The following is a 72,089-nucleotide window of genomic DNA, read 5'->3' on the forward strand; positions in this document are numbered from 1 at the left end:
GATGATGAGGACATCACTCTTTCAGATGTACCAGCTGATCCTCCAACCGTCATGCAAGGTCCAATGACCCAGGCTCGAATGCGTCAACTCAATTTAGAGGTGAGCTCGTTCTTAAGCGATTCTTTTCATACTTTTGATAATAGACTACTACCTAATGATGTTTTTTTGCTTAGGAACATTGGAGAGGGTCATGAGGGACTTAGAGGATGTGGTGGAGGCGATGATGACCAGCAAGGACGTCCAACAGAAACCGAAGGCCAGACCCAACATGATTTTAAGTCTGCCTCGGCCTCCAGGACTGGTCTGCCTTCAACTGGTCACCCAGGACGCATCCGGACTCCATTTTCGACAATACACATATGGATGGAAAACTAATTTGATAAGGAAGCCAATCCAAGTTGTCTCACATCAAAATTTGTTCGGAATCAACAAGAATCGTTGTCACAAGTCAGAGTTTAGAATCTACCAGGGTGCTGCGACACCGTCTTTTGGTCCGATGGACCATGTATCATGTTTGGGCCCATTAGGGGCACGTCTAGGGGTCTTGCATGACCCTAAAGTCTTCATAAACAGCCACCGCTCCTCCATTAGGGTTCGGGTTTTGCTTAGATTATTCTGTCAAGAACAATTTTGCCGTTCATCGGTTTATGAGACCCCAACTTCGTGAGATTAATCATTCATCTGCAATTTGGTTGTGTTCTTTCTTGTTCTTGCTTGTGTTCTTCGTTGTGTAGGCAGAGATTAGCCTTCTTGGCGAGGTCAACCTGGTCCATGACTTGGTTGATAACCAGAGGAGCTGTGGTGCTAAGATTGCAGGGTTCGATCTTTCGATCTAAAGCCGGATCGGTGTGTCATTCTCCGCCACAACGATAGTTACCTCTACCTGACGGAAGATCGGGATCCCCGTCCCCATTAAGTGGTAATCAGAGCTAAGGTATATCATCAGGTTCACATTTATCCCCCAGTTTTGAGTGTTTCGCATTCGTTCCATAGTCCAGTGCCATATTTTTTTCCTGTCCTAGAACCTTCCGTGCCATAGCCTTTGCATATTTCAGTTTCAGAGTCCGTCGTGTTGAGTTTGTGTCCTGGTCGAGGTCTTGTTGCTGGTTAGGTCATGTTAGAGTCCAGTTCGTGTGTTGTCCCCCATCGTTTCCATCAAATCTTTGCTGCTGTGACCAATTTTGCGAACATTGTTCCTGTTTTGTCCTCTAATTCGGAGGCAATTCTTAAAACTAGTGTAGTTTTCGCATACGAACTCCGATTTCAATGTTTCATATATCAAAATCGATCAGAAAAAATTTAAATTGGTCAAAAAGTGGTCACAAGATCCTCTTTTCGTGGTCACAAGCTTTTTGTCGATTTTGAGCACTTCTTCTGAAATTTCCACAGGCCACATCTTTCACTTGTTTAAGCTCATATTTTCTGTGGTTACTTCTTTTGTGCTCCTAAGTGAAGGAACAATATCAAAAAAATAAAATAAAAAAGTCAAAATTTCCTAAAAAAACAACGATAGCCCAAAAAAATAGAAAAAAGAGAGGGGCAAAAGAGGAACAATATCTAGAGGAGCACATAGAGAAGACCAAAGTGAGTTGTGTTAGCATGTGCTGTCTGGTTCCTTGTTTATGTTGCTGTTTTCATCCACCATACTTGTTTTTCACACACCTGTCACCTTGCTATCCACCATATTTGTTTGTCACACACCTGGTACTTGAAACATTTTAGACCAGCAACGAGAACAAGTACTTTGGACTATAATTCAGCATTACTTTCTGTTACTGACTTGTGTGCCAGATATACATATTACTCTCTGTGTGCCTTCCAAGCTCCACAAACTCTTCAGATCAGTACAGAAAAAGGGCCTTGCAATCTTGGTACCACTGCCTCATAGGTATCACGAACCAGCCACCGGTTGTACCGCCTACTGCTTGCGTTGGTAAGAACTTTGTAAGAGCTTGGTAAGATGCTTCCCCTTGCTATGAAAAGTGACACCACTGCAACAACGTAGTCATTTGGTAGGGATAACTTCACCGTTTGTTCCTGTTTTTGTGTTTACAATGGCAGGAGGTGATCAGACTGGAGATAACAATCCTAAGGGTTTCAACGAGTGTGTCAGCCAAGAGCAACTACAAGCTATTGTAGAGGATGCCCAAAAAAGGATGAATGGGGCCATCAGGAAGGCCATCACTAACGCACTCATTGAACTCAACATTGGCAACAACATGGAGAGATTGGACAAACGAATTTCCACGCTAACCGACAAGGTTACTGAGTTGGAAACCTTGGTGGCGGTCAACAACAATGATGTCTCTGGCAGCAACACCGATGGTCGCTTGCCAGAAGACACAGTGCATGATGCTGTTGGGAACATAGATCGAGCAGCCTTCCGACAAGCAAGATTACGACGACGTCTTCGCCGCAACATGACAGGTATGGGTGGTGTCCACCACCATCAAGGTAATAATCACCGTGTGCCCGATGATCCTTATGCTAAGATTAAGTTCACAATACCATCTTTTTTGGGTCATTATGATGCTGAGGGATATCTTGATTGGGAGATGACAGTAGAACAAAAGTTTAGCGCCCACCTTGTGCCTGAGCATCATAGAGTTTGACAAGCTACTAGCGAGTTTAAGGATTTTGCCATTATTTGGTGGAATGGGCTAGCTACACAAGATGCTTTACTTGGTACATGGGAAGAACTTAAGGTAGCTATGCGTGATCATTTTGTTCCTCCTTATCATAGAGATTTGCGTAAGAAATTGATGCGTTTAGAACAAGGAGATAAATCTGTACAGGATTACTATGGTGAGCTCCAAAAGGGATTGATGCGCTGTAGTGTTGTGGAGGGAAACAAAGATGCCATTTGTCGTTTTTATTCGGGTTTGAGGCGTGAGATTCAGGACATTATTGATTATAAAGAATTTAACACTGTCAACCAGTTGTTTCAGTTTGCTATGCTTGCAGAAAAGGAATTGCAGGGGCGAGAATAGTAGAGCAAGAGCAAGGTCAGCACCACATACACGCCACGCTCGGCACCATCTTCGGGGCTGACCAAGCCAACCACTTTTCGGCCACCTACACCAGTGAGCAAGCGACCAGCAGCCTCTGGAGTTTTCACTACACCTAAGGCATCTCCCACACGACCTTCAGATTCAGGTAAAAATTCTTTGCAGGTGCCTACCAAGAGTTCCTCATCCGTTGCATCGACGGGACGCACTTTAGGCATTCAGTGCCACCGCTGCCATGGCATTGGCCATGTGCAGAAGGACTGCCCAAGTCAGCGGGCATATATTGCTACAGAAGATGGTTACATCAGCACCTCTGACATTGAGGATGAAGAAGACCAAGATGCAGATGAGGAGGACGGTGAAGTCCTTGGTGACGAGGCCACGACGGCCTATAGGAGCATCATTGTACAACGGGTGCTCAGCTCACAAGTCCAGCAACCTGAGAAGCTACAACGCCATAACTTGTTCTAGATTTTTTTCGTCATCAGCAACCGTCGAGCACGTGTCATTATTGATGGAGGTAGCTGCAACAATTTGGTGAGTTTTGATTTGGACAAGAAGCTTGGCTTGACCACACGCCCACACCCACGTCCATACCATATTCAGTGGTTAAATGATTCTAGAAAAGCAAAGGTAACACAAACTTGCAGAGTTTCATTTTCCATTGGTTCTTATGCTGATTCTGTTGATTGTGATGTGGTACCTATGCAAGCTTGTTCACTCTTATTGGGTCATCCTTGGGAACATGATAATGATGCTACACACCATGGTAGAAGTAATAAATACACTTTTGTGCATAAAGGAAAGAAAATTACTTTGGTACCTTTGACCCCTGCTAAAAAATGTACAAGCTGATAGAGAACGCACTGCTAGTTTGAATGATGTACAATCTGAAAATTAGCAAGTTGCTAATTCTATTTTCCCACCTAAAAAGGATAAGTCTACATCTATTTCTAAGGCTAACGGGATTAAATTGAAGGGTGGGGTTATGCTTGCAACAAAATGTGACTTTGTTGAAATTTCGGATGATGATATTTGCTATGCTTTGGTATGCAAACGAGCTATGTTTTCACTTGATGATATTGTTAGCTCGGTGCCTCCTGCTGTCACTAACCTTTTGCAGGAGTATGAGGACATTTTTTCAGCTGAGATACCCCCGGGACTGCCACCTATGAGAGGGATAGAGCATCAAATCGATTTGATTCCGGGAGCAACCTTGCCCAATTGTGCTGCCTATTGAACCAATCCTAAGGAGACTAAGGAAATTCAGCGGCAAGTCCAAGACCTTTTGGACCGTGGGTATGTACGTGAAAGCCTTAGTCCTTGTGTCATTCCTGTACTTTTGGTTCCTAAGAAAGATGGAACTTGGTGTATGTGTGTTGATTGTAGAGCCATCAGTAATATTACTATTTGGTATCGTCATCCTATTCCTAGGCTAGACGACATGCTTGATGAGTTGTGTGGTTCTATAATTTTCACTAAGATTGACTTGCGAAGTGGCTACCACCAAATTAGAATGAAACTTAGAGATGAATGGAAAACTGTGTTTAAAACCAAATTCGGGTTGTATGAGTGGTTAGTAATGCCTTTTGGTTTGACAAATGCACCTAGCACTTTCATGCGCTTAATGAATGAGGTTTTAAGAGCTTTTATTGGTTATTTTGTGGTAGTTTACTTTGATGATATATTGATTTACAGCAAGTCTTTTGATGAACATATGGATCACTTACGTGCTGTTTTTAATGCCTTACGTGATGCACGTTTATTTGGTAACCTTGAGAAGTGCATCTTTTGCATGGATCGAGTTTCTTTTCTTGGCTATGTTGTAACTCCACAGGGAATTGAGGTGGACGAGATGAAAATTGAAGCCATAAAGAGCTGGCCGGTTCCCCAAACCGTCACATAGGTGAGGAGTTTTCTTGGTCTTGCAGGATTCTACCGCCGCTTCGTCAAAGATTTCAGCACCATTGTTGTCCCCTTGCATGAGTTGACGAAGAAAGGAGTGGTGTTCCATTGGGGAAAGGCACATGAGGAGTCCTTTGACACTTTGAAGGACAAGCTTACACACGCACCATTGCTGCAACTTCCAAACTTTGGTAAGACTTTTGAGCTACAATGTGATGCTAGTGGAGTTGGCATTGGAGGTGTTTTGATGCAAGATGGTAAACTCATTGCTTACTTTAGTGAAAAATTGCATGGTCCTGTTCTTAATTATTCCACGTATGATAAGGAATTGTATGCACTTGTTCGTTCTTTAGAGATGTGACGTTATTATTTGTGGCCTAAAGAATTTGTTATTCATTCTGATCATGAATCGCTTAAGTATCTTCGCTCTCAAAATAATCTGAATCATAGGCATGCTAAATGGGTTGAATTTATTGAATCTTTTCCTTATATTATCAAACACAAGAAAGGGAAGGATAATGTGATTGCTGATGCTTTGTCTGAAGATATACATTGCTGTCCCAACTTGATTGTCAGATTTTTGGTCTTCAATCAATAAAAGAACAATATACGCTTGATCCTAATTTTAAGGACGTGTTGCTTAATTATAGAGAGGGACGTACATGGAATAAGTTTATGATCAATGATGGGTTTTTGTTTAGAGCTAACCGTCTATGCATTCCAGTTGGTTCCGTTCGTCTTTTGTTGTTGCAGGAGGCACATGGAGGTGGATTGATGGGACATTTTGGTGCCAAGAAGACGGAGGAGGTGCTGTCCACACACTTCTTTTGGCCAAGGATGAGGCGAGATATAGAGCGGTACGTGGCTCGGTGTGCCACATGTCAAAAAGCTAAGTCGCGGTTGAACCCACATGATTTGTATATGCCTCTTCCTGTTCCTTCTACTCCTTGGGCTGATATATCTATGGATTTTGTGTTGGTTTTGCCAAGGACTAAGAGGGGGAGGGATAGTATTTTTGTGATGGTTGATCGTTTTTCTAAGATGGCACATTTTATTCCTTGTCATAAGAGCGACGATGCTATTCATATTGCTGACCTTTTCTTTCAAGAAATCGTTCGCTTGCATGGTATGCCTTCTACTATTGTTTCAGATCGCGATGCAAAATTCTTGAGTCATTTTTGGCGCACGTTGTGGAATAAGTTGGGGACTAAGCTGCTGTTTTCTACAACATGTCATCCCCAAACTGATGGGCAAACTGAGGTTGTGAATCGAACATTGTCCACCATGTTGAGAGCAATTTTGTAGCGCAATTTGAAGATGTGGGAAGAGTGTTTGCCACATGTGGAGTTTGCATATAATAGGGCAAAACATTCCACCACCAAGGTAAGTCCTTTTCAGGTAGTGTATGGTTTTAATCCCTGTACTCCTATTGATCTTTTGCCTTTACCTACCACTGAGAGAATACATAGTGATGCTAGAGAGCGTGCTGATTTTATTCGTAAGTTGCACGAAACAACTAAAGCAAATATTGAAAGAATGAATGAAAAGTATAGAATTGCTGGTAGTAAAAGTAGAAAAGAGATTAAACTTGAACCGAGTGATTTGGTTTGGTTACATTTGAGAAAAGATAGATTTCCTGAGCTGCGTAAGTCTAAATTAATGCCAAGAGCAGCTGGTCCTTATAAGATAATTAAGAAAATAAATAATAATGCCTACAAACTTGAGTTGCCACCCAAGTTCGGGGTTAGTCCCACCTTTAACATTACAGATTTGAAGCCTTATTTGGGAGAAGAAGATGAGCTTGAGTCGAGGACGACTCAGATTCAAGAGGGGTAGGATGATGAGGACATCACTCTTTCAGATGTACCAGCTGATCCTCCAACCGTCATGCAAGGTCCAATGACCCGGGCTCAAATGCGTCAACTCAATTTAGAGGTGAGCTCGTTCTTAAGCGATCCTTTTCATACTTTTGATAATAGACTACTACCTAATGATGTTTTTTTGCTTAGGAACATTGGAGAGGGTCATGAGGGACTTAGAGGACGTGGTGGAGGCGATGATGACCAGCAAGGACATCCAACAGAAACCGGAGGCCCGATCCAACATGATTTCGAGTCAGCCTCAGCCTCTAGGACCAGTCTACCTTAAACTGGTCACCCAGGATGCATCCGGACTCCATTTTTGACGATCCACATATGGATGGAAAGCTAATTTGATAAGGAAGCCAATCTAAGTGGTCTCTCATCAAAAGCTATTCGGAATCAACGGGAATCGTGGTCACAAGTCAGCGTCCAGAATCTGCCAGGGTGCTACGACACCGTTTTTTGGTCCGATGGACCATGTATCGTGTTTGGGCCCATTAGGGGCGCATCTAGGGGTCTTGCATGACCCTAGAGTCTTCATAAACATCTGCCGCTCCTCCATTAGGGTTTGGGTTTTGCTTAGATTATTCTGTCAAGAATAGTTTCACCGTTCATCGGTTTGTGAGACCCTAACTTCGTGAGATTAATCATTCATCTGCAATTTGGTTGTGTTCTTTCTTGTTCTTGCTTGTGTTCTTCATTGCGCAGGCAGAGATTAGCCTTCTTGGCGAGGTCAACCTGGTCCGTGACTTGGTTGATAACCAGAGGAGTTGTGGTGCTAAGATTGCAGGGTTTGATCTTTTGATCTGAAGCCGGATCGATGTGTCATTCTCTACCACAACGATAGTTACCTCTACTTGATAGAAGATCAGGATCCCCGTCCCCATTAATTGAGTACTCAGGGTTTTATTTCCCCCTATTGTAGGTGACAGGCAGATGCTAGAGCCGACTCTTGTGTGTGGATCCCTCCTGGTGGGCTCAGAGAGGATTCCTTTATGCTGCGATCGTAGTTTTATTTATAACTCTCACTAAATGTGTTTATAAATAGAAGTTTAATAATTTGTTGTCATAGTTTATATATCAATGCTTCATCATGTCAGGAATAGATATTTATATTCCACTATTAAATTAAATTGTTCATAACTCTGATGTTGTATTAAAAGTGATGTAAGAAATGGTTAATAATGATGTAAGCTTTATTCTCTCATTTATGATCCTGATGGAAAAATGTGGATTTTTGGGTTCTCCCTTGGGGTGTGCCCGATGGAACTGCATAATTTAGTGTCCTCCCTTAAGTACTTAGTGTCTAATGGAAGACAAGGACTTCTGGGAGGCATTAGATTAGGCGGTTCTACCACACCAATACCTATACCATATCCCTATCCAGTCTCCATTTTCTTTTCATCATTTTTATCATGAGAGTAATTATAATAATCACCTATTGTGAGTAACGACAGGTTACTCACGCTACCGAAACCTAAATGTAGCAGCTACTCGAACCTGCACTAGTAAGACTCATAGGACAGATATATCTATGCATGCGGTTTCCATAAAATTTCTGTAATGTAAATGCACATCACATATATACATATAGTGGTTATCAAAAATAAGGGTTCTGCACTGGGGCTTGCCTTGGGCAGGCGTGGTGTCAGCTGAGTCAGTCAGTGGTGGCTCCAGGACCTCCTCCTACACTAGAATCTCCTCCTCGTACTCCTCGATGATCTCCTTGAACTCATGCTCATCGGTGGTCACAATCTCCGCTGACTCGTTCTCTATCTGCATGCGATGATGATGATGCAACGATTTAGTATTTAGGCAACAACAACTTTTAAAATACGAACACATATGCCATATTAACAATCTAGCTCTAATGACTAAGATACTAAGCTAACCATCAGCTCTATCAAATCAAGTGTCAAGCTCACCCTAACAAATGCTTAATTTCCTAAATCAATATTATGCTCTTATTCATATTAAAGGTTTAATGGATATGTAGCTACCCTAATAAACAAGCTATATTAGGGCTACAAAAATTACAGTAAGCACATAATAATACAATCAAGCTACTATAAAAATTTCAGGATCAAAGCTATCACCAATTTACCAAAAAAATTCCTACAATAATTACCCTAATAATATTAAGCACTTTCAAACGATTTAATAGCCCTTAGTATCAACATAGATATGCATGATCTATCTATACTACCAGATAGATCATAATTTTAGGAACCTAGAAAAATTTGTTTTGCAATTTTTGGACACCTACACGAATTTATATCAATTATACAAATCTAGCTCAGACATTGAAATGGAAAAACTATTACTAATTCCTAAGAAAAAGAAAATGCAGATTCAACCACGCGGCCTACCTACGCGCGGCCCGCGCGGACGCGGCCCACGCGTGAGACGGACCATGGCGAGGGAGGCCGCGCGCGCTGGCGCTTTTGCAAAAGAGCCCTCGAACTTCTCCCAAACTACACCTAAGTCCTAACACTAGTCCTTCCTCTCTCTGATGAATTCATTTAACCCCCTGAGTTTTTGCTAATTCACCCGCACACACCCTCGACAACTCTGTGCATGGTGGTTCGGCGAGCGGCGGCACAAGGTGCCTACGCCGGCCACCTGGGACCTACGTGAACCTATCTAACGGGTCGATCGCCATCCCCGACCTAAACTACTATGCTGGTGGCAGTATGGGGTGGCAGGGCTCACTGGTGAGGGCTGTAGCGATGCACGGCCATCCACGATGGTGGCGCGACCGTTCTGGTGAACTAGGGTAGCTATAGACCTAACTAGCTAGTGGGTGAGCATCAGGAGCTTACCGTGGACTCAGCCGAATTGACAGTTCGAGTAGAGGATGGCAGAGGAGGGCTGGCCACGTGCGATTGAGCCATGCAGCAGCGCACCGTGGCGGACACGACTGCGTCAGTGGCGCCGGGGTAGCTGTAGCGGTTCGGCTGATGAGCGCAGGGTGAAGAGGGAGTCAAAGCGGAGCTAATGGTGCAGCTGGTCCAGCCTCTCATGGCTCCATTGGGGGAGTTGCCACCCCCGCTGGACGAGCGCAGTCTTAATGGCCTAGCGGCGGGGAAGTGGCCAAATTGAGGCTTGGCCAGGCTCAACTCATGGTGAGTCCGTGGACGATTTGAATCGAGTTGAGGTGATCTCTCTCTGGTGGATTTCGTGGGCACGGCTCAGTCGATAGAGATGGCAGGGAGGAGGGTAGGTCCGAGCTCTGGCCATCCTCGCCTTGGCGGCAAGCGGCAGGTCAGACCCGAGACAGCACCTACGCGCTCGCTACGAGACAACGTAGCTAGAAAACGTGCGCGCGTAGGCAGTTGGGGAGCGCGGCATGTACGGCAACAACGCCATTAAGACAAGGCGATGACGCAAGGTAGCAGGGAGCCAACCCATGTGCGTGTGGCGACGAGGCGAGCAATAGCAACACAACACGGTGCCACAGTGGCAGCAGCACCACGCGGCAGCGGCTAGAGACGGCCAGTGGCCCATGGCTGACCAGGCAAGCGGCCAGCGGTAGGCGCGGTGGCCAGCAACGCGGTAGCGAGGTGGGGCAACAGCACGGCGGCTAGTAGCGGCCAAGCCACAGTCAGGCCATGGATGGCCTCGGTCGGCCAACACGCGGCAGTGCGCGTGCGCTTGGGCGGCCAAACATGGCGACGTCGTGCTCCCGAGTGTGGTGTCACCCAGCCAACCAGCCCGAGATGATGTTCGTACACAGATTTTAAAGCGTTTGCCAAAACTAAATCGATTTGATTGAGGCTCGACCACCAAAACCATGCTAAAGAGGGTACATCAAACTACCATATGGAACAAAAACATAGCACTAACCTTTAGCTGAATTTTCCAAAATTAATTCACCAATATAGCCTTGTCACACTGTTTTCAAACTTAAGGATTTTTCTAAGTCTTGAGCTGGATTTGATTTCAAGTTGAAATGCTAGCTAGCAATATTATTTTTCTAAGACAAAAGTTGCATTTTCATCTACAAAGTTTGTACTCCAAACTTTATTTAAATGTCACATACATGTTTTATAGCTAGCAATATTATTTTTCTAAGACAAAAGTTGCATTGTCATCTACAAAGTTTATACTCCAAACTTTATTTAAATGTCACATACATGTTTTATAACATTTTTTCTTAATAAAAATTGTTTTATAAGCCTCCTCGATAACACACAAGCACTAGAACCTTTCGTAACTAAATCTTTGTTGGGCATTTTTAGTACAACCAAAATTCTATTTTCACTTTCCCACATGTTCTAACACATAAACATGATGCTCATGACGTGGTTTAGTAGTTGGTTTAGGGCGTAACACCGATGGTGTTACCCGTGTACAAAGAAACTACCCATATCCCCCCGAGTCCCTGACCCTACGGATCGACAAGTAAAGGATATAGGCAAACTCGAAGGAACGATGAACGGCCACCTCCACTTAACCCTACTTCTACTCATACAGACCATATGAATGATTAAGCATGAAGTTGAACATGTTAAGATCATAACACACAAACTATATGCTAGTTCATATATCATGATTATAACAAGACAACTATACTGTAGTTCATATGCACTACTATATAAATGATATGAGAGCATGACTATGGAAGAACTCTTCATAGTATTATTCATACCAAGATGTCACTCTTCTTCCAAAGAGCCAAGCCCTCCTTGATAGCTTTGCTAGCTCCAAATTCTACTAAGAAAGTAAAAGTACAAGATGTGATAGTGAGGTGTAGCTCCAAATGATGTGTGTCTTGAGAATGAGCTCCTCCTCTTCTTATATAGTGATGTGTGGTCGGTTTGGTGCAAGTAAATTAGGAATCCACCGGAAACCGACGTAGCATGGCTGCATGCAACCGCTAGAGGAACCGGGCCTAGGCGGCAGTGGCAGGGGTACGACTGCACCCTGGTGGTGCCGCCCCACGACCGCCTTCGCGTGGTTAGTTCCTGGGTGGGCCTGGATCCTCCCCACATCGGTGCCCGGCCTAGAATTGGCCTTTGGATGGGCTTTTCCATTTATTCCCTTTGCCCATTTCTGCTTTACGCTTTCTGTTTTGCGCCTTTTGCTTGGTTTTCCACTTGTATTTGAATATGAGTCCTGAAAAATAGTAATCTTGCAATACAAGTGGAACTATGTCAATATTAAAGGCATATGTGTAAATGAATTATTCATTTCTCCTGTTTTGGACATTATCTGGCGGTCGGATTTGATTGTCAGTGACCGCGAACGGTGAAGCCGGGGTACTTCCTTCAATTTTATGCTGACATGTGGTCCCCACCATGACTTCCTCAGCGTCGTCCGGCTGCTGCTCTCCCTTGCTGCGACTCCCTCCGCGCCGCCCGGCGCCTCGGCCGCTGCCTTCCCCCACAGGCCACAGCGACTCCCTCTGCGCCGCCCAACCGTTGCCCTAAGCACCGCCCATAGAGACGCGCGGCCACCGCCCTCCGTGCCGCTCAAGAGAAGCCCGGTCGTCACTCACATCGCCGCCAGGCCACCGCCCAGAGCGCCGCTCGGCCACCGCCCTCCGTGCCGGCCACGGAGCGCCGTTTGACGGCCGCAGTCTGCGGCGACAGCCCCATCAAGTCCGGCCTCCACGAGTCCGCCTCGCCATCTGCATTTTGGTCGTCCTTGATCCACAACACCCTACCCGACTGCCGCAGTCCGCTCAACTCACCCCATCCCGCCCGGCCGCTGCGAGTCCGCCTCGCCGTCCGCATCGTCCTCCCTCAAGCAGCAGTTGCGGGCTCGATCAGCAACACATCTCAGCGTATGCCACAGCCTGCCTAGCACCTGCCTGTATTATCAGCATCTACCACCTCGCCTCTGCAGTCCAGGTCCCCTCCTAGGTGCCTGGAGGAGAAGGAGGTGGTCCGAGACGCTGCCGGGACGCTATAGAGAAGAGGGGAGGTTTACTGCCGCCGTGCACCATATAGGAGGTTGGTGTCTGACAGCATCGCCATTCCAAGATCAGAGCCCTTTTTGAGGTATAGCAGTGACTAATATTTAAATCTGAATTATTTGACAGCAACTAGGTGGTCTGTTTTTCAGTTGTTCAGTTTCAAACTTACAATTCCTTCAAGTGGTATAGCAGCTTGCCAATTCCTTCAGAGTGTTTTGATTTACAATGGACAGCAGCAGAAGAAGGATAACAGTTCTTGAGTTGTCTTTTTGGGTCCATTAGTTGTGTATATATGTTGTTGCAGTAGCAAAATTGCGTGCTTGTCTGATCCATCTGTGTAGGCTTTATGAATGGTGTTGCTGTAGCAAAATTGAATTCAGATTACTAGAACGTCAGGTGCGGTGAGATTGAAACATCTGTGAAATACTTGTTTGGGTTCTTTGTTCAGTTTTGTATCATTTCCCACTTCAAGTGGTGCTACAAAACATAACAACATTTTGCTGTCCTTTCAATATTAAGGAGACGAGTGACGTGTGCTAGAATTATGAATGAGCAAGCATACTTGCTAATGACGATCCTTTGCTGCAAGCATAATCCCATAATAAGCATTTGTTTATTTGTAGAATTAAGTCCTTGTACAAGTATTGATACTAAATAACTTTCGGCCAGCTCCGGTGTCTGCACCTAGCACTAGCAAAGGTGTTTGATCTCTTCTCATGCTTTGCGGTTACTAGCCGGCTACCTGCTCCCCATGCTACTATAGTCCAATGTGACGACTCTTCAACGCTTCTCCTTTGTAGACTGCCTAATGAATGTAACACTATCTTGCTTAGCTTGCTGCTACTATTGTCTGCCTGCAATTCTGGAGCAACCATTCCTGTTGTTGTTTTTATTTGGATAACTGCTGCTATAATACTATGGATTCTAGGTTGGTGTTGGACAATCCAACGACTGAGTTAGTGTCTACCACCTGGCCTCCTGGCTTAATTTATTAAATTAAAGTAATGATAGTATGCTAAGGAATAGGGAACACAAACGCGAATTTCACGATTTTAAATTGCTAGCAGAATCAAAATTTTGTGGTGGTTGCATCAGCAGTTATAATCTTGGAGTTTGGTCACACAGATTTGGATGGGACTGCCTAATCTGGACTGCGCTGGTCGGCAAAGCTAATGAGGCGACCTGACTAAATCTTTGCAAATCATTGAACGTATGTCTTGGTTCTCATCAACTCCTAGGAGTTAGTAGGCATCCTCTTGTCGGCAGCAAGGGGATCCAAATGTTGATGGCTGTGCAGCCAAACAATCCATATAACTAGCTTTGGATATAGTCTGTTGCCTCTGCATCACAGTATAAGAATACAGAGATTGAAATACAGCAGTAATTGGTCCTTTGTGTATCCAAGGATCAATTATGCCCCCAAAGAACACAGCATCCAAAGGTGAGGAGATAGAAGGGGAGATGAGGAAAATTTGTGACAATATGCTAAGGCTATCTTCGTGTAATTTGAAGATAGCACAATCATAAATTGTTCATTGGCCTCTTAGGACACCATATTGTCTCATGGACTGACTTCTCATGAGATTGCAGTGGGTACCATGCTGAATATAGAACTATCACATAGCTTATTCACCTGAATATAGATTGTAAGTTTGTTTGCTTGAGGTCATGGATTCACGGTACAATGGTTCATCTCAGATTGTGTCCATAACATTGTATAGGCCATTGACTCAATTTGTTGCTGCTCATGGAGGGTAATATTTGTTTGTTGATGATCTGGAATAATTGTATTTGGTATATGAACATCTACAAAGAATCACTACCCTAGATCTGGACATTACTGCCGGTTCAAAAACCCACTTCACTGCTGGATTTTGAACCGACAGTGGCATACCGGCAGTGATGGGGGGTTGACATCATTGCGGGTCCTTAAAAACTGACACTGATCTACAGGAAACAGTGTCGGTTCCTGGCTCCGCCCGGCAGTGTCCAGTTGAACAACACTGCCGGTTTGTAGTGCCAACCGATAGTGACGGTTACTTTAAGAGTGTCGGTTCTTGGCTCAAGCCAGCAGTGTTGAGCAAGCCTACACTGTCGGTTCATGGATCAAACTGGCAGTGTTGTAGTAAATATCAGTGTCGGTTCATGTATCAAACCGGTAGTGTTGTCATAACTATCAGTGTCGGTTCATGGTTCAAGCCGGCAGTGTTGAGCAAGCTAATACTGTCGGTTTGCTTCTAACCGACAGTGATGGTTACGACAACACTACCGGTTTGTTGCTAACCGGCGGTGATGGCCCGTTCGTATTTTATTGTTTTATAATTTATTTTAATTTATATTTTTTCATGGAATCGGGTTTCGCTTTATATACGCTACGTAGATGACAGGTCCATCAATATTAAACATTACAAATGTTACGATTACAATTCAAATGTTCTTATCCAAATCTTGATCCCTCAAAATAAAAAAGAAATGTTCTTGGACTTCACACATGCTTCTCGGACTTCTTACAATAATCTGGCGAGCCGCTTTGGGCCATACTGGTCCTTGTACTTCACGGATTGTGCAATGGAAAATACTCCATCTTTTTCCAATACCTCGGCTAAGATGAATTTTGCCAGCTCCGATTGTAGTGCGACGATCTCCATGTCTAGCAGCCTTTCGTGCTTATATTTCTTGCGCTGTCATTCAAAAAAGATGATATCCAAAGAGGAACAGTAAATCATTTTGTTGAATTATTAACAGACATAAATGAAATGGGGATTATACACACCAACTTATCGGCTTCTTCCGATTTCCCTCCGATGTAGCGCAGCATTGCCCACATTACATAAAACCCGCATTCATTGTTTCCCACCGGCTATGATAGGTACTTCCCCTCCATTTCGACAACCTTGAATGGGACCAGCGTCCCACCGATATGTCTTCTTCGGACACTGAGCAACATTAAAAGGAGAAACATTAGAAAGCGGTATGTGTGATTAGAAAATAATAGTTATTAGGATTGCTTACTAATTCAGCACCGCCACCGGTGCATCGAGATGATGAAATGGTTTTTTCTTCGAGTCCCACACCTCGAGCAGATTTTTAGCAAGATTAACACAAATGAAGACGAAATGGTTGCTGCAATCATAGAATCCTAATTATCGAATAATCTTAACAAAAAAAGCATAAAATTAAAAGTCGAGAACACATACTCGCAGTTGTAGGCTAGAAGTATGTGGGTTTTCTTCTTCATCGTGAATTCGTCGAAAACAGCAATCAATCTCTGTTTCAGGTCTTCCACATCACATCCATAGAGGCCTAGACATGTCCTCTCATTGACTCACATAGGGTCCAAGAAGCCTATGTAATCCCATTTGCTTTTTAGAATGCAAAATTTTGCTATACACCTACATAAAATCATGGGAAGTGCTCAAAAGTTAACAATTTGTGTCTTGAGAGAGTAAATTGTAATATCGTGCATGTAGGGTACTTACATAGTCCACAGCGTCAACATTTGAACATCGAGAGAGCGTTTCTGGTATAGCTGGAACAAGCACTCCCACTCGACATCGAACTTCTCTTCTTCAGGATATTGGAAAACATGTGGCGAACGGATAATAACCTCAAAACCAAAGTTGTCCATCTCTGTTGCTTGAGCCAATTAATATTCATGTAACTGGCGCATATATATTGTCAGATTTTTATACTCATGATCGAGAACCAAAAGATTGCCCCTTTCATACTTCATTGCCGGTGTTCCCGTCCCTTGTACATCATAATAGATGTTCGCGGCCTCTTCCATGGTTAAATCAGGGTTGTCTTCGACTAACTTCATAATGTTCCTTAAATCTTTATTGTGTATTTCTTCGTCTCTTGTTGTAGCATATTTATTCTGTGTTTGCCTTTCGAATTCGGACTTCAACAAAAACGGAGGCAGTGAGGCACATAGATTGAAGAAACTAACACAATCTTCCTTCAAGATGTGTGCTGTAAATTTTTCTTTCATCAAGGTGGTAACGCTACCACTGAACGGCCTTTTTCTTTTCTATTGGTCCACTTTGGGAGCATTAGCGACCGAATCCAAGGACCTTTTCTGCAACTGCGAGGATGTCCTTGATCTTGTTTTGGGCTGAGGTGGAGGAGGAGGATGACGATGAGAATTTTGTTTTCCCGGTGCTGATGAAGATGGAGGAGGAGGAGGAGGAGTCTCTTTTCTCGGGGCTGATGAAAATGGAGTCGGACGAGGAGGAATAGAAGGAGACCTCTGTCTTCTCGGGGGTGATGGCTCCGGATGAGGAGGGGAGTGATCTCTGTTGGGAGATGGTGAGTGATCATCGCGGGTGGGCGAAGACTCGCAGTCGTCCTCATCATTAGAGGACAAATGATGGTCAAGCTTAATGAAGCGCTTGCGCTAGGCCACTTGAGAGCCCTTGTTTTGACCAAGTTTCAGTCTGTCTTCCGCTACGGGGTACTCATTGGGTATCTTGTTATACTTCTTATCAAGTATTCTGTTAATGGTGACGTGAGCGTACCCCAGTGGAATTGGGCGGCCATTAATTGTCCCGTCTCCCGCAGGCCAGGCCTGGCCGAACGCCACCTTGTCCTTTGTCCATTCCTGACGGATGTACAACCTGACATTGACGGGTTCAGTGATGTCGTCCACCGGATGAGGCACATTCGCCTCTTCTTTGTTGAGCGGGGTCGATCCGCAGCTGCTGCGCCCCCTAAACTGTGGGCTAAAGGAACTAGGAGTAGGGTTTTGTGGTACTACTGACCCCTTGGACAACAAAATTTGATCGACTCGTGCTTCAACGGTCGCCTCAATCCGTGCTTCCATTCTGTCTTCCATCTCTTTTAGTCTCCTCAAATACTCTGCCTCATGTTCCGCTCTACCCCTCGAGCAGCTCCAGTAAGTGTTAGATTCTTGGGGGAATGCTAGTTTCCAAGGAACAACACCGGTTCCTCTAGTGTGACCAGGGTGCTCCTTGGTTCCGAGTGCTTGGGTGAGCACGTCTTTCTCCCTATTAGAAGTGCGAGTCCCTTGCCTCACCTCCTCAGTTACCTGGGAGATCCTCTGGATGAGTTTGCTCATGGGTTGATTTGAGGAGCTAAAGCTCCCGTCCTCGGCATGCCGTACATTTCTCCCCATATAGTATAATACTGATCTAGGCTCCCAATCGGCGGTCTCAACCTGAACACCTTCCTCTGCAAGGCGATCCATCTTTTGAAGTTTTGCTTCAAATTCTGGCATCTTTTTGGCGTAGCCACAAGAGCCAAGATGATGAGGATTCGTCGCTTTCTGTGAATTCTCCTTATTCTTCCTGCTCAGTTCTAAGTACTCCTCAGATAACCTGTATTCCTTGAAATCCTGCCAGAAGTCCTTCTGCTTGCTAAACTGTCCACCATCGAAATCTAGCTCTTTATTTTGGAGGACAAAATTCTTGTACAATGTCCCCTTGAAATTCTTGAAGCATGTCCCCATGATTTCTTTTGCTTTTTTCTTGACTAACTCCCTATCATACTCGGCTGGGAAAGTGAAATACTATGGGATCTTGACATCCCATATGTAATCCTTCTCGCTTTCGAGAACCCTCCACCGGTCATCATCTTTTCCAATCCACTTCCTGTACTTAATCGGGATGAAGTCCCTAACAAGTAACCCAAGGATAGTCTTGTATCTGGTCAAAGCTATAGCCGATGAGAGTGGATCCCCGAACTCATCGAACTCAGTAATGTGCTAGTGTGCATTCCTACCAACAGGAATCTCTGACACACCTCGCTTGGATCTGGCCTTCCTACTACCCAAACCCTCTGGCTCCTCAGCCGGTGGAGGTTCCTGCTAGAGACACCAAGTAAGCTATGACCCTCTCAACTGATTAGCATGTGTGGCTACATAGTGACATGATACCAAAGTTATCTGGCCATCTTGGTCATTTTGACCCAGATCGAGCAGGCCAAACGGGGTCCATGGCTGCTCGTTCTCACCGACCTGATTGACACAGTCACCGTTTGTCGGATCATGCGGCTCTCCCGTCCCAGCGATATCAGCCGCTTTTTGTTGCCGATCAGTTCTTCGGCGACAGGGTAACAGGCAACGATGAGTCATGGCTGTGACACGATCGTGGTTAGTTTTGGCCGTGGACAACTACTAATAGCATATGTTCATATATATATATAATATGTTTAATGCAAAGTCTGATAATAAGTCCACATACAACAAAGTCAAATAATAGCATATGTTCACCTAGAACAAATTCATTGTTTGATTGACCACATACAACAAAGTCCACCTACTGTTCTACGAAACTAAGCCTACATCAACTTCCAAATAAGAAAAGCGATGACCATAGCCATAAATAAAAGCATGACATCTTTCCAAGACCAAGGAGCAATGCTCCTAATCTTCACATCTCTAGCGGGTGGCTTCTCTTCTATCTCCAGTGCCAGCGGATGTCCATGTTTTGCATTCATTGGACCATAGTAGGCCGGATGCCCATGGTTTGCAAGGTAGGCCGGATGACTATAGTAGGCCCTCAAAGCTTCAGCTTCTGTGTTGTATTTTTTGTGCAAATTACCAGGGTAGCGATTGACTTGAGCATAGCAATCTTCCTAGGTTCGATAAATCCCAGGCATGTGACCAACATGCACTACATACCATGCCATGGTTGCCTATACATTTAAGTAAATTAGGCATGTAGTAAGTGGTAATGGTAACTCACTGAACAAGAGTTATTATTCAAGTTATATGGCCAAACTAAATCTATTTAATGTTCTTTATCATTGACATGATAAAAAAATAACCTCAATAATTGGACTGTTTATTATTCGGAGATCAATGTGGTTTAGTAATCATACTTGCTGCCGCTGCCGAGCCAATTTTAAAAGTTATTTTTAACTTTTTTTTCTGGAACAAACATCTATAGATGCCTTTTTTAAGCATGCTATACATTCCATTAAAATCAATTGACACTCTACCTATAGCAATTATACCTGTACACATTTGACAAAAATCCATCAATTGACACTCTACCTATAGCTAAACCAAGGAGTAATAGCATGTAACTCAATCGAATAGGAATCGACTGCTATTGGGAAGACAACAACCGTGGGGCATTTCATCGAACACTTAGCGGGCAGTGAGCCACGCACTCACCGTGGGGGTGGGAAAGCAGCTGTCCGCGCGCACTCCTGAAGGCTTCGGCGGTGCTCTGGCTTCTAGCGGTGGACGGCGTGGGGAGTGCTCCGGCGTGGGGCGGTGCACGGACGTCGGTGTCAAAGAAGAGGAGCGTGGGGCTGGGAAGGCGGCACGGGGGGCGGTGGACGGTTGCTCTGGCGTGGGGCGGTGCACGGGCCTCGGCGTCGAATAAGAGGAGCGTCGGGCTAGGAATGGCGGCGCGGGGGGCAGTGGACGGGTGCTCCAGCTTGGGGCGGTGCACGGGCGTCGGCATCGAAGAAGAGGAGCGCGGGGCTAGGAATGGTTGGCGCGGGTTGAAATTTTTCAACCCACGGCGGGCTTTTATACCAGACCTCATCACTGCCGGTTCTAATTGGAAACCAACAGTGATGGGGGTACATCACTGCCGGTTGTAAGTAGAAACCGACGGTGATGGGGGTACATAACTGCCGGTCCATTCTTTAAACCGGTAGTGATTGCCGTGTAGCGGTTACAGCATAAGTAACTTATCTTTTCCACACTTTTCGAATACCTCCTACAACTCAACGGTTAAGACCCTACAACTCAGCCCCGATACCCGTGTTCGAATCCCGAGCGGCCCAATTTTTTTGGTTTAATTTTATAATTTATTAAACGGTCTAAAGGTCAAAAAGATAAAATAAATAAACCTTGGTACACATCCTATACTAGCGCAGTGGTTAAGAGTCTGAACTCTGTAGCCTGAGACCCGAGCTCAAACCCGAGGGCTGGCATATTTTTTTTTATTTTTTATATATCACTGCCGGGTTTTAAAATAAACCGACAGTGATAACAAGCATCACTGTTGGTTTCTTCTCATCACTGCCGGTTTTTTGAAAGCGACAGTGATGTTTATATATATTAAAAAATTCTTTTATATACTGAATAAATAGAAGCATATGTATTCCTATGTCGAAATGGCTTGAATTTTTTTTGGCAAGCTTGTACACCCAAATTAAGATCCCACACAGGATCTTAGGTTTTTCTAATCATTTTTTTATTAATTATATTTTTCTGTGTGCTGAACGAGACAAAAGAGGGTGAATTTCATCTTGGACCGAATATATTTTTTCATCCACCTCCACAAAATTCTTATCCCTAGGGCACATTAGAGCCTGTGTAAAAGTTTGGCACCATTCCAGATCTTTTCATGGATAGACTCAGTTCAACCTATAATTAAACTGTCTCGTCGCGCGGAAATTCAATTAAACCTCAGAAAGTAGCAAACCATCTCGGGAAAATTCAAAACTTAGTGTTTCCTTCACACGTGGCACGTGCAAGCCTAAGAAAAAGTTTGAGACCAATACAACACCGAAATACATATGAACCACATAAACCTTGATAACCTATGTGTATAGTCATGGTTCGATGAAAGGGCACACGTACCTCTGTGAAGCATGTATACTCTGCCTATGTCGAAATGGCTTGAAATTTTTTGGCAAGCTTGTACACCCAAATTAAGACCCCCACACAGGATCTTAGATTTTTCTGAGCAATTTTTTATTTATTATATTTTTCTCTGTGCCGAATGAGACAAAAGAGGGTGAATTTCTTCTTGGACCCAATAGATTTTGTCATCCACCTCCACAAAATTCTTATCCCTAGGGCACATTAGAGCCTGTGTAATAGTTTGGCACCATTCCAGATCTTTTTGTGGGTAGACTCAGTTCAACCTATAATTAAACGGTTTCGTCGCGCGGAAATTCAATTAAACTTCAGAAAGTAGCAAACCATCTCCGGAAAATCCCAAACTTGGTGTTTCGTTCACACGTGGCACGTGCAATCCTAAGAAAAAGTTTGAAACCAATACGACACCGGAATGCCTATGAACCACAGAAACCTTGATAACCTATGTGTATAGTCATGGTTCGATGAAAGAGCACATGTATCTCTGTGAAGCATATATACTCCGCCTATGTCGAAATGGCTTGAAATGTTTTTGGCAAGCATGTACACCCAAATTAAGACCCCACACAGGATCTTAGTTTTTCTGATCATTTTTTTATTTATTATATTTTTCTCTATGCCAAATAAGACAAAAGAGGGTGAATTTCATCTTGGACCCAATAGATTTTTTCATCCACCTCCACAAAATTCTTATCCCTAGGGCACATTAGAGCCTGTGTAAAAGTTTGGCACCATTTCGGATCTTTTCGTGGGTAGACTCAGTTCAACCTATAATTAAACGGTCTCGTCACGTGGAAACTCAATTAAACCTCAGAAAGTAGCAAACCATTTCTAGAAAATCCCAAACTTGGTGTTTCCTTCACACGTGGCATGTGCAAGCCTGAGAATAATTTTGAGACCAATACGACACCGGAATGTATATTTCTAATTGCCCGACAAATGTTACACGAATTACATGCATGACAATAATTAAACACATAAAACCGTACATATTAAAATTAGAACCCAATTAAACTACGACCTTGAAAACCTAGCTAAATAAACATTAATTACTATCAGAATCACTGCTGGGATCAATCGGGCCATGCACACTAACATGCCTCTGTAGCCATATATGGTAATTGTTGTCACGGATTATGTATCCGCTTGTATCGATGAAGTCCAATGCCCGTATGAGTGCATTCTCTCGTGCCTCACAATACCGAAAGAATGGTCGGCCATAGATGTAACCTACTGAATGACCACTGCCCCTGTTAGTAATCCTTATGCAGTACTGGCGTCCTTCTATAGTGAGCTAGCCAAGGTTTCCATTGCAGAAGTCCCAATCATACCCGAGTTGCTCCGTAGCTTGGTCTAGAACGGCCCACAAGCCACATGCAGCATAGGTAAGGTCCTGTAGCGCAATCTGCATGCGGAGAAAAAGAAACAAATTAGAGAATGTTATTACAATAATAAACAATAAATAACCACGACTCAGGTATAAGTGACCATTTTACCACATCCGCATGGTTGTAGCTTGCAAACCATTCGCTTGCTTGCGGGACAGGGATATCACCAGCATTCAAAGCAAGTGCCTTGAAGTGCGAGAAATCAGGCACATCATAGCAAATACGTCGAAGTGCCTCTAAACAGATGCGCACGGTACTTAATTGGGCGCTTATCACGTCCGGGCTCTGTATTCCTGTCCCATGGATATGGTTCCGATGATTTGAACCCCTCACAGGGATGAGAAAACTGAGTTCACATGTCCATAGCCGACCACTTGCATTAGATGCCGTGTTCTCGACGATGTCCAAGATAAAGAACCAGCTAAGTGTTGTTCACAGCCAATCTATTAGGGATATAGTCTGCGACATATATGCATGCAATAATGATATTAAACTAATTACACTTATTTGTTAGCATCATAAAACAAAAGATGTTGGAAAATATTTCATACAATAGCTAGAACAGGGAACCGTGGAATGGCCACATTAGGAGCGAATGGCTCATCGCCAGGGTGGAAACCTGGTTCTTGTGGTGGGGGAGGTCCGTTGTTCATACCACCTGATCGATAAAATGCAAAAAAATATGAACATAAAATATATGCACAAAAAAATTCTTCCAAGTAAAATGTGGCAACATAATTAAATATAGATCGAATGCAAGGAATAAGAATATATATAAATGCAGAATGCAAAGAAACATGAATATAAATATAGATCAAATGAATATAGATAGAATATTAGAGAAGACAGCGTATCAATACCATTGAAAAATGCAGGAGCAATGACCAAATCACGTAGAGAGAGAGTGGATGTCTTGAGAAGTGAGAGTGACATGTGAGAAATGAGACTAAGAGAGTTCGTGGGTGGGTTTGATCGATGTATGTGGCCGGTAGTTTGTTTTATATAGGGGGGCATGGACATCACTGCCAGTTTTTAAATAGAACCGACAGTGAAGGTGGTAATCACTGTCGGTTTCTAAATAGAACCGACAGTGAAGGTGGCTATCACTGCCGGTTTCTAAATAGAACCGACAGTGAAGGTGCATATATGTAAAAGATATATTTATTTAGATACTACAGTGGGAAAGTTTTAATAAGAACAATATATTTATTTAGATAGTAATGAAATACATCAAAAAATTACAAAAAATTAGAAATAAGTTACATATACGATAACAAAGACCTTACACTAAAATTCCATATACGATAACAAAGACCTATTTGCGTACATGTCAATGTTACCATCAATGTGTATCAACACATTATAATTTAACCACCTCAGTAGCATTCTTCTTGCACCAACTAGGGTTCAAACAACAGCACTGAGGTGGTCTATGAGCTATATCGGTTGGAGATGATAAGGTGGCATCGATGAATCCATTCCTCTGCTGTACATGGACTTTTTCTTGGTACAGTCTAGAGCACATCGGATCCAGCTCGGCACCACAGCGGATGGCTCTGTGAACCTCGTGGCATCTCCAATCTTCGGCGTTGCTCTATCTTTAGTAGCATTCTTCTAGTACCTCATGTGTGCACCATTTTGGTGGACTACGATGCATAACGATATCTGTGGTTTGCTGTGAGAGGAAAACATTGTATCATTGCTGATAAGGCCGAGCTGAAACCAACATGCATGGAGAGGCTAGCTCCTCACCGAGGGTCATTTTATAGGGGCTAGCAGTCGTGGTACATTTTTATTTCTGAACTAAAGTTGTCGGGGTAGGTGGGAGCAGTGTTCCAACTATTGTGGTCATGGGAGCACTGTTGGCATGTGAGGAGCATCTACACATCACTGTCGGTTTTAGTTTAAAAACCGACAGTGAATTGGGCCTTCTGTGTCGGTTTGAGCAACCGACTGTGATAGAAGCTATCACTGCCAGTTTCAAAATCAAAACTGGCAGTGAAGGGCCCTGCCGCCATCTTTTAGTAAAAAAATATAAAAAAACACTATCGGTTTGGAACCTGCCATCGCAGCCTTTTTGTAAAAAATATAAAAAAGTTTGGCCCGCCTGAGATTCGAGCGCGGGTCACGGGGTCGAGAGTGCGCGGCCTTAACCACTGAGTTAGGATAGGGAGTTCGGTTAGAATGGTTTTCTTTTTTTCTTTTATCCCATCGTAATGCACTACTAAATAATAAATGCAAAATCAAAAAAGTTTGGCCGCCTGGGATTCGAGCGCGGGTCTCAGAGTATAGAGTACGCGGCCTTAACCGCTGAGCTAGGATAGGGAGTTCGGTTAGTTTGCTTTTCTTTATATATTTATTAATAGAAATAATGCAGTTAGTTTATATTCTAAAATAACACAAAAATTTGTGTCTTGATTATTTAATTCCATGACAATTAATTAATGGTCTATAATTATCAAATAATAGTGTTTGTGAACATCATCTTAATATTTGATTACATAGTCAATAATTAAATTGTAGAGATGCGCACAAAATATAAATTAAATATTTAGTGTGAATTACTGATACAATGTCTGCATAATGATTACATAGTTAACAATAATCTAACTATCTTTAGGTGCATCAACAATGAGGGCCTCATTGTGATCAATTCGTACATAAGCAGGTTCGTCACCCTCTTGAAAGATAGGTAGGGGTACATTCGCCCCGAATGGATGCATTTCCTGATAGCCCCTGTAGTGTTCTTTGTCCTTCACTCCATCGACACCGACAATATTCCTTTTCCCTTCTAGCACACCCTTTTACCCTTTTGTCTTGTTGTCCCTTGCATAGAAGACTTGCATAACATCTCTTGCAAGGATGAAGGGGTCATCTCTGTATGCGGTCTTAGTGAGATCAACGGTAATGAACCCTTCGCTGTCAGTGTTGATTTCCTCGAGCCAGACCCACTGGCAGCGAAAAAGAGCTGCCTTCAATGGACTGTAGGCTAGCTCCCATATCTCCTCTATGAAACCATAGTATGTCGCCTGCACGTTGCCGTTCTCGTCGTGAGCATCAAAACGAACACCACAATTTTGGTATGTGCTCTTTCCATCTTGGTTTTTTGTGTAAAATGTGAATCCATTGATCTCATACCCTTGGTACTTAAGATATGTACTCGAAGGCCCCTTGGCTAAGGCATCCAGTTGATTACCCAACTTTATTCCAAGCAAGCGACGTCGCAACCAGCTGACAAATTCCTCCTTATGTTTTTTTATCTAGCCAAGCCTGTGACCTGCTCGGATACAAAGTTTGCAGCGATTGCCTATGCTCGTCAATGTATGGCATCACACCCTCGGCTTGCTGGAGAACAGCGAACTGTGCATGTCTAAAAGAAACAGGGTCGTCTACTGTAACAGATTTCTCCCCAATTGTTCCTTTGCCACGTAGTCTTCCCTCATGACGAGATTCTGGAACTCCGACCCTTTTGATGTCTAGATAATATGTGCAGAACTCAATGGCCTCCTCCGTTGACCATCCTTCAACCATGCCCCCTTTTGGCCTAAATCTGTTCCTAACATACCTCCTGAAAACTTTCATCAATCTTTCGAAAGGAAACATCTGATGCAGGTACATTGGACCAAGGGCTCTAATTTGGTCAACAAGATGAATGAGCAGATGCAATGAGATATCAAAGTAAGTCAGTGGGAAATGCATCTCAAGCCTAATGAGAGTTTTGGCTATGTCCCGCTACAGCTGCTCAAGCATGGACACATCAATGACCTTTTTTGAGATCGCATTGAAGAACGAGCAAAGCTTTATGATTGGGGCGCAGACCTTTGGGGGGAGGATACCATGCAGGGCAATAGGGAGCAGCTGAGTCATAATGACATGACAGTCATGGGCCTTCATAGGGCCATAGTTGAACTTGAGTTCTCTCATATTCACTAGCCTCTTCAGGTTCGCACAGTAGCCCGTCGGGACTTTGAGTTCATTGAAGAAAGAAATAAGTGCACGCTTTTCTTCCTTCTTCAATGTCCACGACGCAATCGGAAGTTCGAACTGGCCATTCACTAGCTCCACGGGATGCAGCTCCTTCCTGATTCCCAAGTGTTGCATGTCCAGGCGTGTGGCTAGTGAATCCTTCGATGTTCCCCCGGTGTCCATCAAGGTGTTAAGAGTGTTAGCGCACATGTTTTTAGTGATATGCATGGGATCAAGACAGTGGCATACACTCAGAAATGGCCAGTAAGGTAGTTTCCACAAAACTGATTTTTTCTTCCAAACGCTCCCATCAGGCGCTGCTACTGCATTGTCCCCCTTCCCAAGGACAACCTCCAGTTTATTGAGTTCTCGAAGTATCGCAGGCCTGTCTTGATATTTTGGAGCTAAGCGTTTCTCAATAGCACCGTTGAAATCTTTTCTGTTCCTGCGGTAAGGGTGATCCTTAGGTAGGAACCTACGGTGTCCCATATAAACTATCTTTGAGTTATTTGGCAGATTTACTGCATCGGTGTCGTCCAAGCACTCGACACATCTAGTATAGCCTTTTGTCTTCTCTCCGGACAACGAACCTCGACCTAGCAGGTCGGTGATTGTAGCGATAAGTACTCCCTTGATCGTGACATGTTCCTTTTTGTACTCGTCCCAAACATCTAGCACACCCTTTTCAAACATCTCCACTAGTTCATCGATCACTGGTTCCATAAACACATCGATGTCATTCCTAGGCTGTCTTGGCCCTTGGATCAGTAGTGGCATATGGATGTACGACCGCTTCATACAGACCCAAGGTGGAAGGTTGTATATACAGAGCGTCACTGGCCAGGTGCTATGATTGCTTCTAACCTGGTTGAAAGGATTCATCCCATCTGTGCTCAAAGCAAACCAAAGGTGCCTTACCTCTCCACCGATGTCCTTATAGAACATAGTATTGACAGTCCTCCAGTCATGCCCATCGGTGGGGTACCTCATCATTGTATCTTTCTTACGCTCTTCGCTATGCTAGCGCAATAGCTTGGCTGACTTTGCACATGCAAACAGCCTATGCACCCGGGGAGCTATAGGGAAATACCAAACAACCTTTACGGGACCTCCTCTGGTCTTGGTACCCTCATCTGACAGCCCTTCCTTGTACCGTGGAGCTTCACACTTGGGGCACTTGTCCAAGTCTTTGTATTTTTCTCCACGGTACAATATGCAATCATTGGAACACGTGTGGATTTTTTCAACCTCGAGGCCGATGGGGCAGATCATTTGCTTGGCCAAGTATGTCTTTTCTGGCAACTCATTTTTTTCTGGGAGCATTTTTATTATTATACCTAACAACTGATCGAAACCTTTATTGCTCAATCCGTTTGTCGATTTGAACTCTAACAGCATGATGTCGGCTTCCAGTTTGCTCATTGGACAATTCCTATACAATGGTGTTTTGCCATCTTGTCTCATTTTCTCTAGCTTTCTCAGCTATCTTTCACTAAGACATCCGATCTCTACATTATGTAGCAGCTGAGAAATGCCATCGTTATCCTCGGTGTCGCCAGCTAGCGTGTTCCTAAACACATTATTAATTGTGGGCATAGGTTCCGTGTTGACACCAGGTTCCTCGTCAGCATCGTGGGTGGCTACGTTAGTCATGTCCACATCATCATCGTTTTCCTACAGAACATTCACACCAACCTCGCCATGCATAGTTCATATCGTATAGTTTGGCATGAACCCCCTGGTAATCAAGTGCGATCGTATAGACTCAATTTGACGAAAGTTCCTATGATTCTTGCAATCTTTGCATGGGCAGAAGATAGGGTTCCTATTCCCAGCATGGGCTTTGGCATCGGTGATAAAACTGGCTGACGCCATGCATGTACCGCTTGTCCGTTCGGGACAGATGCATCCACTCTCGATCCATCTCTACACAAAAAAATACTGAGATAGTAATTACAAAGAATTAATAAGAAATCGAGCTTCATCAACAACAATTGTAGCTCGAAAGTACCATTTTTGGAAAACATTATTGTACACTAATTATTGGAAAATTGAAATTGGTAGCCCCGGCCCTGTAAATTGAAAATCGTAGTAAAAAACAATTATTGCGCAATAATGAAGAACATCTATTCTACTCTACTTCTAAGAACTAATTATAGCATCACATACTAACAATGATGATCTTGACCACCCATGGAATTATTAGCTAGGAATTTAAATGTGTTCATAGACACCAACCGTTTGGATGATGGATTCACCACAATTTGAGCCTTGCACAAATGTCCAATTGGAAAAGTGCTCTCTAGAATGGAGAAAGAACTAGAATGAGAATCAAGCAATGTGGCCATCAAAATAAAGCTAATTAAGCAACAAAATCAAAGGAGTGGATGTTTGTTACTAACCTTAAAGCAAAAAGATCAAGCCATTCTTTAAAATCCAAGCACTAGCTTCATGGTGAAGAGCAGCCGCAACAATGGAGGGAAGGGTCCAAACGCGCGCCTCTGTTCTCGGGATGGAAGAGAGGAGGAAGGAGAGGATGGCTGCAGCCTTTTTGTGTTGTAAGCTTATCAACGTCGGTTCTTGGCTAGAACCGACAGTGATAGAGCCCAATCACTGTCGGCTCTTGGCTTAAACCGGTAGTGATGAGTGCCCGCCAAAACACTGCCGGTTTAAGCTACAAACCGGCAGTGATGTGGTCCTTCACTGCCGGTTTTAGCCCAGCCCCAATCATTTTTTCATTTTCAAGCTCATAACTGCAGTGAAGGTACATCACTGCCGGTTCTCACAAATCCGGCAGTGATGATGCCGGCAGTCATGTGCAAATCTGGCGTAGTGAATGAATCAGGAGCTTAATGTTTGTTTGTTGATGATCTGGGTTGTGATAGTACATGAATATTGCTGCCGTTGGATATCTAGCCTACTGAATATATGTGATATTTCTAACCTACAGAATATCAAATTTGGGCTTTCTGGTTTGCTCAAGACCAGTTCTGGGTTATTGTAATTTGTCATTATAGGACACATTCCATGGTAAAATCAAACTACATGATCAAATTTGAGCGTTGCAAAGGACAATGTCCCCTTCTTTTGCATTCAGTGATGAAATGACTTTTCTGTTGTAGTATTCAACTTAAATTGGTTTTATTAGCTTTTTAAGGAAGTGTACACATGTAAATTCACTATGTACAGAAGTAAAAAAAAAGTCAGAAATGCTTTTCTGCTGTAGTATTCAATTTAAGATAGAATCCTGTAATGTTGCCAAGTTAAGAAATATATGTTGAAAGAAAGTATCAAGTGGAGAGTGTAACACCCGTTGCAACGCACGGACAATAAAGTCTAATTTAGGACTGCCGCGACCTTCCCTCTTATTTTTTCCCCCTTGGCTGCCAAGCAGAGCCATAGCCTTTACATTGACGTTCCTATCTTTTTCATGAAAGAAAATTGGTTGGTGATGTATACGTTTTTCAGCAGTGGAGCCAACCTAACACCATATGGCAATCAGCTTATATACGAACAATTTTTAATAGACATATGGGTATTTTTAATAGAGAATTGCTGGCTTAGAATTTTTTAGAAGGTAGAGAGACAACAACAGCACATAACAATACATAAAGGTATAAATTGTTGTAACCTAGGAGGGAGATGCTAATTTACAGGTGCTTGAAAAGTAGTAATCTCTCTGGCGATGCTTTACAGCCGTTGAATTTTGATTGAATGACTGGATTTTATCGCTTCAACCTCTAGTGTAGATGCTGCTTTGCGTCACCTGTGCTTGGACTTTTTCCGCGGGCCACCCATGCCAAGCACTTGCACGCATGCACCCCATGTCAGAACCGTCAGAGAGACGAAAGGCCTCTGCCGCATCGGGTGTCTCTGATGCACTGAGCGGCTGCGGCCGGTGCACAAGCACCGTCGCCTGAACGGACTAAAATCAGGCGTCTGATAGGAATTGTGAATCTAGAAACACCATGTCAAGAAGACTAGAAGAGTAATATTCCCAAAACATGGTGCCTTGTTCCAACTTGCTGACGCAGACGCACTCGTGACTTTTACACAGTACTACACACAGTGGTGACATCTCCAAGTGCAACCTCTATAAACTTGATCCAATGTAGCAGGTCGTTCGTAGGAAGGGGACCATATAGTTTGTTCTGGTGCTCGATCATCATCATGACGCTCGACTTCGCCGTGCGCCGGCGCGAGACGGAGCTCGTCGGCCCGGCGAGGCAGATGCCACGCGAGACCAAGCGCCTGTCCGACATTGAGGACCAGGTGGGGCTGCGCTGGCACATGCCGTTCGTCCTCTTCTACCCCGGCCGTGGATCTGCGGCCGCCGCTGACAACCCGGCGGCTGTCGTCCGCCGCACGCACAAGGAGGCGCTGGTGCCGTACTACCCACTTGCACTAGTAGAGAAGCTAGCTTTAGTCCCGGGGTCGAGATTCGAACTCAAGATCTCCCACTCTAGCCCTTGCGCGCGCTGCCATCTTAACATCCACCACATATCTGACTTAGATAAGATACGCTTTCCTTTTAAATTCACACTTGAGGCACCTTTAGTCCGGGTTTGAAACACAAACGGGGACTAAAGGTACCTTTAGTTCGGGTTCGTGTCTCAAACCAAGACTAAAAGTAACACTTTTAATCCGGGTTCATGTTTCCAACCCGGACTAAAGCTTCTGGCACTGACACGTCTCGATAACCATTACAAACCGGGACTAAAGGGTGGAATTAATCCCAGTCTGTATTACAAATCGTGACTAAAAGTCACATACCTCCTTTAATCTTGGTTTGCAATTTGAAACCAGGACTAAATGTTTTTTGGCCATCGACGGAAAGTCGTTTCTCTACTGGTGTCGCTGGAAGGCTGAGGGAGGTGGAGGGGCGGAAGCTGGTCGTCGACTGCACCGGCGAGGGGGTGGTGTTCGTGGAGGCGGATGCGGACGTGTGTATGGCCGAGCTCGAGGCAGCCGGGATGAGGCCGCCGTTCCCCTGCATGGATCAGCTGCTGGTCGACGTCGAAGGCTCTGGCGGCGTGCTCAACAGCCCCTTGCTGCTCATCCAGGTATACAGCACGTAGTCCTACGTGGCGAACGATTGTAACTGCATGATATATGCATGCATGTCATTGTAAATTTGTAATCTTTCATGCTCTAAGCATACAGTGGTATATGTTGTGTACGTATCCCTTAGGTGGCCCGGTTGCGATGCGGCGGCTTCGTCTTCGCGCTCCGGCTGAACCACACCATGTGCGACGCCGCGGGCATCGTGCAGTTCATGCGCGCCGTCGGCGAGCTCGCCCGCGGCCTCCCGGAACTGACCGTCGCCCCCGTTTTGTCCCGCAAGATCCTGGACGCTCACAGCCCACCAAGGCCATTGTTCGCTCACCACGAGTACGACCCAGTGCCGCCGCCGTCGTCGTTTCCACCACCGGGCGACGACATGGTGATGCGGACCTTCACATTCGGCCCGGACCACGTCGCCGCGATCAAGAAGGGCCTCTCGGCGGCGCAGCGGGGCGGCAACAAGGAAACGACGTTCGAGGCGCTCGTGGCGTTCGTCTGGCGCTGGAGATCTCCGCGGACGAGGACGCGCGCCTGGTGATCGCCGCCAGTGTCAGGGGCGTGCGCGACCTCGGCCTGCCCGCGGGCTACTACGGGAACGCGTGCGTGTACCCGGCGGCGGTCGCCACCGCCGGGGCACTGTGGGGAGGCGGCACCCTGGGTGACGCGGTGGAGCTGGTGCGGGAGGCGAAGAGGTTGGCGGTGAGCGCCGAGTATGTGCGGTCCATGGCCGACCTGATGGCGCTGCGCCAGCGGCCGTCCCTGGCGATGGGCAACATGCTCATCGTGTCCGATAAGCGGCACGCGGGGTTCCGCCACGTGGACTTTGGGTGGGGCGAGCCCATGTACGGCGGCCCCGCGAGCGCGCTGGAACGTGTTGAGCTTCATCGTCGCCGTCACGAACAGCGACGGTGAGGACGCCATCGCCGTGCCGATCGTGCCGCGGTCAGCCATGGACCGGTTCGCGTCCGAGGTGAAGATGCTGTGTTGAAGAGTACAGTGCCGGCGTTTTGGCGCGTTTCGGCGTGTTGGTTGTGTGGTCAGGTGGCTAGTATAAAAGAAAATCAAGCGTACATGCATCGTTGTACTGTCTTCAGCTCTATCATAAATTTGTATTTTTTTTCTTTACCATCGCTGTGATCCATCCCTATGGCTTTTGATAATGATCTAACACGGGCGTCTGTCTGTTACTCCCGTCCGGACGTGGCTCCACAGGAGCAGGCCCCATCTTTCTCAGAAAAAAAAAAACAAATCCCCACTGCCTCGTATGCTTATCTGCGCCAGCGTTCGAAGCAGCGTGACCGCTCATCCGTCCACCCCCTTCCCCCACCGCGCACTCGTCGGGCTACCACGCTGTGCCCGTCCCCCATAGCTGGCCACGCCGCCCGCCCTCCCTCCCTACGCCGCTCACCTGCGTCCCAATCACATGCGTCGCTCGCTCCGTCACCATCCATCGCCCATCGCCGTCGGGCGCGTCGCTAACCCCGCCATGGCCGCTGGGACGCACGTGGCATGGCGCCTTACGTCTTCCCCGGCCGAGCCAAGGGCACCCATCCAGATAATACACTTTCGGTGGTATATTTTGAGCGTTTTGAAAAAAAAGTTTCATCTGTTTTAGACGTATGTTGCAGCAAGTATTTTATAGGGATGTTGCATATATTTCACTCACATGTTACAAGTGTATTATCTGGATGTTGCATATGTTTCAAACACATGTTGCAAGTGTTTTATCTGGATGTTGCAAATATTTCATCTGTGTCTGATGAATGTTGCATCCAAGTGTTTCATGTTGCAAGTGTATCACGGGGGCACGGTGAGTAATAGGTGCACGGCCCGGGCGCCGGGGGATGGGGCGCGACAGAGCTAGGCACCGGCGGATGGGGGCGTAGCGAGCTGGGGGCTGGCTCCGGGTCCCTCCCAAGCAGAGAGAGAGGGTCAGGGGAAGGAGCGGGGCGCAACGAGGGGCAGGGTGCGCGTGTGAGGTGGGGGCGAGGTGGACGGGGGGCGGGTTGCGTGGTCGTCCATCTTGACACTAGGAGCTGCAAGCGTAGCACCAAGGGTGGGGTGCACGTGCGGGTCAGAGTGAGGCAGACGGAGTCGGGCTGCGCGGGCCTAATACTTGGACGCAAACTAGCAAAACATAAATCAGTTAAGTCTCTTTCTGAAGTCATCAAATGAAAACACCGGTTCTTGACGGACTCATCACGCCCTTGACGAACCGATCCAAGGTGAGACAATCTAGTTTCATGAGCACCATTATAAAAGTGATCATGAAACTTTTCTTCTAATTCAGCCCATGAACCAATAGAACAAGATGGTAATGAAGTAAACCATGCAAAAGCTATGCCGGTAAGTGACAAAGGAAAATTACGAACTTTCATAAAATCAAAAGCACTAGCTTCACCCAATTGTGAAGAAGCATGTTAATATGCTCCATGGTTGATTTACTATTATCACCACTAAATTTATTAAAATCAGGTATCATCCACCCATCAGGTGCTTTCGTGAAATCAAAATGCGAAGGGTACGGTTTGCGGTATGTAGTCCTACTAGGCTTGATTTGTACACCCAAACTTTCCTCAAGTGATTTAAACAATTTCTCTCTAAACCGATTCAAAGTTTCATTAAAATCAGTAGAAGGAGCAGTAGGTGTATTATCAAGTATAGGGATTTGACTTGGTGACTTCGGTGGGTTTGGAAGAACCATGTTTTGCCCCGCCGAAGCTCGGTTTGTTGTTGATCTTTGATCGGTTTGTGTGTTTTGAGCCGAATTTTGATCATAGATAACCAATTGTGAAGATGGAGCAACACTGGCTAACCCGGCCTTATCGGTTTCAAATGCCGAAGGGGTCGATTTGCCTTTATTTGCTGCTGCATATAACCCTTGGTTTTCATAAAAATTTTAAAGGCATGCCAAACTCAGGTTGTTTAGAAGAAGAAGCAACACCCGATTGGTTACCATCGGTTGTTTTTCCTTCTAACTTATCAAAACGAGCCATGTTCATATTTACCGTAGCTAAAAGATTATTATCTATTACTTTCTTATGATCTTCCATCATTGTAGCATAATTGGCATGTGTAGGATAAATATCTTCATCATATTTAGGTTCAGTGATCCTTACCTCAGATGCAGCGGGGTGCGGATGATGTAGAAGTGATCAACTCACTAAACTCTGGCTCCTTGTATTGGGTGACCTTGTCCTACCGATCTTTAGGGCAACTCTGAAGAAAAGCCATCAGAATGGCGTTAAACTTAGCCTCCACTTGTTGCTTTAGCTCCTCGGGAAGCTCTTCAACAGTCTCGAGATGGTTGATGTTAGCATTATGAGGGTTGCGAGTCTTGTCGCCCTTCTCACCTGCATCATCACCCTTGCTTCCCATGCCGATCTTAGATTGAATCTTGGATTGCTTCGCTTTCCCCAGTGGAGTCGCCAAAAAGTACGTTGACATTGAAGATGACTCCAAGCCAACACACCAGGAGGGCCTTGGACGCCCAAAGAGGTTGTAGATCTACCTGCAACATAGCAAGAATGCAGCGTAATCGACCAAACCGATCTAGAGACCGATAAGGCCGATGTAGAGCTCGTTCTTGGCTGAAAACGCTTCCAAACTTCTCCCAGAAAGACCCGTCGGGGAGGAGCACGTGGAGGATCTCCTAGGACCAGCAAGGCCGCCTAGGATGCTGCTAAATCTCACCGGGGAACTCAACGAATATCAGGAGGGGTTGAGAGAGGGGAATTAGGGCACAAGGAGTTGATATGTTGTGTTTTTGACGATTGGATATATGGGAACTCAATCGGCCATGATCCTCCCATATATATAGAGGGGGTTGGTCTTATCCTAGTAGGAAACCTCTCCAAGACTTATTTTCCAAGTTTTTCATGAGTTTGGAATAGTTGGGATCGAGTTTGGACTCTCCCTGATTCGGACTGCGAAAATCAGAAGTTCTGACAGGGGGTTAGAAGTTCTGATTTTCGCGCAAAACCAGCACCTCCAGGCGAACATCAGAAGTTATGGCAGGGGGTCAGAAGTTCTGATTCCCGAGCAAAGCCAGCACCTTCAGGCGAACATCAAAAGTTCTGGCAGGGGGTCAGAAGTTCTGATTTCCACGCAAAGCCAGCACTTCCAGGTGAAAATCAGAAGTTCTGACAGGGGTCAGAAGTTCTGGTCGGGTGAGATTTTTCTGAGGGAACAACTCCTTCATCCAGACTCCGGAACGCGATGGTTTAGTCCATCCTACATTTCTTCATAAAATGGACAATTTTGATTGTCAATGAGACTCTTCCATAGTCTTTCTCTACGCTGGCCCCACCCAAAAGGAAACATTGGATTATACAATACCGAATCCCAATCATTCACACGTAACTGTCAGTGTCAAAGCAACCATTTGTTTATCCAGTGGCTTACGACGAGTAGTGGTGTGGTCAATGGAGATGTGCAGCTCGACTGAGGATTAGCAAAAGCATCTCAATAAAGAACAAGGAAAATGATGTATAGGGCCGGCTGCATCTTGTAGTACGACGCAATTTTGAAAAGACTTCATGGTATTTTCCAAAATAAAGAAAATACTTCATGGTAGAACTCGTCTTTCTTGGCGCCGGTATTATCGCTGCCGCCGCCCCCGCCTTGCCGGTTCTGGCGCCGCCGCACCCGACCTCGGCACCTCTCGGTGCCTCGGCCGCCCTGCGCTTCTACTACCATCACCGGCGGCTGACGGTGGCCTCACCGCGCTACCCACCTCCCACCGCCACCCCTCGACCCTGCCCTTCACTAATCACGGCCGGAAACTACTCGTGCCACGCCCCAACTGCTGCCAACCCTGCCCAACCGTCGTCTTCCACTGCCTAGGCGGGCTATGCCCCCGCCGTCCCTGCCCAACCGTGTTGTCTCGGCTACCACCACCACCATGTCGCGTTCGCCCCCAAACCCCTTTCTACATCCGCCAGTGATTGGATCCCCTAACCCGCGAACCCTAATGCTGGCGAGCTCCTCGTCTCCGATACCAAAGGTAGGACTGTCCATGTTCTGCGCGATGGGTCGCGTAGTAGAGTTTGTGTTCATGGTACATGGAGAACACTTACATTACATGGGCCGATCGATGGAGAAAAGTCTTATAGTGCTAGTTTGCTAAGATGTTTTAGCTTTTCTGTGTGCATAAGACTTTTCTGTGTACATAAGACTCCCTTCGATATAAATTATAAGATGTTTTAGCTTTTCTGTGTACGTAGCTTTTTTTTTACCTAAATATACACAATGTCTAAATGCGTAGTAAAAATAATATATCTAGAAAAATCAAAATATCTTATAATTTGGAACAAAAGTACATCTATATATATACGAGATGAAGACACTGACGTGATGAATCAATGTAACTATCACAAGGAAATTTTCCAGCCTAAAACGTTGACATGCATGGCTTCACCTTACCAGATTGGCACAAATTGCACCGGTCTCTCTCTCACAACAATAACAATAGGCAACATTTCTAAGAGTTAATGCCAACCCCCACCTCAACTTGAAGCTCGAATTTTAATTTCCGAGTCAAATTAAATTACTTGTTGCTTAACTTCAAGTATGTGAAGACTAATAAGCCGAGTTTGGCAGCGTTTTTATGGATTTACACATGCAGTCAACCAGTCATACACTATTTCAACATTGAGTTATGCTCCGGTGGTTCTCTCCAAAAACCTTGCACGAATATTAAAGCAGTTGATAATTAATTTCACCATGAGTCTGGATTGGGACCAGCCCAATTCCCATGCCCAACTGAAGCCCAGATGCAGCCCAAACCGATATTTGGGATCTTGACGGATGCTGCTTTCGTTCAGTTGCGTGTTGTGCTGCTCTCAGTCTCTGTGCGGACGCCGGCGGAGAGGCGACTGGTGAGTTGAACCGCGAGCGTGATGGCGCGCGCGAGCCCTCGCTTCTGGCTCCGGCCATCTGCTCGTATCCCCGTACACCACTTTACTGACCCCCGCGCAAAGTATATCTCTGCATGCATGGTCTGCAGGCAGGGCAGCGGCAAGGTGGATTTTGCATTCGCTTGATTTCCCATTGTCCTCGCTACGAGTGTTACACACCCAATCAGGCAGGTCTGCAATTTGTGCCGATCTGGTAAGGTGAAGCCATGCAGGTCAACGTTTTAGGCTAGAGAATTTCGTCCTTGCGACAGTTACATTGTGACCTGTCTTCATCTCCTGTACAGATCTCTCTATTCCAAATTATAAGATATTTTAGTTTTTCTAGATATATTATTTTTATTATGCATCTAGATATAGTGTATATTTAAGTTAAAAAGTTATATACATAGAAAAGCTAAAACATCTTATAATTTAAATTGAAGGGAGTACCATTTTAGTTTAGATGGAGGAGAGTTGTCTCGCTCAACAGTGCCTTGTGAGCTAAAACATAGCAAACTGGCACCGTAAAACTTTTCTCCATCGATCGGCCCATGCAATGTAAGTGTTGTCCATGTACAATGAAAGCAAACTCTACTACACGACCAATAGTGCGGAACATGGACAGTGTGTCCCAACGGCCCAGGAGCCCAATACCCTGCCGCAGGCGTCGAAGATGAGGAGCTTGCCAGCCTTAGGGTTCAGGGGTCAGGGGGATCCAATCACCGACGGCTATACAAAGGGGTTTGGGGGCGACGGTCGCGACACGACAATGGTGGCGGCCGAGACAGTGGTTGGGCGGGGCGGCGGGGGCGCAGCCCGCCTGGGAGGTGGGAGAGGGCAGTTGGGCGGGGCTGGCGGCGGGTTCACCACCACGGGAGTAGTCTACGGTGGCTCTGTCATTAGGGGAGGGCAGGGTCGAAGAGCGATGGTGGGAGGTGGGCGGCACGACGAAGCCGCCGGAGGAGAGAGTAGAAGCCCGGGTGCGGCGGTGCCAGAACCGGCAGGGCGGGGGCAGCAGTAGCGAGAGTATTAGCACCAAGGAAGAAGATTTCTACCATGAAGTCTTTTCTCTTTTAAAAAAAAAACCATGAAGTCATTTCAAAATTGCGTTGTACTGCATGATGCAGCCGGTCTATTGGACAACTACTAACAAACTAATGGAGAAAAGAAGTTCTACCGCCAGTTTGAAAGCAGACGACACACACTAGAGCGAAAATCCAACGGTGAAAACTATTTCCAATGCCGGGTCGGCGGATGATCTGGCAGTGAATACCATGGTGGTTACCACCGCTGGATCATATGGCAAACCAGCGGTGAAAACAGTTTTCGGTATAGGTTTTTCGCCCACTATGCCGCCTACTAACAAATAGGCGGAGAAAAGAAATTTCATGGCTAGTTTAGGGATTGAACAGGAGGTGAAGAAGGGTCAGGAACAAAACCCACTTCCCTCTTGTTCTTCCTTGCTCCCTCCACTTTCTTACCACCAGCTGCCACCTTTCTTTCACCACTGCTGGGGCCATTTTCCACCAATTTTCTCATGGAGAATCTTAATGACCGACGATGAAAATGAGCACACATCACTTTGTTTTTTGTAAGGTAGGTAACTATCAACCCTTTAAATTCCTACCTTACTCCTTTAGCGAAATGTGTTGGAAAGCATATTTCTTCCTTTTAGAGGGATTCTTGCACCCAATTGATCGTGGAGATTCCCAAATTTTGAAGTTCTTTGTTGACACCAACTTACTCTATGGCTAATATGTAGCATGCATCTAGTTTAGTTGTTAGCTTCTTTGTTTGGTTACATTATTTCCAATATATTGAGCTGAATGTGATGGATAGCCTCTTTAATTTAATTTGAGTGTATTGCAATACGTGTTTTAATTGTGTTTCGTATACCTTTTTGCTTCTTTCACTTTGTGTTGCATAAAGTAGAGCCATGTACTTCGAAGTTGACTCATATAAGATATCTGCGCTTCAAAAACAGATTGCTGGTTTCATTATGGACCAAGTCATGAATTCAAATAGGGATCATTGTGTTATTATCTAATCAAGTTGCAGCTTAATAATCTCAATGAAACATTAGTCTAATAATCGTTGTCACTCAACTATTAAAACCAAAATGGGTCAATCACCCTCCCCATATCCCAACCCTAACGGCAATGTCCCAAAATCTGATCCCCGCAAGTTCTCATGCCGGCGGGCATGGCGGAGGTATGGATCCATAGTGAAGTTGGTAGAATAGAGTTGAAAAAAAGTGAACAGAGTAGTCCCAAATACGTCCTTAAGTCTAAACAAACACACTGAAACAAACCAAAATATTGGCACTAAAATATTTGGGATCCACACTCATGGTGATATTTTAGTGCCGGTGTTTTGGTTTGTTTCGGTGTGTTTGTTTAGACTCAAGGGCCTATTTGGGACTACTTTGCTCCACTTTTTACAGTTCTATTCTACCAACTTCACTATGGATCCATACCTCTTCCATGCCCATCGGCATGAGAACTTGTGGTGACTGGATTTTGGGACAATGCCCTTAGGGTTGGGATGGGGAGGGTGAAAGACCCATTTGGGTTTTAACAGTTGAGTGAACGATTATTGGACTAATGTTTTCATTGAGATTATTAAGCTACAACGTGACAAGATAACACAATGGTCCCTATCTGAACTCACGACTTGGTCCATAATGAAACCATGAAGCTGTTTTGAAGCGCGGATATTTGACGAGTCAACTTCAAAGTACGTGGCTCTACTTCATGCAACACATAGTGAAAGAAGCAAAAAAAGGTATATGAAACACAATTAAGACATGTATTTCAATACACTCAAATTAAATTAAAGAGGCTATCCATGACATTCATCTCAATATATTGGAAATAATGTAACCAAACAAACAAGCTCACAACTATACTAGATGCATGCTACACATTAGCCTGAGTAAGTTGGTGTCAACAAAGAACTTCAAAATTTGGGAACCTCCACGACCAATTGGGTGCAAGAATCCTTCTAAAAGGAAGAAAGATGCTTTCCAACACATTTCGCTAAAGGAATAAGGTAGGAATGTAAACGGTTGATAGTTACCTGCCTTAAAAAAAGGAAAGTATTGTGCTCTTGTTCATCTTCGATCATTAAGATTCTCCATGAGAAAATTGGTGGAAAATGGCCCCAACAATGGTGAAAGAAAGGTGGCAGCTGGTGTTAAGAAAATGGAGGGAGGAAGGAAGAACAGGAGGGAAGTGGGTTTTGTTCCGATCCCTTTTTCACCTCCTGTTCAATCCCTAAACCAGCATTGAATTTTTTTTTCTCTGCCTATTTGTTAGTAGGTGGCATAGTGGGCAAAAAACCCATACTGAAAACTGTTTTCACCGCTAGCTTGCCATATGATCCAGCGGTGATAACCCACTAACCCGGCGTTGGAAATAGTTTTCACTGTTGGTTTTTGCCCTAGTGTGTGTCGTCTGCTTTCAAACCGGCGGTAAAACTTCTTTTCTCCATCAATTTGTTTAGTAGGTGGCATACTAGACAAAAAATTGGTTGTAAAAATTAGGGGTGGGCATTCGAGTAACTCAAAATTTTTGAGCCGACTAATTCGGATAATTGGAAGTTTAGGTATTAGAAATTGCTACCCGATGTTAGCCCCAAAAAAGTATTACCCTAAATTTTGGGTACCCAATAATTTTGGTTCGGGTTTTATCCGATATACCTGAAATTGATAAAACCAATAATTTTGACAAAATTTTAGTAGCATTTTAAAACAATAAACAATTGTCCTCCAAATCACTTCATGTGTTCATATCAATTAACAACAAATCAATGATCAAGGTAGCATAGATCTACATTGAGTCATACCAAATAAAAGATTTAAACTACATTGAACCATTTCATATCTTCATATTAGAAATAGAAGAGCAAAATTTTGATATATTTTAGCTAATTTAGGTAGTTCAGGTACTGGGGAACATTACCCGAACTAAGAGCATATCCAAGAGTTTCCAAAACCCACTTGATTCTTTTGGCAAGATTGGAAAAACCTGCTCTCCAACAACTCCCTATCTCAACTCCTAATCTTCCTGTACTTGAAAAATCAAACTCGTCGCACTGATAAATACGCACGGTATCCATCACGCCAATCCGAAGGTGGAAGGATAGGGTTCTAGATGCAAATGTACAAGAGGGAAAAAGTATAAAAGTGGTTGCAGCGATTTAAAAATAGTTTGGGATTACTGATGTAAAATTACCTTCTATCTTTTATGAGATAGATTTTGAAAACTGTTGGAGGAAGCCAACAAATATGCATCAAACTTTTTTTAGTCACTTGGAAAACTCATTAATTTACCAGATGTTTTTTTAGAATCTGTTGGAGATGCTCTAAATTCAGGTTTTTATAGTTACTATCCAAAATTATGATCGGGTATTTCGGGCTAGGGTTTGTGTAATTCAAGGATTGGATATCAAGTATTTTACCCAACCCCAGTAAAAAAATGTTTTCACCCCTAACTTGATAACCACCACAATTTTCACCGATCAGATCATCCACCAACTCGGCAGTGAAAACAATTTTCACCACAGGTTGTTGGTTCTACTGCAAGCCTTCTTCTTTCAAACCGGTGGTGAAGAATACCACCACCGGTTCTAGCTGAACCCGCGGTGAAAACCATACTGAAAAATAATTTCAGTAGTAGTGATCTTACATAGAATAACTAGACAGAGACTAACTAAATCGTGCTCTTTATTTGCCAATCTCATACCTAGTTATTAAGAAAAATATACATAGGGGAAAAGTGCATATGAAGGCGGTCTACACTTTTAAAATCGCAAGCAACTTGGGCAAGTGTAATTGCGTCATGTCAATCCTCCATTACGATTGGTTCAGCATACAGCAACAGCCTCAACCATGTGATGCAATTTATTTTAATATAGGGTATACATATGGCAAAAGAAAATATGCACAATCCAAAGAGATATCAGAAATAAAATGACGTAATTAAGTACATCAATAATGGATGCAATAGTACCACAAAATTACAAATTACAATAATATATTTGTAGGTTGCAATATAGGCATAGATGCAGTGTTTTTGTTCATCCCGCAATGGGGCAATAGATTTGATGAAATTGTTTGAGATCGCTGGGGATTTCTCACTGCCGGCGAACTGGAAACGACACACACTCAGAAAAGCTTGAATGCTTGATGAACTCGGTGTTTTTGGTGCTGTCAACTGGCAGCGTTTTCTGTTGTTTATCTTGCAATATAAAGGAAACTTACAAGGAGCTATTCTCCTGACTGCGCGGCATGAGCGTCCCTATGATCATGCCATCCCATGACCGCGCATGAGCCTCGCAGGACTCGGACGTGCCTCCGCATGAACTAATCACATGCGTCAGGCTTACAAGAATTCGACTGATAAAACTGACGAAATCTGACGAAACTGAAACTCTCAAACTGAAAGGGAAAGACAGACCGACAGACTCTGAAACGAAAACGAAAAACAGAGTGATGGTGACCAGCTGGAGTAGATCACCAGAAATAGCCTCCACATAAGAATACAGTACCAGATGATGCACCTGAATGGTAAGACAATGACATCCTCGAATATCTTCAATCACTGATTATTTTTGGCCACTTGCTGGCATGTTCTTTGTCTAAATACTTGGGGCTGTCCTTCAATTCTTCTACCAAGAACTTAGTTACTTCATCTGCTTGATTACCAACACTGAGATGCAACTCTTGGAGACTTTTAAGAGTCTCAATGCCATAAATCCCTTCGAAGGATTGAAATCTCATATCAATCCTCTCAAGTGCTGGCATTACGTCTTCTGTAAGTGTAACTGCAAAGCTCAGCCTTGGCACGAGAGTTGCAAAGAAGCGAAGCAGCTTTAGACTCTCGAATCCTCCAGGTGGAACAATGATCTCCCTATTAGTAAGCAGTTTATTTTCCTCAAGGATGTCCACTATGTCTCGATCATCCTTCCCTGCAGTGAGGGTAAAGGTGAGACTGAATAGTTTGGGCAGGTTCTTGATGAGCGGGAAAGTATCGGTTCGAAGAACTGTCACTGAAAGTGTTAGCTTGTAGAGATTTTCGAGTTTTTTAATCCACTCGGGTGGCTTTTCCATCTTGCCAGACAGCTCCAGCCCAACGAGGTATCTTGGAGGAGTGGACATGGAGTCCAATTTGTTGATAAAGTCAGAGCCCTCATCATTGATTGCCAGAATCTGCAGACCACAGCTAGAGAGATACTCAATAGAGGAGAGTAATTGTTTGAATAGCTGATCACCCTCCTGTATGTTGAGCTTGTAAATGGCAAGCTTTTTTAGCCCCGTGAGCTGATGAAGGCTTGCTATAGCTGCTGAGTCCTTATTGATCTCAATCCCTGACAGTATACGAAGTGCTTTCATGGGCTCCTTATTCTTCTCAAGTGGCAACTTCAACGCCTTCTTTGGGTTTTTACTCCCTCCAAGCAAGCTACGAAGACGTTTGAGCTGGCCAAACGCTCTGGGAAGCACCTCAACTCGTGTCTCCCTTATGTCAAGAGTTTCCAGATACTGGAGCTTCTCAATCTTCGATGGAATCTCATGAACCTCTGTTCGTCGGAGGCTCAAATACTTGAGCACTAGCATTTTACATATGTCATTCAGATATTTATCTTTCATACCCTTCCAACCCTCAAGGTCCAGCACTTGAATTATTCTATTATTGAATGAATGGAAAGTAAGTCGTCCGTTCTGGCTTCCAAACACTGTCAGTGACCGCACTTGAGACAAGTTCATGCCTTTTGTTGAATTCCAATCCTTGGAACCACTGCTTTGCATGGAGAGTCGACGGACTTTGTTGCTAGGAGTTGGCATCATCCAGTGGCCGCCAACAACAGTAATAAAGTTCTCTTCGCTTGACTTGGACACAATATACTCAAGAATCATGTCATGAACTTTAAAGGATTTTACATTTCCATTGCTGCTGTGATCCACAGGACGTATTATCTTCCTTCTTATGAGTTGATTAAAGTATATTTCTGCAACTTCCTCTGCACTCTTCCCTTGCTTCTCAGTGACAAAAGATTCAGATATCCATCTCCTGGTCAGACGCTTCTTACTAATTTTTGAACCCTTGGGAAATATGCTCAAGTACAATGAGCAGGTCTTGAGATCTGCTGGCAAGTCATTGAAGCAATAATCGAGTATCTTTGTGACATCTTCTAGGGTAAGGCGAGCCACCTGCTCTGGAAATAATTTGTTAAGTTTACTATAATGGTCGTTGGTTTTGGATTGGTCCTTGCAGGCCACAAGGCCAGCCATGGTTACTATGGCCAAAGGCAGCCCCCCACAATACTTCCATATCTCCTCATGGACCTTCTCTTTTTCGCTGCCGTTGCTTTGGGATTCAGAAACACCCTGATCAAATAGACTTTTGGACTTGGGCTCACTAAGAACATTCACGGTATGCAGACGATCAGTTCCATCTCTTCCTGAGCACGCAGCACCAACAGCTTGAAATCTGCTAGTCACAATTACTTTACTGCCTTTACTGTCTTTTTCATGCGGCAACCAATTTCTAATGTTCTCCCATGTTTCGACAGACCATATGTCATCAATCAAGAGGATATACCTGTGAAGAAAAGCCAAAAATACAAAGTGAGAAAAACGTTCTAGCTTATTTGTCTTTTGCATGAGAAGTCGTGACCAGCTAGATTTATGTGTCCGATAGATATTTATGTCGGCTTTACTCATAGAATATATAGTTCCTCCTAAATTTCTTTTTTGTAAAACTAATGTGGTATATATTTGATTCACTTAAAGGATTGCTATTTTGAGCAACTCCTCGTTGGTATAACAGGCTAGGCATCCTCATATTAAAATTAAGAAATAGAGAGAACACTACTGTAGGAAGGTTGGAAACCGATCTCTAAAGACGTGCCCAAACTTAGTTGTGTCTAGCAATCGTTTTCTAGAATTTGTAATCTGGCAAAAAAAAGGCAAAAAAAATTGTATTAACATAGGAGAGACACACCAGCCAACCCACGCGCCCGTGCATCTCCAATCACGCAATTTTCACTAGAAAGGCCGAGAGGATCAAACTCAAGACATACGAAATACATGTGTGTGACCAAGGGGATCAAACTCAAGACCTTAGGCCTCGTGGGTTAGTTTATTACCACTGCGCTAATGATGTGTTTGGTTCAGCTGTGTTGGTTATCTCTCTTAAAACAACTGTGAAAGTTTTCTATATTTGCACCCATTTAGAAAAGTTGAAAGTGAAAAGTGGGGTCCAAGGTGCTCCAAAAAATGTACTATATTGAATTTTAAATTCTAAAAACTGCAAACATCGTCAAGTACAAAATTGTAGATCTCTTCGAGTACTGTAACTTTGATATAAACTTTGTGTTCACATCACTTGATCTGAAAAAGTTATGAATCTTATTAATTTGCGTCTATTTTAGAGGCGAGCCAAATTACCAACCATATCTACAAATCTATTTCTAGAGAAAGTTGTGCTTCTAGAAATGCCTCCATTTTCGAAGGTCACCGGAAAGCCTTGCCAACTCTAAAAATGCTATTTTAGAGGCGGATATGCTTTACAGGTGCCTCTAAAAATACAAGGTATTTATAAAAGTAGCTAAAAAGATTAGCCGTCTCTAAAAATCATTTTTTTAGTTATGAGCTGGTTTAAAACAGAGGGTACCTCTAAAATTAGTTTCTATATAATGAAAATAGCCTACTTGGGTATATCCTTACGGAAAAGAACGAACTACACTGTGACTCGGACAAGATCACAGAGCAACGACGACTAGTATAGTGCGAGAGTGATGATACTAAAAATGAATTTGACTAAGGGCAGCTACAATGGGTAGAAGGCTTTCTCTCTATAATTTTGTCCATATCAGCTATAAAACACAACAACACACATTTTAAGTTTCCGTGGAGCCACCTGTCATGATTTTAAGCACGCCACAGCCAACAGGTCGGGCCATTTCTTGTGCCGGGCTAGCCTAAAAAGCACGGCATGACCAACAGGTTAGGCTAGCCTAAGGCCCACTAAATGCCAATAGAGAGAGGAAAGGGGAGGCCGCGGGTGGTGGCGGCAGCCGCCGGCGCACTTGCCCCTGAGGAGCAGCACTGCAACACCGCAGCAGCAGGCAAGCCGTGGAGCTGGGAGGAGGTGGCCGCTGCTGCTCGAGGCCACTGTGCTCCAGGACGCCATGCTTGGGTGTGGCTGCGCGTGGGGGCGTGGAGGAGGTGGGCGCCACTACCGCTCAAGGCCAGCCGCATGGGGGGCGTGGAGATGCCGACTGTCGTGCTCGAGGATGCCGCTTAGGGGGCATGGAGGAGGAGGACTGGCGAGAAGAGACTCAGAGAGGCGAGTGCAGCACAGCATGGGGGAATTGGTTCTAGGGTTAGGACGAGGAAAGGCGGGTTATATACCCTCCCCATCTGGCGGGACGCTAAAGGACCTCTCGTTGAATAGAGGGCCAGGACATGCCGCCCGACGTGCCTGGGGAGCTGCCTAGGCAAGGCTTGCTCCACCGGGCCAGGCCAAAAAAGTGGATTTGGGCCAGGCCAATGGGCTACGGGCTGCGTGGCCAACTATAGCAGCCGAGCGCAACGCCCCTACCTCCTAGCTGCAGCAGCGAACTCACCTTGCACCCTTTCTGCCTAGTGCTGGCAGCCGCCCACCCCGCATTGCTTTGGTTGACCTTCTTCCCTAGTACTGACATTGTAGACAAGATTATAGGCATGGTTCCCACTTATAATTGAGAGCTCTATCAACCAAAGTGATTAAGATAAGATTAAGGAAATTAGTGCTTGTGTGAGCCACTTAGCGTGTTGCTTTAGGAGTTACCCTAAACTTAGTTGATGTTTGCACAACTCTTTGCTTACCAATATGCATGCACCAGGTGTTCTAATCCGGGGAATGTAATTCTTCTGAGCCACTCCATCAGTTATTGAGGAGAGGCCTTTGGCATTTTGACCGAAGCTTTATTTTTTTTTAGAACACGACTTCACGTGTATTTCATTATTAAGTAGAAGAAGCAAGTTACATTCCTAAGTCATCCATAGCGAGATGCCATATATGAGAAGGAACCTGACCGACAACCGAAAAGAATGAAACTAAAACTAGCCCCTAGGGTGCTCGCTGTGACCGAAGCTTTATGGAGTGAAGATGACGGAGTAATCTAATAGAGGTAAGGATGATGAGACCTACATAAGCGTGTGGTAGGAACATTGGCTATCCATGGAGTTAAGTTATCTGACTAGGAGCTTGACCTTGCTCGAATTTCTAACGAAGAATAGTGGAAAGCCTGTGATTTCATATACATCAGTTGTAGTTGTCGTATGAGATCGAGTTTGCATCCTCTACTACACTATTTATATTAGATGTTACTTTCTTGCACCGAGTTGTTTAAATGGCTTTAGCCATGTTGTTTAAATGGCTTTAGCTTTACTAGAATTGCATGTTTAGTTGATAGTATTGCATTGGAACCTACTCCCTCCGTCCTGTAACATAGCGCATTCTAGGATTCAAAATTTGTCCTCAAATATAATGCATTCTAGAAGACAGAAACCAGATTTGCATTAAATACTTTCCATTTATCAACCAATCACCAGTAATCGTGTTGATGATGGCGTCTTATTAGGAAACAAAGTGAGGGCACATGCGTCTTTTGTGTCCTCTCTTAATCTGTCCTAAGATTTTTAGAATGCACTAAATTATATGACAGAGGGAGTACCATCTAAAATGTTTGTACAGTAGAGATCGCAAGATATTGAAAAAACTAGGGCACATCTATAGATTTTTATATGTGCCAAGTTGGTCATAGTTTTTAAGTCACCCTAATTCACCCCTTTTCCCTCTTACGGTGTCACTTTCCTTTCACTCGCAATCACGTAACAACATAGCATCTTAATAAAGATTGTTTTGTCTAGCATCTCGCCTACCATAATTATTTAAAAACATTGTATATACATTGCATCAAATTGCTAAAATGGCACATCAACTTTACTCGTTCACGGTCTTAAAATCTTAAGTTACATACAAGTATTAAAAAGTTCATGGATAAATTTAGCGTGAATTAATCAAAATGATTATCTTTACTGTCTCTTTTCATTTTCTAAAAGTGGTAGAACTAGGTAATTTATAACATATATAGTGTACTTTATGGCAATTTAATTATTTTTAATAATAGCTCATATGTAACTAGACGTGTATTTGAGGGATGTTTATGCTTATCTTTATAATGGCAGATGTGGATAATTTAGAAGCAAATTAAAGATGCTACTTTGTATTATCTTTTATTAGAGGAAGGCCAAACTGGCTTAGTATTCCTTGATCAATAGATTACAGAGGGTTTACACTTATATAGAGATTGGAGACAGCCGAAAGGGCCAGCCCAGCCTGGCAGGCGGCACAGGTAGCTAGGGGATTACACGGGTAGCTAGGAGATTACAGTAAAGGAGTAATTAATTCTAACACTCCCCCCCGCAGTCGGAACGTCGGTGGAGCAAACGTTCAGATTGGAGCAAAATTCCATGAACACAGAAGAAGGAAGCCCCTTGGTGAAGACATCGGCGAACTGTGAGGTGGTGGGAACGTGAAGAACACGAACAACACCAATAGCAACACGTTCACGGACGAAGTGAAGGTCGATTTCCACGTGCTTGGTGCGCTAGTGCTGAACGGGGTTGGAAGAGAGGTAGACGGCGCTGACGTTGTCGCAGTAGACGAGGAAGGCAGACTGCAGAGGGTGGTGCAGCTCCTGTAGGAGTTGCTGCAGCCACGAAGCTTCGGCGACGCCATTGGCAACAGCCCGATACTCGGCCTCGACGCTGGACCGAGAAACAGTGGGCCGCCACTTGGATGACCAAGAGATGAGGCTGCCACCGAGGAATACAGCATAGCCAGAGGTGGAGCGTCGAGTGTCAGGGCAACCGGCCCAATCCGCATCAGTGTACACGACAAGCTGTGTTGGAGCAGACCGGGGAATGATCAGACCGAAGCTGAGGGTGCCCTGAAGGTACCGAAGGATCCGCTTGGTAGCCACAAGATGAACTTCCCGGGGATCATGCATGTGAAGGCAGATTTGTTGAACGGCGTACGCAATGTCAGGCCGGGTGAATGTCAGGTACTAAAGAGCACCTGCAAGACTGCGGTAGGCTGTGGGATCAGCAACAGGAGGACCGGCATCTGCAGGAACTTTGGCACACGTGTCGACAGGAGTGGAACAAGGCTTGCAGTCGCTCATCCCATGGCGAGCAAGAATGTCCAGGATGTACTGACGTTGTGACAGAGTGAGATGATCCCTGTGGCGTTGAACTGCCACACCAAGAAAATGATGAAGAGGGCCAAGGTCCTTCATGGCAAACTCTTTCTTGAGCGCCTCAATCATACGATGTAAGAGCTGCTCGGAGGAGGCAGTGAGAACAATGTCGTCGACATAGAGGAGCAAGTAGACTATTTCAGTGCCACGGCGGTGTATAAAGAGAGATGTGTCTGATCTTGCTTCACTGAAACCCAGAGAGAGCAGGAAGGAGGCAAACCGGCTGTACCATGCTCGCGGAGCCTGCTTTAGACCATAGAGGGATCTGTTGAGCCTGCATACATGTCCATGAAGTGCAGGATCGGCAAATCCAGTGGGTTGAGAGCAGTACACTATTTCTGACAAGGTCCCGTGAAGGAAGGCGTTTTTCACATCAAGTTGATGGATTGGCCAGTCCTGGGAGTGAGCCAAGGTGAGAACAGTACGAACGGTAGCAGGCTTGACGACGAGGCTGAATGTCTCGTCGTAATCAACACCGGGACGTTGGGTGAACCCGCGAAGCACCCAGCGAGCCTTGTATCTGTCTAGGGAACCATCCGCATGAAACTTATGCTTGAAGATCCATTTGCCGGTGACCACATTAGCCTTGGCAGGACGGGGAACGAGATGCCAAGTGTTGTTGTCCAGTAGGGCAGCATACTCGTCTTCCATGGCCTGACGCCAGTGAGGGTTGGCGAGGGCGTCACGACAAGAGCGCGGTAATGGTGACAGGGCCTCAGTGTGCAGAGCGAGGCGCGACTGTAGGTAACCGGACTTCCCGCGGGTCGCCATGCCATGAGTGTTGGCGACCGGCGGGATGGAGATAGCTCCTGTTGGAAGAGGAGGGTCACTCTTGATGTAGCGAGGCGGGGAGGGAATCATGCTGGAGCGTCGAGGATGTGGTCCAACAGTGGACTCAGGTGGCGAGCTAGGGGCGGGTGGACGCTAGGTATAGACATGGACGACCGGTGGTTTACCGAAGGAGGGCGCCGGAGGCGGCTGTACGGGAGGCGCCGCCATGGGCGCCTGTACAGAGGGTGCTGTGGGCACTTGTACAGAGGGCGCCGGGGGCACCGGCGAAGTGGACGCTGGGGGCGCCTGTACAGAGGACGCCATGGGCGCCGTGGGCGCCTGTATAGAGGGCGCCATGGGCGCCGGCAAAGTGGGCGCGTGTACAGACCGAGTTGGAGAAGGCTGGAGGGTGCCTGGCGGCCGGGGCACGAAGAAGCCCGGCGGGGGCGGCCTGAACGCTGGTGTGCCCAAGTTGGGCATCGGCTGGGAGGGCATAGGTGCTGGCAGGGTGCCAACAGCCCCCGGTGTACCTGTAGGTGGAAACGAAACTGACGAAGAATCGTCGTTAGTTAGAAAATCAAGCTCGTGTGTGGGTGGCGAAGGTCGACGAAGGGAGAAAGTGAACGTTGTTTCGTCGAAGACAACATGACGGGAGATGATGACGCGGTTTGTGGCGAGGTCGAGGCACCTGTAGCCCTTGTCGTCAGGAGAATAGCCAATAAAGGCGCACAAGGAAGATCGTGGAGCGAGCTTGTGAGGAGTGGTGGCGGTGAGGTTGGGGTAGCAGGTGCACCCGAAAGCCTGAAGGTCATGGTAGGAGGGGAGAGTGCCATGGAGAGCGAGAAAAGGAGTGCTCATGTTCAGGGTCTTGGTTGGGAGACGATTGATGAGGAGGGTGGCGATGGCAAGGGCATCGGCCCAGTAGGTGGGGGGCATGGATGCTTGGAAGAGCAAGGTGCGAGTGACATTGTTGACGGTGCGAAGCATGCACTCGGCTTTGCCATTTTGCTGCAAGGTGTAGGGGCATGACATGCGAAGGGTGACACCTTTGGCAGAGAAGAAAGTGCGAGACGAGGAGTTGTCAAACTCACTCCCGTTGTCACACTGCACAGACTTGATGGTGCAACCAAACTGAGTGAGCACAGAGGTGAAAAAATTCGAGAGAGCAGAAAAGGTGTTGGACTTTAGCTTAAGAGGGAAAGTCCAAAGAAAATGCGAGCAATCATCGATAATTACTAGATAATATTTAAAACCGGATACACTGACGATCGGGGATGTCCACAAATCACAATGTATCAAGTCGAAATTTTTAGTTGCGCGCGACAAGGAATTGGTAAAAGGCAAGCGAACATGGCGCCCAAGCTGACAAGCATGGCAGAGGGTGTCAGCATTGGGCTGGCTACAGATGATGGAGGACGACTTGGCAAGGCTCTGAAGAGTGGCCTTCCCGGGATGGCCGAGACGACAATGCCAAGTAGTTAAGGAAGGAGTGGCCACCAGAGCGCAGGAACCGAATGGTGACGACGGGAGCTGCAAGGTGTATAGGGGTCCCGAGCTATCACAGCGAAGGAGGAGGTTCCTGGTGCAGAGATCCTTCACAGAAACACCGAGAGGGTCAAACTCAACAGAGACAAGATTATCAGTGGTGAATTGCCGAATTGACAAAAGATTTTTATTGATGTTAGGGGCAATGAGAACATTGTTGAGGCGAAATGGGCCAGTGAGGTTTGAGTAGCCAGTGCCAACAACCAGAAGGGTGGCGCCATTGCCCACAACAATGGAGGAAGGAAAAGAGGAGGTTGGTGACATAGAAGCGCCCGAGTCGAAGACCCACTCAGAGGAGCTAGGCGGCGGAGTGAGGGCGACGGTGCTGAAGGCGCTGGCGAGGGACTCAGGGGTCCAGGGCGACCAAGCTGGAGAGGCCGCCTGAGGCGGGGCCGGGTAGTATGCCCCAGGAGCCGGAGGAGGAGCGTAGTAGGCTGCCAGAGCGTGCTGTGGCAGAGGAACGCGAGGTGGGGGGCCGCGCGGACCTCTAGGGGTGGAGCCGGGCCACATGTGAATGGACCCGGTCCACGGGTTGAGGAGGGAGGGCCACTGCGCGCCGCTCTGCATGTCGATCTACGCGCCGCCCGGCGCACCGCCCTGTGCAGCGCCCTGCGTGCTGCCCTGGCCGTGCCCGCCACGGCGACGCCGCCCGCGACCATTGCCAGACGAGGCCCCCCCGGCCACCTGGTGAGGGCGTGGGGAGATAGGAACAGAGGCCGGCTGGGGGGCAGGGGTCTTGCTTGACGACGAGGCGACGAGGGCCGAGGGAGGTGCCATGTTGAGCTCGGCCAGGCGCAGATTAGCACGGACATCAGCAAAGGAAGGGAACGGCTTCTGTCGAGTGACGAGCTGCGACATGAACTGGAAATGGTCGTTGAGGCCGCGCAGGATGTTCAATACAAGGGTGCGGTCCAGAATGGGCTCGCCAAGATCAGCAAGGGCATCCGCCATGGTCTTCATCTTCCGGCAATAGTTGTCGATGGAGAGGGCGCCCTGGAAGAGGGTGCGGAACTCGGCGTCGAGGAGCATGGCGCGGGACTCGTGGTTGTTCAGGAACTACTGTTCAATCCCGAGCCACGCCGCCTGAGCGGTGATGCCATCATGTTCATGGACGACGTCCAGGAGGTCGGGGGAGATGGTGTTGAATATCCCGGAAACGACGACGCAATCCATGCGAGCCCACACCAGATCATAGAGGCGGGAGACGTCGTTGAGGACGTGGTCCTTTAGGGCGAAGCGGCCGAGGACGAGGAGGACGTAGCCGCGCCACTTGGAATAATTGGATGACTGGAGATCAAGAACGATTGGAATCAAATTCTTGATGTTCTGGACCGCGGCGGCCTGGCTGTGCAGGTGAGCAATGGCCACGGCCTAAGAGGTGATAGAGCGGACGTCGTCGTCGTCGAGCGAGTCGTCGTCGCGCTGGGAGTCGGTGCGAAGGCGATCCTGGAGAGCGGCGGCCTGCTGCTCCAGGGCGTCCGCCTACGCGCGCTCCTTGTCAAGGGCGGCAGCGGCGGCGTGGACACACTCCTGGGCGGTGGCGGCGGACTTGAGGAGGTCGGCCTCCGCTTGGATTTGCAGGCTGCGCTCCTCGTTGGTGGTGTGCAGAGAAGCAGCCTTTGTCTCGAGCTTCTGGGCGGCGGCAAGGGCCTCATCGCGGAGCTTCGTCGCGGTGGCCGCGGCGGATGCGCCCGAGCTCGAGCCGCCGGAAGGAGGGGCGGCCATGGGCGCGCGGCAGGTGCGGAGGCTCGCGCGGCGGGCGCGGAGCAGACGCGGCGCGGGCGCAGCCCGAGGCGTGCGCGATGCGAGGAGTCAGGCACGGCGTGGGTGGAGCGGAAAACAGGGGAACGTAATTAGTCTGATACCATATTAGAGGAAGGCCAAACTGGCTTAGTATTCCTTGATCAATATATTACAGAGGGTTTACACTTATATAGAGATTGGAGACAGCCGAAAGGGCCAGCCCAGCCTGGCAGGCGGCACAGGTAGCTAGGGGATTACACGGGTAGCTAGGAGATTACAGTAATTCTAACATCTTTCATAATGGAAAGATATGTAATTCAAATTTATGAGTTACTATAAATTATTATTTTTATATTAGGAGAGGTTGGTGGCTTACTCATAGATTTAGGGGGATATTCATGTTTTGATAATTACGTTTTTATTGTAATGGTAGATTGGATAACTATTTTTGAAATGGGATATATATCCATTGACTATTATTATATGTCATGACTAGAGTTGATTGAATTAATGGATAGATGTTTCAGATTACAATGAGAACTTTTAGAATTTTCTTTTTGGGAACACATCTATATCTTATACTCTTATAAAGTAAAATTCCACTAGCTATTTCTCTCAACATGCAAGCTATCCAACTAGGCATACAACTAAAATCCACTAAGGAAAACCCCAATAGCTATTTATCTCAACATACAAGCTATCTAACTAGGCAATGAACTATCACATACAATTAAAATCCACTAGCATATGTAACTGTAGTGTCCACATCAGCAAGACACATAAGCATTTTGTTGTCCACGTCATTATACTACGCAATCCACTAATCTGCCATTCCCACATCAATGCGCGGGGTATGCTTCTAGTATCTTAAATTGCTAAACCCCACTAGCAATTTCTCTCAACATGCAAGTTGTCCACCTCAACAATGCACTATCACATGCAATTAAAATCCACAAGCATATGCAATTATGAAGTCCATTTCAGCAAGACATATAAGCATTTCGTAGTCTATGTCAACATGCCACATAATCCACTAGCATTAATTTACCCCACTAGCAATTTCTCTCAACATGCAAGCTGTCCACCTCAGCAATGCACTATCACTTGCAATTAAAATCCACTAGCATATGCAATTGTGAAGTCCATGTCAGCAAGACATATAAGCATTTCGTTGTCCATGTCAACATGCCACGTAATCCACTAGCATTAATTTATAATAGTTTATTCCTTCGTATAAGTAATTATATATAGTATAGTTTTATTCTAAACCATCCACAATTCCCGCAGCAACGCGCGGGGTATTCTTCTAGTACTCTTATAAAGCTAAACCCCACTAGAGATTTCTCTCAACATGCAAGCTATCCACATCAACAATACACTAGAACTTGCAATTATAGCCAACTAGCACATATAATTATGATAGTTATCTCTTCATCCACTAGCATGCATTTAGCTGTCCACATCGATGTGTCAAACCATTCACCAAAATTAATTTAAGATAGTTTCATTCATATAACTATAAATATAAATAGTCTAATTTCTTTTTAAATTATCTGGAATCCCCGCGCAACGCGCGAGGTATTCTCCTAGTTTATTAGAATTGATGTGTGGAGGCTTCATGGAGGGTTTCTAATTAGTTATATTGAGGTATATGTTGTTATCCTTTGCATTACACCTCTTTGGTTCTTTAGTATGTGTTTAGTTGAAACACAAGCTTAAGTTGGATCAGTTCTCATTTTATCCTTTTCTATGACATCATGAATATATATTTTGGCTTTCAATGTTTATTCATGTTCTAAATTGACTCTAGTGCTTATTGAATCTTTTCAAAATTTTCCATTTGTATTTTACTAATACATAGTTTTTAGGTCATAGGCTACACACTTAGACCGTGTTTGTTTGAGTTTTTGTCACTTTTAGACTACTAGCTTTTAGACCTTCCAAAAGCCGAACAACTCTCATAAGCCAAAAAGCCCAAAAGCTCACTATAATGAGCTTCTAGCTTTTGGCTTCCATGAGCTTTCTGGCTTTTGGAAGGTCCAAAAGCTGAGGTACAAAAGCTCCCAAGAAACCCAAGCAAAAAGAGCCTTAGTCCTACTATGGCATAAAAATAGTCATTTCAACATACACTGGGGCACATGTTGAAATCGTAATGGTGGATGTGGATAATATAGATCCAAATTTAAGGAATTATTACATTATGTATTTTTTATAATTATGAAGATAGGCATTTTTTAGAAAATAGAATAGATCCATCGGATATTGTCTCAATGAGGATTGGAGTACTCCAAATTAAAGGACGGGTATTTGTAATTATTATGAGAATCGCCACATTCTTTACTATAATTATTCGTGCTACTGTTTTTTGTATTTGGTGTTGGTATTGTCTTTGCTCTAAGTTGTGTGCGTGGATAATCAGTATATGCCTCGCTATAGTAATTCGAGCTTCGCCTAAGTGTTGAAAAGTTTAAACCCATTTTGAATCCCACGATTTAAATTGTAGCCACTAAATTTTAGCTCTTGTGGTTTCAAACAGTTAGTCTTAAGCAAAGTTATCATAAATGTTAAACGGAGATCACTTATTATTTAGCCATTATTCAGCCTAAATGGCCACTTCAACGGGCTAATATAAACGGTCATTTAAATAGGCTAAATGGCCAATCAAACAAATGGTGTACTGTTGTGTAGCGTTTAAACGGCGTGTAAATGGACTAAACGACTATTTAGACGAACAATGGTCTTAAGTACTGTCTAAAGTTTATTAGCTAACCCTAGAAGAACATTAGTTTAACTACTTAGCTAGGCCACACAAATGTATTAAAATGGTCTCAAGTTTAATACTCAATTAGATTTTAGACCATCATGAGATCCAAACAGGATCTGAATATCATAATATTCAGTCATTTCATATGTATATACACATACCGCAATGGCTACTAAGTGTGTTTGGTTTCGAAATGATGTGGAATGGATTGGATCTGTCCTAGTTTCAAGGGTTGGCTTGGACCCATCTCGTGTTTAGTTTGAGGGTTGGAACCATTCCAATTTTTTATTTGGTTTGAGTGATTAAGTGGGTTGACATGGATGGCATTTTAAATACTGTTAGCTGCTATTAGCCATGGGACCCAGCTGTCATCATGGGGCCCGCAATGCCAGCCATTACACCTTCTTCCACCTCCCGTCGAGCAGAGCACCACACAACATATGTAGACCAACACATCCCAGGCCCCACCGCAACCTCGCACCACCCCACCTCAGCACTGCCGCCCAGCGCTGCGCTGCCCAACCCCCGCCCCACGCTCATGCTACCCTACTGCGCCGTGCCATGGCACTGTCCGGACCCAATGGAGAAGCGTCGTGCCACTCCACACTCGCGCAGCCCCGTCCAGCGCCCTCCCGTCCAGTGCCTGTGCAGCCAGAGAAAGAAGGCAGAGAGCGACACTAGTTCAAATGGGTTGGCTCGGTTTCCTCACGTTGGCTGGATGAATCAAACCCGCATCTAGTGCGAATATATCCTCGTAGGTTTCACCTAGATCTGGTGGATTCGAAACCAAACAACATGAAAATTGGGTCCAATCCACTCCAACCCGAATGCACCCTCAATCCAAACACACCCTAATTAATAGCAAAGCATTGTCATGGAGTATTTAATAGTAGTAGAAATGTGAAATATAGAAACACATATGGCATTCTATAAGTTATTGAATTATTTTCCATACCAGACTAGACTTAATTTAAAGGATATATACCTTTAGTTTTTCAATATGTTCAATTTTGTTGCAAATTAATTTATGAAGGTGTGTAATTTTTTTAGGAAACATAATAGGTCCAATGCATATTATTGATGATGACGGTTAGAGTCTATCAAGTAGATGTTTCTAATTATTGTGAGAATCAACACATTTACTACAATTATTGGTGCGATTTATTTTGTATTTCGTATGGGCTTCAATTTCAATAACCCTTGGCCCTAAGTTCGGCTGTGGTGATGGTAATCCGAGCTTCATCTAAGATTTTAAGTGTTGAAAAAAGCTAAAATATCACAATGTTTAGTCACTTTGTGTGTATATACCAAAATTTCAGCACGCAGTCTGAAATATGGCTACTAAAAGCAAAGCATTGGTTTTGAGTACCTCTTTCCTTGCAGGCGCGATCGCAGTTCTTCAATAAGTTGGTCACGGTTCATGTTGTCTATCTTGCTCTGCGTCCATTGAGTGCCACCATCATTGCCTTGCTTGCTGTGACCACGGAACAGTGGCACAAGCCGCTTCGCTAGGCCTGGTTTGATGCCAGCAGCTAGGTTCTTCTCTGCAGGTGTCCCTGTGTTGCGGTGTTGTTGCTCCTGCTTGCTGTCCCGTGGCTTTACTTCAATAAGTTGGTCACCCCCATGAGTGCTGCCAACATTGCCTTGCTCCCTGCGACCAGAGAGGAGTGGCACAAGCCGCTTCACTAAGCCTTCTTTCGTGCCAGCAGCTAGGTTCTTCTCTGCCGGTACCCCTGTGTTGCGGTCTTGTTGCTCTTCATCTCCGTCCCGTGGCTTGATTTGACCCAGAATATCCATGAGGACTTGATCTTCATCATAGTATTGTGACACCGTGACCAACGCTCGGCAGTCGAATTCTTTCCCGAAATCCCGATACAGTTTGGTGGCAATGGTGGTCTTTCCCACCCCACCGAATCCGACTATGGACAGAACAGCTGGATCAGAATGTTTTTCCATCCAAGTCTTAAGCTCCTTCATGTCCTCGTCCACTCCCTCAGGATTCAGCGTGTGGATAAGCTGACGGTTGGGCATCAGATGTTCACCAATGCCAGACGTAAGAGCATGGGTTGCTCCCGCTCCGGGGCTGCTGCCATCTTTTTTGCCTGGGTTATCAACTCCATATCTACCTCGCCGCTCAGCAATGTGCTGCGCCCTAACCTTGAGCTCAGCAATCTTGGAAGCAATTTGACGGCGAGGCCAAAACGTCCGCAGCTCGTAGATTCTCGTCACTATGAAGGAGCATGTTGTATTGCTGAGGGGATCGTGAGGTAGGCGGTGGGCGAAATCATCGATGCAGTCTTCCATGTCATATGCCATGTCACGGATCTGCTTCATCCAGTTCTTGATCCGGAGGTCGTGGTCCTCTTGGGTCGAGCCTACGTCACCAAGGAATGCCTGCATGGTGGCGAGCTCGTCGGTGATGTACTGAATGTCACCTCGTACGCCACGGATCAGAGTGTACTCCTGGGCAAGGAGGCCTCCCAGCTTGCCCAGGAGAGATTTCATGGTGGCATCCGAAGCACCCACCACAAGCTCCATCTTCTCCTTCTCTACACTCTTCACTACTGCAATCTCTTTCCTGCTGTTGCAAATGCAGCGAAGTATGAGTGGTGGCTGAAAGCTCAGAGCGAGCACAGAACACGGATAAACATCCACTGCCTTCCCAGCAGTAGTTAGTCTATCTATAAATTATTAAAAGGAAAGAACAACTACATATCTAATCAGCACATGAAACAATTCTTGTGAATGTTAAATTTCCCCAAATCAAAGAACCACTGCAAATATGCCAATGAAAGAAACACAAATTCGAGCTCTAATATCAACAACCAAACAATACTAGAACAAGTCCAATTGAACGGTGTTCTCCAATTTACACATTTTATTTGAGTCAAGGTGCTAATTAATTGACCTTGGCCTCTCTCAGTCTGCTGCGACGATCCCCGCAAGGTTTTGAACAATCAACTGCCACGGCAAGGAAACAAATAAGCTACCAGATAACAAAACGGAAGCAGAAAATAACAGGGAGAGGGCAGAGGAGGCAGATATGAACACGACCCTACCGAGGAGGTTTTAACAGGCATCGGTGGCCACGGTGGCCGCCGTCCGTGGCGTCAGCGCGCGGTACAGACGAACTGAAGGCCGATGGGAGGTTAAGATCCTTAAATCGTTTTTGTTTGTTTGGATGAAACAGAGGAGGTGACCGAAAGAAGACTGTGGCAGCGGTGCCAGCGTCAGCGTTGGATTAGGTGTGCCGTGGAGGAGGGGGGAGCGGGGAGGGGAAACACGAGGTTGGTTGCGGTGGCGGTGGTGGTGGCGGCGGCGGCGGTCTCGCCATGAAGAGGAAGTAGGATGTGCCGGGTAGGAACTTGGAGGGGGAAGTTGCTAGTTGCCCAAAGGACATATTGGACAGTTCTTATTTATTAACACAGTTTTTCTAGTTACAAGAGTCTCTTTGCATCCCCTCTTTATATCCTTTTTAATTTAATAGAATAGAGACTCTTCAAAAGTCACTTTAAATAGATCTCTAAATATAGCTATTCCTTATTTTAATTCAAAGTTGAAAAGCGACTCTTTATAGTGTGCAAAGAAAAGTTATCGAAAAAGCGATTTTTATTTAAATAACTCGACCTATAATATAAAACGGAGTGAGTAATTATCTTGGGGGTCAAGTTGTAAGATCTCAAGGATGGGATCGCACACTTCAAAGAAAAAACTCTGACTCAAACAACAAGTTCTGCAAGTAGAATAAATACGTACTCCAAAGGCGTTTGACTAATAAGTAGCATATAACACTAAGGGTCTATTTGGAGCCCCTTCTCCAAATTTTAGAGCTCTAAAAACTTTAGAGCACTTTATCCCAATTTTAAGCTCTGAAGCTTAAACATGAGATAGGCTAAAGTTTAGAGCTAAGTTTAGACCACCTCTTTGAGACTTTAGCTCTAAATTTTAGAGGTCTAAAATATTTAGAGGGGTGAATCCAAACAGCCCTAAGACTACCTGTGGGTGGGAACTCCCTACGGAAACTACTTCTCCCCCGAGGCATCCTCTCACCGGCCTCTACGCCACTACATTGATCCCCATCCTCTCTCTCTCCCATTCGGCGATCACGCCGATAGTTAGAGCAGTGGGGAACCGACCCCTTCGTAGATCTAGGTTTGTTCTCTGTTTCTTGAAGGGTTTGGTTTCTGGTGTCATCGACGAGGTGCAGATTTTTCATATGGTTACGACTCAAGTTTACGCATCTATAAGGCACAAGCACCATTCTCTAATTTGCCCTTGTTTCGTTACCGAATCCGATGGATTATATGTTTACTCTTAGCAGAAGACAATATATATCGTATCATCAATCAACATTCAAACGATGGAATTATACAGCTGAAGTGTGATTTGGCAATCAGGTATTGATAACCACGAAGGTACTGTGAAGCAACACACGTGGTCCAACCTCTATTCAATTCATTTCCCTTTCAAGTACTATGCATAATGATTCCGGTATGGAGAGGACCCGCCGGCGGTAGGCCAAAGTGACCAATCAGGCAGTTAATGAAAACGCTCTCTCATCAATAGCTGTTAATGATTGAGAAAGGTATAACAGCGTAGGAGCAACTCCAAGAGAGTGTCTAAAAATAGGCAACAAAATTTATGATTTAGCTATTCTCTAAAATAGAAACCTCTCTCAAAAGCTAGATCATTCCAACAGCCTATCTAAATTCGCCGCTTTCCATATTCAAAACTGTCGCATCATCGTTCATTTTTTTTTCGGTCACACGCTGTTGCCACAGTTCGTTGAAGATTAACCATAGCTGCATCTTCAGACTGCAGTAGTAGGAGCAGTGCCTAGCAATTAACCAGATTCATGCTACTCAAGGCATCGCTACTAGTACCACTCAAGGTACACCATCCACATTTCACTTTTTTCTTCGCTTGATCCAAGACTGGGAGTAGAACTACAAGGGGAAGAATGAATCCATTCATTCTTATCTTGATTTGATTGACTCTTGCTGTTCTTCAGTGCCGCATGCAAAACCAGTTGTGGCGGGCTTGATGGCAACTTGCGGGAAACAAGATCTATCGTCCACTCGTTAGGGAAGGGCGAGCGCTACGCGAGAAGAGGCGCGCAGAGGCGGATGGCGAGCGGCTGCAGCTCGCTTTCTTTACCCAGTTAGAAGTATGGAATAGACTGCTTGGTATTTTGGAACAGCACATAGAACAGCCGTTGGACCTCTGTTTTATGTGAAATTATCTAAATTTAGACTTGACAAGCCAAATAGCTTTTCTCTTGGAGTTGCTCAAAGAGCAGATACAACAATTATCTTATAGCCAAGCTAGTTAGCATTTTTACTGGATGAGAGGCGAGAGAAGAGAGCTTGGCTCTCAAGCAAGCAACAAGTTGGGCACGAAAGTATAGACAGTGAGCCTATTTGCTGGTTGGTTTCTGGGCTGATAAGCCCGGCTGGTGCTGGTTTGTTGTGAGAGGAAAACACTGTTGGCTGGCTGATAAGCCCTAGCTGAAACCAACAAGCGAACAGGCTGAGTAGTGGCACCCAATAAAAGATGTATATGAGGAGAAAATAGGAAAGAGAATGAAAACATCTAATAATAAAAAAAGTTTATATACAAAAAAGAGACTAACTATTGTATAACTTAGCTCTTATAACTTGACTTATAGCCAAGCACCTGGCTCTATTATTGATTTTGCTCTAACACCTCACTGTTGCAGCAACCAAAGATTGGTAACAAGCATCTGTCCCTCCGTAGCATGGACCATGGTTGATAGACACCGGGGCAGGGCTGCCGAGGCATGGGTCCACCAGGGAGCGGACCTGTTACCTGTGCTAGCATTCAATGCCACCTGTTATCTGTCCGGAGCCTTTATGGCCCGTTTAAATCCACCAACTAAACTTTAGTTGGCTAGGTTTAACTGCTAGGGATACAAACGGTCTAGCTAAAGACCAACTAAAATTTAGCTGAGTTTAGCTAATTCAACCCAGCTAAGCCCAGTTAAAGTTTAGCTGGGTCTATTAGCTCGAGGATCTAAACACGCCAGCTAAAGTTTAGGTAAAACAACTTTTAGCTGGCTAAAGTTTAGCTTTAAAATTTTAGCTAGCTAAATTTTAATTGGATGGACCAAACGTGCCCTTACCTGTATTCATTTGGAAATCCACCTACCGGGGAGCGGACCTGTTTACCTGTCCTAGCATTCAATGCCACATGTTACCTGTCCCGCACCTTTAGTTCGGTCGGCTTCCGCGCGTACTACACAATTCATTTGGAAATCCACCCACTCACAGAGCTCGGCCCGCCAGGAAGCAGGCCCACGAGGAGTCGCCGGGGCATGGGCCTGCCGGTGAGCAGCCGTGTGAGGACAGGCAGCCTTGGTGCAGCTGCACAGGGCGAGGCTGCCGCGACCACTCCGCTCGTGTGCCTTTCCGTCTGGACGTGCTCCGCCTCCGCCACTCCTTGCACTCGTTGTACCGAAGCGAAGGTACATAGAACAGAGAAAGGAAGCGCCCAAGGGGATGGATAATACTCTCATGTCGTACGAACGGATAAGGCAGTGAAGTGTGATTATACAGCTGTGAAGTGTGATTTGGCAATCAGGTATTGATAACCACGAAGGTACTGTGAAAGCAACACAAGTAAGCCCGTCTACAACAATGGGTTTATAGAAGTTAATGCTAACATGGAGGAGAGAAGAGAAGAGAGAGATAAGAGTTTGGCTCTCATATAAGCAACAAGCTGGGCACGAATGCATATGTAGTGATGGGCCCAAATAGCAAGTATTGTGAGAAGGAATAGGAAAGAGAAACTTTTTTACAGACAAATAGGAGACAACTATTGTATAACTTGGCTTATAGTCAAGCACTTGGCTCTATTGTCGATCTTGCTCTAACGCCTCACTGTTGTCACAACCAAAGATTGGTGTAACATGCATCTCTCCCTCCGAAGCATAGACCATGGTTGATAGACACTGGTGCAGGGCTGCCAAGGCATGGGCCCACCGGAGATCGGACCTGTTACATGTCCCTAGCATTCAATGCCACGTGTTACCTGTACGGAGCCTTTAGCTCGGTTGGCTTCGCCTTTACACTAACGTGTGAAATCCACCCACCGAGGAGCGGACTGGTTACCTGTCCTCGCATTGGCACAATAGCCATTTTGGTCCCTCTACTATTACTCGAGGCTCAATTTCATCCCTAAACTTTCAAAACGGCCGTTTAGGTCTTCAAACTATAGTTTTAGGCTTAATTTCATCCTACAACTATGAAGATGATCGTTGCAGTCCTCAAATTTTGCATTTTGGGCTCAATTTCATCCATAAGTTATCAAAGTGCATTAAACTTTTATTTTCAACTCAATTTTATCTATTCAAAAAGAAAACTTTATATTTTAGACACAATTTCTTCCATAAATTATCAAAATTATAGATTTGTTATTGTTTCAATATATCCATGTATTCTTAAAGAATAAGTAGTGTTCGATGCAACTATAATTAGAGGGAATGTGAGGCGCAAGTAGAGTTAGTTAGAGGGAATGTGAGGCGCAAGTACAGGGAGTATATGAACTGTCTCGACGTCCTGACACAGCACCAGGTTATGCTCTCTTTACTATCATACATGTGTCTTGTTCGATGTACACTATATCACAACCTAACTCACTTACGAAATGTTCAGGTACATTGGTGTCCTTGGGATGCTCTGGAGCTCTAGGACTATCTAAGTCCTATCACTAGGGATGAGTCAGACGAGTATGGCTGCAACGTCCCTCTTATTTTCTTCCACATGGTCGAGATTCACTTGCCCATCAGGGTTTATAGGCAGTTTGAAAGAATGACAGGCTACCCACCACCGCTTTACTCCACCAACCAAGAATTGCACGGGTGTATTATCGATTAATAACAAAGCTACAATTCAGAGGTGTGTATTGTCGCAGAACCGACCAATTTATAAGAATACAAGTATAATGGCAGCCCGCAAGCGGTCGTACTGTCATACTTGAACCCATATAAACCCGGTAGTCCGTCGAGTACCACGACGGGTCTCGATAAACGATTTACAACAACCAAGATCGTACAGGATTCAACATACATGCCACATATTACATAAAGTTCACAGATACATTTCATCATCAGAGTACGAATAAAAGTTATTACAAACCAAGTTTGATAAATAAAGCGGAAGCAAATAAGTTCGAAGATAAAGTTTCCAACATAGTTTGATACAGTGCCAAGTCGGATCACGGTCCACAAAAGCAAAGATAGGAATTACTAAAGAAGCATGCCCAAGGCTTACTCCTCATCCACAGCGGGATAGAAGCAACTCTTGCAATAACCATGATACACAGTGCCATCTGCAACAATGGGAAAATAAACCCTGAGTACGAGAAGGTACTCAGCTAGACTTACCCATCATGAACCAGAAATAAAATGACTCCAAGGATTATGCAAGGCTGTATAAGTGGACGTAACTTGACAACATTTTGTGTAAAAGGCAATTGACCCATTGTACAATTATGATTCCTTTATCAAGTTAATTATAACTATCCATTTCTAGATTCGCAAACTATCCTGTGCCAAACATATGGTATATCATTTAGAAGCATACAATAGTAACCATAGCAGGTATTGTAATTCCATATTCATCTGAACCATCATGTTCCATAACACAGTTACTACGATGTTGGAGCTAGTCAAGTTTCTCACTATCCGGGAGAGACGGCGATTCGAATCGATTTCAACCAGCTGGGAATTTATTCCTAACACAAACCCAGGTCTACCAGCCACAATAGCCTTAGGTCACCTTTGGTACAACTTAGGTACACATTTCGCGGGTCCATACCGCACCGCACAATCTGGAACACCAGATGCCAGGATGCTCAGGCCAAGCCTGCCCTTGGGCTCAGTCTGATCGTTCCCCGGAAGGAGCGCACAACAGAACGGGTCCCGGCCTGAGTTGAATTACTCGGCTTCATGGTCGGAACGAGTTATCCGGCCAGCTAAGTGAGAGGCATGCGTTCAATCTTGTCAGAAGTTCTAACAACGGTACGGTCCTTGATCGACACAGACGGGGATAGATCCACACCCAAGACCTCCATGCCTTGTTGCTTCTCTATCGACCTCCCATCCGGTCTTGATTTACTTTTACCTCATGGTTCTGTTCCACGATGGCAAATATAGCCAACCGTGCTCCGGTATCCACCTATATCTCGCAGGTGATAGGACATCACCCGACTTCTACCGGTCTAAGCATGGCTAAGCATATATTCGATCCTGGACCTATACCGGTTAAAGGTGTAATATCTGGACAAGGAATGTACATGCATCAAGTGATTCTATTCAACTCTTATAACCTAATGCATCAATCATAATTACGTAAGTAAACATTTGTAAATTACTGGGAGACTTATAATGCTCCGGGGCTTGCCTCATAGAAAGGAAGTAGGGCGGTGGTCAGGACACTCCGGAAGCTCTTCTGGGTTCTGCTCCACGCCTTCGGGAGCTGCGGCTTGCGGATCCTCCTACGGGTTCCCTTCCTCTGCTTCTTCGAATTCCAGCAACGTGATCTCTTCCTCTGATCCTAGATGCATGAATGTGGCATAAGTATTACGAATGCATATATGTTACAAGTGCATCATGTTTATTAAGTAGGTGCATATCTCTTCTTGATTATTACTTAACTACTTCTACAATGCATCGACTATGCCACAAAACAGTAGCTACTTGTTTCACTCATAACTGGAGTTCTACTAATCCAAATAAAGTGATCCTGGACTTTCTGGAAAGCTTATCAAATTCTCTACAACTTTGTTATTAATCATTTTTACAGTACACATCAGTTTCAACATGCAACTCCTCAAACTACAGAATCTGTCCGGAAATGATTCAACATGCAATATAAAGTAACGATACTTCTACTTCATGTAATCATTCAAAATTTGACAACATAGAATCTACCAACAGTTTAAGCATACCAAATACATTTAAGATAATATAATGGTGAAGCCCAAACTATTTATTTACTTGCCTTTATTATTTTATTTAGATATCTAGGTTAAATAATAAACATATATCAGATGTACTTCATAAATCCTCAAAAATTTACAGTGCCTTACTAATGCTATCAAAGGACTACTATAAAAATTTCATGTCATTTTACTAAGTAGAACATCCTATACAAAAATGACAAGGAAGCAAGGCTTGAAATAGCATAAATGGAAAATCCTATTGAAAAGTGTCAAGCAACAGATTTCCTATTTTTCTTAGCATCCATATGGTACTAGGATTACCTCCAACAAATTTCATGAATTTTGGACCCATAAATAATTTATAAAAATTCATGCAAGGATTAACTATTCATAAAAGAAAAATCTATAGCTATAAATCTACACATGCACTGGTCCTCAAATTTTTACCAGAGTTCACATATGCTAATACTAGCTTACCACAAAAATTTCATAAATTTTGGAGCACAGAAACTCTAGATATAAAATAAACAAATTTGAATGCATTCAAAAGCACATTTCAAATTCCCATTTAAATCTCCAAAAATTTCTACTGTAAAAGTTAAAAACATATGTTTCCTAAATACTACAATTCCTAAGGAACACTCACAAATTTATTTCACAATTTTTGGAGCTCCTAAACTGAAGATACAAAAATTACAAAACATATGAAATCTGCATTCAAAATGAACTGGATTTAAAACATGGAGTCGCTGACCGGTGGGACCTACGCGTCAGTTGGACCCACATGTCATTGAGACAGAAACAGAGCCGGCGGCGCTACTCTACGGATGCGGCCAGAACTCGACGGCGGCGAGTTCGCCGGCGGTGACATCTTCACTAGACTTTCTACTCGACCTAGCGCATCTAATGAGCCACTTGGCCGGCCCTATCGTCGACTCTAGTGATGACGGCGGCGGCCATGGCGGAGCGGCGGGGCTGGACCACGGCGGTACACCGGTGGAGGCCACGGCGAGGCAAAAAGGGGCGTGGACGAGCGTCCCTAGGCTCAGGCGAACCTAACGCGCACGGTTACACGGTCTACGGTGGAGGGACGTGCCCCAGCCACGGTGACGGGCGCGGCGGGGAAGCTTCGGTGAGCTAGCGCACGGCGCTGCTGCTTACCAGGTGCGGTCAGCGAGCGCGGGCCGAGGCGGTGAGTCACTGGAGCTCAGGTGGAGGTGTTGCGGTGGCGTAGGAGCGACGAGGGCAAGTTGGCGCTGGCTACGGTGGTGGCAGAGCTGCTCGGCGCTGTGGACGGCGAAGGAGGAGCGGGGAAACTGAAAATGGGGCGCGGGATGGCTCGGGCAGGCGCTGGCGGGGTTAAGGCCGCGTTCAGGCGCGTCATGGCCTGCACGATCAGGGCATTAGCGACGCGCGGCCGTCGCCGTGGACACGCGGCGCGCGGGCTCTGCCGGTGGTCGGCCACTGACGATGTCGATTCAGTTCGTTTCAGTGAACCAACACCGAGCCTGACGACGCATGTTCATGAAGCTATATCGGCGTAACCGTGACAAATTATCGTACCTAGCCTGAATCAAAGTTGTAGTTCAATGTACCAGCTACAACTATTGTTCAAGAATCATGTTCTAATTCCCAATAGAAACGGAGTAAAATCATGCTCAAGGTCGGCTTGTCAGGCTGTCAGAGATCCAAGACTTAGCAAAAATTCGTTAAGTGTTGAAATCTGGATTTTGCTGATTTTTGTGGGACCTATTCAAGCATGTTAGAAGCTAAATCAGTCAATGACCCAAAAATAAAAGTTGTTCCTTATGTCAAACACTACAACATTGCTTTAGTGAGCTCCTCCATGCAAGGTCTCTAACACCTAGTTCAACTTTGGTCAAACATGTCACTTTTAAATGATGATACATACTCAAACCATGACTAAATGACCAATTTAGCCCTAGCCCTAAATACCAAAGTTATTCATGATGATATTCTAAACATGTTTAAGCAATTTGCAAGGTCATTCAATCATTTCATGTAGTAGTCACTCATAGGGCCATTTAAAGTAATCACATGAAACATGCCTTAAGGACTTGATCATGGAAAATGACATTCATGAACCATGCTCCAATTGCTAACCCAAGTGTGGTTACATGTTTTTGTGACTCACATATACCAAGTACATGTTTTCATTCATGATCATTTGCATATACACATGGAGACATGAAATAGCGAGAAAGGTTGCATATGATAATGAAACATGCGATAACAAGCAAATGTTGCAGATGTTTCAATCAAATGTTTCAATTGTAAATGCTTGTTTATGAATGCGTGATGATCATGCTCATGTTATGCAAGTCAAGTTATGCAAGGCTAACACCCGAGGTGTTACATGTATGGTACAACTAACAATCGTTTTGTTGCAGGTATGACTGTAGGAAGAGGTACAAGACCAAGGATTGACGCGTGACACACAATGCGTACATCCAGTTGTGGCAGACCAGGGACTAGTAGCTGGTCGATGTGGGTCCCCCACACGATTAGCACACCTACGACGAGTACCTGCAGTGGCTTCACAGGTATATGAAGACACATATCAAGCCCCCGTACACTGAGGAGGCGATTGACGAGGACGACAAGGAAGATGTGATCGAAGATGTGTACAACATTGCCACTAGGGACGACACACAACTACAGAGAGCCTCGCTTCAAAGATACGTGGTAAGATACTCGAATGGTATAATTTGTTATCCATTTGGTATTAAGTATGTGTACTAAAACTGTCCAACCGTGTTTCTGTACCCAGGCGACACAATTGTCAAGGCTGTCCAACGAAGCAGCATTTTGGCTTCACGAGTCTAGAGGGCAGGGGCCAGGCGTTCTTAAGGCTTTTGTGGAGGTAAACATAAACTTGTCCATTCCAAAAATGTTTCTTTAGTGTATATGCGTTTGGGAAATGCACTAACTTTAACGTCTATTCATGCAAAAGGTGAAGCGGAGCTGCAGGAAGCTAGCTCAGAAGTTGAGCTGCATGGACACTCCTTGGGTGGAACCCGATTATCGAGCACGGTCGGATGCCACGTCTTCTGGCTCTTTGAGGACACCAGCCGGCTCTTCTCAGCTGGTGACAGGTGCCGCTTCCACTGTGCGTACACCACCACATTATAGCGATGGGAAGGACCCTGCAAACGAGGACGACAAGGATGATGACCCCCTAGGCTTCTGCATACAGCACCACTAGTGGGACCCTTGGCAGCAGGACGAGATCGGCATGTCTCAGCTAGGTGGTGCCCCGCTTAGTACCCAAGGAGCCTCACAGGTAGTAACAAAGGTAGTTTCTTTAAATACATAGGCTCCATGAACTAACGATCATAAAGATTATAAGTAATCGTGCATATCATATACTTGCAGGGTACGAGCCGTAAGCACCGGCAACGCGACCACATTGATGTTGGCTACACTCCCAATGTGTTGCCTACAAATCCGAAGAGACAGAGGCGTCTGAAGGATCCTTACACTCCTGGGACTTAGTTGGTTATGTCGAACTTATGTCTAACGAATATTATCATCCGAAACTTGCAGACTCATGAACCAATGAAAATGTTATGTGCCAACTTATCAACTTGCGCACGGATTCTATTTATTTGCTTCATATTCGTTTCAATGCATCGCGGCAACACTTGTAGTTGTTTATAGCACCGACAGCAGCTCCCGTTCAATTGCAATTGAGGCTAGTCGGCTTCTGTCTGCGTCCAGGTCCTGCCGTGCCGTGGGCCTTGGCGCGTCAGTGCCGCGCCGTGGGCTATGGCATGGCAGAACCTGGGCTTAGGGAATGCGTGCCAAACATGACTCATGAAAAAGAACGCTGGAGTAAAGTGATAACATTATTGTTATTTTATATTGAACTGATGCTAAAACATAAATTACATGCTACTATTTTAAAATACATGGGAAACATGCAAGATATATATGCTAGCCAACCGTATTCGAAATAATTTCACTCGATTTTGTTCGTTTTAGAAATTCTCAATGCATTCACTATTATTAAAAAAACTTGGATGCATCGGAGAGCGACAAACGGATGGGTCGGAGGGTGACAAACGGATGGGATCACTTAAGATCGACCATGGGTAATCCGAATACATGATACATGGGTACAATACATCAATAGTTCAAATGGAAAACAAGACAACACAATGAAAGTTCTAGTACATAGCTACATTGATCATTAATAAAGCATGGAACTAACAGACGGCGCAATAAAAAACCCTCAGTTAGAAACATACTTAGTAAGAAACTCATCGTCCGAGTACCAATCCTCTACCACAACCCTGTTGTTGTGGCTAGGGTCACCTGCATTGCCCTGATCTACCTTTCGCCCGTAGTAAGCGGCCTCCACTTCATCTGCGGCCTGAGATAAGAACGTGTTCTCTTCCTCCTCGTTCATGTGGCTAGGCTCACCCGTATTGCCCTAATCTGCCTATTGCCTGTAGTAAGCGGCCTCTGCTTCATCTGCGACCTCTGCGGCTTGAGAGAAGAACGCTTCCTCATCCTCCTCCGCCTTCAAACCCGCCTCTGCTAGAGCGATGAGCTCACTCAGTCTGCCAGTGTCGTCCTCATCCTTCTCCACCTGTAAGCCCACCTCCACTAGAGCGATGAGATCGCTCAACCTGGCAATGTCGTCCTCGTCCCCCTCATTGTCCAACACAATCGGACATAGAACGCTGCGACCGGCTCGGGTTCTGTGCTCATGTAACTTGTTTTCCACATAACTTGCATGGGCCACCTCTGTGGCATGGTCCCCGCTGCATCCAATCCCTTCATGTATAAAATGCAACAAGTTACCAACTTGATTATAGTACATTTAAAAGTAGGCAACGAAAGTAAGAAGGCTTCCAATGACTCACTTGCACATAATGTAGCAACATGGTCGTTCAAGACCTGCATCTGTACTGTTTCCTCCTCCATTGCAGCCTTCCTTGCCCTATCCTCCTCTAATGCCCTCCATCTCTCTGACCCCCATTTGTCAAGCCTGACATCGATCGGGTTACAAATACCGCTCATTCTAGCAAACTCACGCATGTTCTTCTTTCGCAGTTTAACAAAGTGGTCGACATAGTCACGTCCATATCCCCTCTTCCGTGTAATTACTTGCATCCCCTTCAAGTCATCCAAGAACTTATCTTGACCATCATAAGATTCCCACTTGCATTTTCTAGTGCTCTGTTCAAACGAAAAATTATATCATAATTCTTCAAAAAATCCAGAAAATACAATTTCAGGTTTTCAACACCAATAACCAACCTCATCATAGTCAACCATATGGCTGCAATAATGACCTATTCCAAGCTCCGAAGGGACTAGGCCATAGTTGGATTTAACACCATATTCGCACATGACAGGAGGTGCTTTGTA

At 45.1% G+C, this 72,089-nt stretch overlaps 1 protein-coding gene, 1 long non-coding RNA gene and 1 pseudogene across 3 annotated transcripts; 1 reads left to right on the plus strand and 2 right to left on the minus strand.

Annotated features, from left to right (window-relative positions):
• Window positions 1-28,396: 28,396 nt before the first annotated feature.
• Window positions 28,397-29,188, minus strand: LOC136545525 (uncharacterized). The gene is made up of 3 exons (XR_010781075.1): window positions 29,036-29,188; window positions 28,872-28,935; window positions 28,397-28,559 (listed from the first exon to the last, which is right to left on the minus strand). It is a non-coding gene; the product is annotated as an uncharacterized lncRNA (long non-coding RNA).
• A 1,615-nt stretch (window positions 29,189-30,803) lies between these two features.
• On the plus strand, window positions 30,804-32,685 carry LOC136545526 (benzyl alcohol O-benzoyltransferase-like; annotated as a pseudogene).
• Window positions 32,686-42,768: 10,083 nt separating this feature from the next.
• Window positions 42,769-60,131, minus strand: LOC136541597 (disease resistance protein Pik-2-like). Of its 2 annotated transcripts, none has more exons than XM_066533572.1 (4): window positions 59,786-60,131; window positions 59,635-59,687; window positions 58,096-59,304; window positions 42,769-45,195 (listed from the first exon to the last, which is right to left on the minus strand). In XM_066533572.1, the coding sequence occupies exons 3-4, from the start codon at window positions 59,262-59,264 to the stop codon at window positions 43,191-43,193; spliced, it is 3,174 nt and encodes a 1,057-aa protein (XP_066389669.1). In that variant the 5' UTR covers window positions 59,265-59,304; window positions 59,635-59,687; window positions 59,786-60,131; the 3' UTR covers window positions 42,769-43,190. The 2 variants fall into 2 exon arrangements, with proteins under 2 accessions (XP_066389669.1, XP_066389668.1); XM_066533571.1 differs by having other exon boundaries at window positions 58,096-59,307.
• Window positions 60,132-72,089: the final 11,958 nt, after the last annotated feature.

The sequence above is a fragment of the Miscanthus floridulus genome, chromosome 3, assembly GCF_019320115.1.
Source record: "Miscanthus floridulus cultivar M001 chromosome 3, ASM1932011v1, whole genome shotgun sequence".
Classification (NCBI taxonomy): domain Eukaryota; kingdom Viridiplantae; phylum Streptophyta; class Magnoliopsida; order Poales; family Poaceae; genus Miscanthus; species Miscanthus floridulus.

Excerpts from the sequence above, each read along its gene's own strand:
- LOC136541597 (XM_066533572.1), bottom strand. The coding sequence starts at position 59,264 with ATGGAGCTTGTGGTGGGTGCTTCGGATGCCACCATGAAATCTCTCCTG. Across the intron at positions 45,196-58,095 it reads TCGCGCCTGCAAGGAAAGAG|GTATATCCTCTTGATTGATG; the intron begins GTACTCAAAACC and ends TTTTCTTCACAG.